Here is a 72,089-nt window from a genome sequence, read left to right as displayed (position 1 = left end):
ACACAATTGTCCATTTACAGCGGTATTTCTCCCACCCAGCATGGGTATGTGTAAAAATACACCCCAAAACACATTGTACTACTTCTCCCGAGTACGGCGATACCACATGTGTGGCACTTTTTTGCACCCTAACTGCGCTAAAGGGCCCAAAGTCCAATGAGTACCTTTAGGATTTCACAGGTCATTTTTGTTTCAAGACTACTCCTCACGGATTAGGGCCCCTAAAATGCCAGGGCAGTATAGGAACCCCACTAATGACCCCATTTTAGAAAGAAGACACCCCAAGGTATTCCGTTAGGAGTATGGTGAGTTCATAGAAGTTTTTATTTTTTTGTCACAAGTTAGCGGAAATTGATTTTAATTGTTTTTTTTCACAAAGTGTCATTTTCCGCTAACTTGTGACAAAAAATAAAATCTTCTATGAACTCACCATACTCCTAACGGAATACGTTTGGGTGTCTTCTTTCTAGAATGGGGTCATTTGTGGGGTTCCTATACTGCCCTGGCATTTTAGGGGCCCTAAACCGTGAGGAGTAGTCTTGAAACAAAAATAACCTGTGAAATCCTAAAGGTATTCATTGGACTTTGGGCCCCTTAGCGCAGTTAGGCTGCAAAAAAGTGCCAATCATGTGGTATCGCCGTACTCAGGAGATGTAGTATAATGTGTTTTGGGGTGTATTTTTACACATACCCATGCTGGGTGGGAGAAATACCTCTGTAAATGACAATCTTTTGATTTTTTTACACACAATTGTCCATTTACAGAGAGATTTCTCCCACCCAGCATGGGTATGTGTAAAAATACACCCCAAAACACATTATACTACTTCTCCTGAGTACGGCGATACCACATGTGTGACACTTTTTTGCAGCCTAGGTGCGCTAAGGGGCCCAACGTCCTAATCACAGGTCATTTTGAGGCATTTGTTTTCTAGACTACTCCTCACGGTTTAGGGCCCCTAAAATGCCAGGACAGTATAGGAACCCCACAAGTGACCCCATTTTAGAAAGAAGACACCCCAAGGTATTCCGTTAGGTGTATGGCGAGTTCATAGAAGATTTTATTTTTTGTCACAAGTTAGTGAAAAATGACACTTTGTGAAGAAAAAAAAAATCAATTTCCGCTAACTTTTGACAAAAAATAAAATCTTCTATGAACTCGTCATACACCTAACAGAATACATTGGGGTGTCTTTTTTCCAAAATGGGGTCTGTTTCTGGGGTTCCTATACCGCCCCGGCATTTTACGGGCCCAAAACCGTGAGTAGTCTGGAAACCAAATGTCTCAAAATGACTGTTCAGGGGTATAAGCATCTGCAAATTTTGATGACAGGTGGTCTATGAGGGGGCGAATTTTGTGGAACCGGTCATATGCAGGGTGGCCTTTTAGATGACAGGTTGTATTGGGCCTGATCTGATGGATAGGAGTGCTAGGGGGGTGACAGGAGGTGATTGATGGGTGTCTCAGGGGGTGGTTAGAGGGGAAAATAGATGCAATCAATGCACTGGGGAGGTGATCGGAAGGGGGTCTGAGGGGGATCCGAGGGTATGGCCAAGTGATCAGGAGCCCACACGGGGCAAATTAGGGCCTGATCTGATGGGTAGGTGTGCTAGGGGGTGACAGGAGGCGATTGATGGGTGTCTCAAGGTGTGATTAGAGGGGGGAATAGATGCAAGCAATGCACTGGCGAGGTGATCAGGGCTGGGGCCTGAGGGCATTCTGAGGGTGTGGGCGGGTGATTGAGTGCCCTAGGGGCAGATAGGGGTCTAATCTGATAGGTAGCAGTGACAGGGGGTGATTGATGGGTAATTAGTGGGTGTTTAGGGTAGAGAACAGATATAAACACTGCCCTTGGGAGGTGATCTGACGTCGGATCTGCGGGCGAACTATTGGTGTGGGTGGGTGATCAGATTGCCCGCAAGGGACAGGTTAGGGGCTGATTGATGAGTGGCAGTGACAGGGGGTGATTGATGGGTGGCAGTGACAGGGGGTGATTGATGGGTGGCAGTGACAGGGGGTGATTGATGGGTGATTGACAGGTGATTGACAGGTGATCAGTGGGTTATTACAGGGAAGAACAGATGTAAATATTGCACTGGCGAATTGATAAGGGGGGGTCTGAGGGCAATCTGAGCGTGTAGGCGGGTGATTGGGTGCCCGCAAGGGGCAGATTAGGGTCTGATCTGATGGGTAACAGTGACAGGTGGTGATAGGGGGTGATTGATGGGTGATTGATGGGTAATTAGTGGGTGTTTAGAGGAGAGAATAGATGTAAACACTACGTTTGGGTGGTGATCTGATGTCGGATCTGCGGGCGATCTATTGGTGTGGGTGGGTGATCAGATTGCCCGCAAGGGGCAGGTTAGGGGCTGATTGATGGGTGGCAGTGACAGGGGGTGATTGATGGGTGATTGACAGGTGATTGACAGGTGATTGACAGGTGATCAGGGGGGATAGATGCATACAGTACACAGGGGGGGGGGGGGTCTGGGGGGGGGGGGGGGTCTGGGGAGAATCTGAGGGGTGGGGGGGTGATCAGGAGGAGGCAGTTGGCAGGGGGGGAGATAAAAAAAAAATAGCGTTGACAGATAGTGACAGGGAGTGATTGATGGGTGATTAGGGGGGTGATTGGGTGCAAACAGGGGTCTGGGGGGTGGGCGGGGGGGGGGGGGGGGTCTGAGGGGTGCTGTGGGCGATCTGGGGCAGGGGGGGAGAAATCAGTGTGGTTGGGTGCAGACTAGGGTGGCTGCAGCCTGCCCTGGTGGTCCCTCGGACACTGGGACCACCAGGGCAGGAGGCAGCCTGTATAATACACTTTGTAAACATTACAAATTGTATTATACACTTTGTATGCGGCGATCGCGGGGTTAACATCCCGCCGGCGCTTCCGTATAGCCGGCGGGATGTTGCGGAGGGCGAGCGGTGACAGGCGCCGGCGGAGGATCGCGTCACGGATGACGCGATCGCTCCGCCCATGCCCTTAGAAGGACCGCCGCCTCTGTGGGTAAGCCGGTCCTTCAGGGCTCCACTTCCCGGCCGCCTCTGTGCGTTAGGTGGTCGGGAAGTGGTTAAGTGAGCAACTGTGGTTTCCCATAATGCATCAATTACAAATATACAAATCATTTCTTTATTCCTCTAAAAATAGGCACATATAGAGAACCACTGGTGAATAGTAAATCTATAGCTTACATATCCAAAGCTATTCAACATGCATAAAGCCTTCTTTGGACTTTATAGGCCTCATCAGTGGTGCATGACAGGGATAGATATGGCCCGATGGGATAGGGCTTGGACCTTTACTACAGAATACCTAGATAACTTCTGATGACACAGAACCACTAGGAAAGTATAAGAAGCTGCAGGATTTTTTTTTCTTTTTGAATGATTTAAACTGCACCCCTTCCGTCTGCAGAAAGTCAACATCACCTTGGCATGTTATAAGTGATGGAAGAGCTTTTCAGACACATATATCCATTTAATGCAGCTTTGCATAATGATCTTTATTCTCCTCCTGTTAGTGACCCTTTCATGATTAAAATATATGTCATCCAATGCATGAATATATTTTCTATAGCTATAGCTTTTTCCATACATTCTTAATGCCAGTCTATTGTGTCAAGTATAAGACTTTCAAGTTATTTATTACTTAGGTAGACGTTTTCACAGAGCGCTGTCTTAAAAGAACCAAACTTGAAATGTTGGAAGAAAAATCAGTGAAGAGCATATTATGGATCCATGAAGACTGAATTCTTGACAACCATGGCAGAGCTTTGATTTTCATATGGTATTTTGAAATTGAATCATTTGGCTCAACCGGGTTTTTTGCTTCTATAAATTATGAGAGCAAAATGTTAAGTCTGCCCCATGGGAAACAAAAAAAGACACTGTCAGTTTAGCAGGTAGCCAATATTTAATGACACTATGCATAAGTTTAAGCAGTGTTTTGGACTTTTACTTTCTCCAACTATTAAATCAAAATGCCTCTAACCATCTTAGTTCTTCATTCACTTTATAATAAGATTGTCAAAAATATATTAAAATTAGTAATCCTAGCGGCAGTTGTATTCATTTTCAGAAAATTATGTTTCTTCTTAATTAATGAAAAAGCTTAATATGATGAAATATTTATAGTCATATACTTGAGTTACAGAGGTAAAGTCAAATGATTTCAAGACAAGAATATTTTGATTCACTGAAGTAAGGGAAGAAAATGTTTTAACTTAGATGCATCAAAGCTGCTATGGATAGCAGAGACCTTTTTTATTACTAAAACATTGCAAGTGTAGTGTTTTTTGTTTTTTTAATTAACAGCCTACTTGTTTATCTCCAATTCATTACCTTCATTGCAGAGCTCCCTTTTTATATCCTACATTGCAGTGTTTATTATTTTAGCTCCCACAATTATAATGCACCCCATTAAAGCAAATCTGTAGCGATAAAAAAAAGTAATATAGTTTCCTATGGAGAGGGAACAGAAATGCAGGGGTGGCCAGGGGTGTCACAGGGCATGAAGCTGTGGGTGACTTGCCTTATGTGCCAATGGGGGACAGGCATTACATATGCAGAACAGCTGGGATGGGGTGGGGTTTGCATGAGGCGTGGCTTGTGGAGGCATGGCTTGTGGGACAGGTGACAGCAGCAGTGTCAGGGCTTGCTGTACTAAGTATAATAAGCCCTGGCAGAGCATCTTTTAAAGTCCCTCCAAGACTTTTCATTGGTCCCTTAGGAAACCATTGGGAATCCTTTTTCTTCTAAATCAAATAATAAAGCTAACTTGAAGCAAAAATAAATATATGAGATAATGAATTGTATGTGTAGTTCAGCTAAGAAATAGAACATAAGTAGAAAATAAAAGAGTCTCATATTGTTTTCCAGTACAGGAAAAAAAAAACCTTCAGTGGTTATCTGTGCAAAAGAGCTTCTCTGAGCTCTTCGACCCACTGGATTGAATACAGTCCTATTTTGATAAGCACATAAACAGCCAAGTAACAGTGAGAGAAACAGCCAGGTAGGAGACAGCTTGAAATAAGATTTTACTTTAGCAAAGTTCAAAGGGTAATTATTTCTGCTTTTGTTTTATAGCTTAACCTTTTGGGGACCGCCCGTAGTAAATCCTATGCCGCACTTGTGGCTGTCTAATCCTGATGCGGTTTAGGATTTACGACACCTGCCATTTTTTCTCCCGATGCGATTGTGCGCACTTGGGAGGGGAGATCAAGCTGTCATATGACAACTGATATCTCCCCTTAGTGATCAGGAGCCATCGCGATTGGCTCCTGATCACGTGATCACTACAATCGCCGGAGGATCATAGTGAACACTCTTACAGCAACGGTGGTAGGAGGGGAAGAAGAGGATTCACTCACCTTCCTGACATTCCCTCCGTGATCGTCGCTACCCTCTGCTCTGGCCAGCATCCCCACTCGCTCTGACGTAAGTGTCTGGTCCCGGCTTGATGACGTCATCAAGCCGTGACACGGAACTTAACGGCAGTGCGAGCGAGGATGCCAGAGTGGAGGGGGCTAGAGCTGCTTATCGCTGGAGCCTGGGAGGTGAGTAAAGGCTGCTTGCATTTTGGGGAGAACCGGGCTTCACAGGGGATATCATGCCCACTATGATATAATGTGGATCCGGCTGCCTGACCCCCCCAAATGCTTAAAAATGGAAATATGAATAAATATGGAATTCATCAGATATTGATAATGGACAATCAAAATGATTCAGACTATACATAAAACTCTTCATCTGGGTCTTTACTGGTAGTGTATCTGCAAAACGCACTTCTACACATTTCAAGTAACTTTTCCAATTACATGACAGGGCCTGGGACCCATTGACCTGTGATGAGAGAAATTGCAGATATTCTTTTTGCAATAATTTTCACTAAAATAATGTAAAATGTGACTTTTGATCGAAAATACCTTTTAAATAAACTTAGTAATATTTGTCACTTTCTTTGCAAATTTTCAGGTTAAAAAAGGAGTAATTTTTCCTGTTTTTGGAAATTTTCACATTAAAAGGATTGATATTTTACGTTTTTTTGTGAATTTTTGCATTAAAAAAATACAATGTATTTTTGTGAGTATATTCTTGAAATCAAAAATGCAACACTGTCTTTGACATGGAGGCTGGCTTGTGCAGATGCTGCAGGTTGTCCAAGGCAGGGGCTGCCTGAACTGGCTGCTGGCTATATGGGGTGTGGCTGGACAAGCTGCTGGCTCTTTCAACCGGAGGCTGCCTGGCTGAACAGGTTTCTGGTTTAGAAAAAAAGAGGTGTGCCCTGTGGGTTGGTGGCTCTACTTTGTACAGCGATGTCTTGTTGAGGTTAAACGACATGGATGTATTTAAACTTATACCATTTGAAAGTCATAAACTAAAACAGTTTACTTATTCAGATAAGTCTCAAATCATCCTTGGAATATTTGATGTGAAACCTTTGCACAACATTTTTTCTCTGTAACTGCTGTCAATCTATGAATGCTATTTGTAAATGCAGCTCCGCTTTAACCCAAATATATTTACTGTCTCTAACAAGAAGACCCAGAATTAGTGCAACCTTATGAGCAACTTGGGCAATCACCCCATGGCCCAAGCTGTGGCTGCCTGCCTTCCCTCAGACTTCTGCCCAACTTTATTGCAGTCTTTGATGCCCCTGCTAAGTTTGGGGCAGTATAGGGACTCCCCTTTCCAGGCTGGTGTGCTCCTCATGGCTTTGTGCATCCCCATCTTCATCCCCAGCTTGGGGGCCCTAGGGAGGAATTTGCATAAAAAGGGGACCCAATGCCACTTTGGGGTGGGTCAGGTCTGTCCGGGTTGGAACTCTGGTTAATTTTGCGCAGGTGCCCCATTGTACCTGGAACTGGCCCTTAGAACACCCACCCCTCTTGGACAAACAAACAGCAATATGAATAATATAATACTTATTTTAACTAGGCACGCCCTTTCTTCTTAGCTGAATATATTGAGGGTCGTGGTGGCTGTCTGATGGTTGCTGTTAAACTCAACTGCAGTGACACTGATGGAATCACTATTCAGACAAAGCAGAAGTAACATTTTCAGTTTGCAGTATCACACGCACATATGTTTATATTCCCCTAAAGATTTGAAAAGCTTTTCAAGCACGTAGTAGTTTCGTGGAAAGCTTCAGAAATCTGATTTTGGCATAATCTCTTATCACTAGTGAAGTAGATATGGAGAGACAAGGAAGGGAACATACCTATGGTAGGATAGTATACAGAATATGATATGGCATGAAGCATATCAAGATATCAGGATGAGGCCTGGAACCCACTAGAAAGTGCAAAACGCTATCGAAATTGCTAGCAATTTGTGATAGGGTTTTTCAAGGGATTTTGAGAGCGATTTCCCTGCTCCTATGCAATACAATAGTATGGAAACGTTCCCAAAATGCTGCATGTCCTGCGACTGTGATTTCCTTAATCACAATCGCTCTAGTGGAATCTGTCCCATCCATTTACATTGAAAGAGTGTTTAGAAAAATTGCTAGCGATTTAAAGTGCTCTCTAAATGCTCAAAAAATGCTGAAGTGGGTTCCAGGCCTCATACAAAACACTCCTAAAACAACTTAATTTGTAATGTTGTTATTAGAGATGGCCCGAACCTCCAATTTTAGGTTCGCGAACCGGGGTCGTGAACCTCCGCAAACGTTCGCGAACTTGCGAACTTTCGCGAACCGCAATAGACTTCAATGGGGAAGTGAACTTTGAAAACTAGAAAAATTTATGCTGGCCACAAAAGTGATGGAAAAGATGTTTCAAGGGATCTAAGTTTTTGCATGGATGAGTGGGATAGACGCCAAAAGTCCTGGGGAACTTTAAAACATCTTGCATGTGTACAGTATACATCAATCAGGGAGTGTAATTAGAGTACTACTTCACACTGACACACCAAACTCACTGTGTAATTCACCGTAAACAGCTGTTTGTGTTGTGACGGCCATGCTGGACTGGTGCGCACCATGGCAAGAGTGCAGGCGATAGCGGTTTTCAAGCCCATATGGTCACCGGGCTGAGGTAGCTCAATGACAGAACAACAGTGATTGTCCAGCTGATCGAATTCGGTCTGTCCACAATGAAGCAACGACCTTATTATCTTTGGTGTGCCACCCCCCGAGACACTCATATAGCCGGCAGTCATTGCTTCATTGTGGTAAGCAAGCCCCTTCACCGCAGCATGGTAACAATCACGAAGGGGAATTGTACATGCCTTTTGTTTTGTTGTTGCAGCCAGAAAAATTAGGCAGGCATGTACACGCACCAGAAAAATTATTATAGCGGCCGCTGCTAGCAAAAATTCAGTAATCCACCTGGAGTCATGGACCCTGTTGGTGGTGGCGGAGAAGACAGTCAAGCGGCCTGCAGGCGGAGATGCTGTGTGGGGAGCGACTTAGTCATGTGGCTGGCAGTCACATGGCGTGCTGGAAGAGATGCTGTGTGCGGGGACTGACTTAGTCTTCAGGCGGGCAGTAGCCCTCCGGGATCCATGCCTCATTCATTTTGATAAAGGTGAGGTACTGAACACTTTTTTGACTTAGGCGACATCTCTTCTCAGTGACAATGCCTCCAGCTGCTCTGAAGGTCCTTTCTGACAGGATGCTTGAGGCAGGGCAAGACAGAAGTTGGATGGCAAATTAGGACAGCACTGGCCACAGGTCAAGCCTGCACACCCAGTAGTCCAAGAGTTCATTGCTGCTCACAGTGTCTACATCCACACTTAAGGCCAGGTAGTCGGCTACCTGCCGGTCCAGGCGTTGGTGGAGGATGGATCCGGAAGCGCTAAGGTGAGGCGTTGGATTAAAGAATGTCCGCATGTCCGACATCACCATGAGATCGCTGGAGCATCCTGTCCTTGCCTGCGTGGACATGGGAGAAGGATTACTGGCAGTGGTACCTTTATTGCGTTGTGCCGTGGCATCACCCTTAAACACAAGTGCTGCATTCTTTCTGCTTTCTGGTGATTTGGAAACATCTCCACCACTTTGTGCCTATACCGAGAGTCTAGAAGCGTGGCCACCCAGTACAGCTCATTCCCCTTGAGTTTTTTTATACGGGGGTCCCTCAACAGGCTGGACAGCATGAAAGATGCCATCTGCACAAAGTTGGTTGCAGACGTACTATCCATCTCCTCTTGCTCTTCTTCAGTGATGTCAGCAAAGTTATCCTCCTTCCCCCAGCCATGAACAATACCACGGGAAAGTTGAGCAGCACAGGCCCCCTGCAACACCTGCTGTGGTTGTTCTTCCACCTCATCCTCCTCCTCCAAAACAACACCTTCCTCATCATCTGACTCCTCTTCCCCAAACGACTCTTCCTCCTCCTCCTCCTCCTCCCCCTCTGTGCTGCCGCAGGTGTTGAGGAATCATCTACTTCTGCTGAGAATTGATCCCACAACTCTTCCTCCTATTCCTGTTCACACTCCTCCACAGCTTGATCCACCACTCTACGCACGGCATGCTCCAGAAAGAAGGCATATGGGATCTAGTCACTGATGGCGCCTTCACTGCGACTCACAAGGTTTGTCACCTCCTCAAACGGCCGCATAAGCCTGCAGGCATTTCGCATGAGTGTCCAGTACTTCGGCCAGAATATCCCCATCTCCCCAGACTATGTCCTTTGGCTGTAGTTGTAGAGATAATGTTTGATGGCTTTCTCCTGTTGTAGAAGGCGGTTGAACATCAGGAGGGTCGAATTCCAGCGAGTCGGGCTATCGCAAATCAAGCGTCTCACCGGCAAGTTGTTTCTCCACTGCATATCGGCCGTGTAAGACCGCCTAAAATGCCCACACAATTTCCTGGACTGCTTTTGGATGTCCTGTAAGCCTGGGTACTTACACAAAAATCTCTGAAGTATGAGTTTGAGCACATGTGCCATGCAGGGTACATGTGTCAACTTTCCCAAATTCAAAGCAGATTGCTGCCGTTGTCACACACACCACATTGCCGATCTCCAGTTGATGCAGGGTCAGCCACTGATCCACCTGTTTGTGAAGAGCAGTCAGGAGAACTGCTCCAGTGTGACTCTCCGCTTTGAGGCAAGACATGTCTAAGATGGCGTGACACCGTCGTACCTGGCATGCAGCATAGGCCCTGGGGAGCTGGGTCTGTGTAGCTGGAGAGGAGATCACAGCACCAGTAGAGTTGTGCTGCCACTCAGCCAAGGAGGAGGAGGAGGATGACAGCAAAGAGGATGTAGCAGGAGGAGAGGAGGTGGCAGCAGGGCTGCCTGCAAGCTGTGGAGGTGTCATAAGTAGGTCCGCTGTGCAGCCACATACTCTCTGCTTGTTGGCGGTCACCAGGTTGACCCAATGGGCTGTGTAAGGAATGTACCTGCCCTGACTGTGCTTGGCAGACCAGGCATCCGTGGTCAGATGGACCCTTGACCCAACGCTGTGTGCCAGAGATGACACCACTTGCCTCTCAACTTCATGGTACAGTTTGGGTATCGCCTTTTTAGAGAAATAATTGCAGCCTGGTATCTTCCACTGCGGTGTCCCAATGGCCACAAATTTACAGAAGGCCTCAGAGTCCACCAGCTGGTATGGTAACAGCTGACGGGCTAACAGTTCCACCAAGCCAGCTGTCAGACACCGGGCAAGGGGGTGACTGGCAGAAATTGGCTTCTTCCACTTTAAAGGGGAACTGAAGAGAGAGGTATATGGAGGCTGTCATGTTTATTTCCTTTTAGACAATACCAGTTGCCTGGCAGCCCTGCTGATCCTCTGCCTCTAATACTATTAGCCATAGCCCCTGAACAAGCATGCAGCAGATCAGGTGTTTCAGTGGTTCAGACTTATAAGTCTGATCTGACAAGACTAGCTGCATGCTTGTTTCTGGTTTTAATCAGATATTACTGCAGAGAAATAGACCAGCAGGGCTGCCAGGCAACTGGTATTGATTAAAAGGAAATAAACATGACAGCCTCCATAAACCTCTCTCTTCAGTTCCCCTTTAAAGATTTCCCTCACAGACACCTGACTGCTGCTGTGGGCAGAGGAGCAGGAACCGCTCAAGGTGAGAGGCAGAGTGGAGGAGGGTGGATGTGATTGTGAAGGTGTAAGGGAGAAAGAGGCTGAAGATGCTACACCTGAAGGAGGAAGGGGAGGAAAGTGGCTTTTCTTTTGTGTGCTGCTTTTCCTCTGGTGCTTTTCCCATTGCAGTTTGTGCCTTTTCTGCATGTACCTTCGTAAGGCAGTTGTCCCTATGTGGGTGTTGGCCTTTCCACGGCTCAATTTTTGGAGGCAGAGAGAACAGATAGCATTGCTCTGATCTAAGGCAGACACACTAAAAAATTCTCAAACCGCTGAGCCCCCCTGGGGTGATGGCACTATGGTGGCATCAGCAGCTGACGTTGAAGGGCGTGTTGGCTGGCTATCCATAGGTGGCGATACATGGCGCCGGACACTGCCACCAGCTGTTTCTGATGACGGGCTCCCCCTGCTTCTTTCAGGAACTCATCTCCTGCTACTTCTCACTGACTCCCCCTCTGAACTGTCCCCTTGGTCATCTTGTCTCTTAGGATCCCACGTTACATCCGTATCATCGTCATCATCATAATCATCTTGCCCAGCTGCGTTTGCCTCAGACACCTCATAAACTGCACCAACAGCAGGTACTTCATCATCCTCCTCCCCACACCTTACATCCATAGTGTCACCTAACTCAGACATATGAGGTGGTGTAACTTGCTTAGCATCTTCATCTTGTTGTAACAGTAGTTGCTGTGAATCAGTTAATTCCCCACCAAATAACTCCTGCGAATTGTCAAATGGCATGGATGTGGTGCTAGTAGCAGCGCTGGTGGCTGCGGAAGTTGATGTGTTCTGTGTTAAATAGTCAACCACGTCCTGACAATCTTGGGAGTTGATGGGACCTGCCTTCTTCTGAGCACTGTACTTTGGTCCAGGGCCGTACGAAATCACATCAGCATGACCTCGAACAGACCTGCTGGGTGGCCTTCCTCTGGGTCTTCCTCTGCCTCTACCTGTTTTGTTTATATTGGGGGGGGGGAATGAAGTGAAAGGTGTGAACTGACTTGTCTAATACAATGTGCAGTCACATAGGTGCAGTTAACAGCTATGCACGGAGTGGTATATCACACTGCGTGCGCTCACGTAGGTAGGTGGGTGCACTGAACAACAGGTAGATATATACAGTGCTGGTGGGTATTACAAATGTGCACCTGTCACACACACGTACCGTGAACAGGAACAGTGACTGGTGGTATCAAATATCACACTGCGTGCGCTCACTTCGGTAGGTGGGTGCACTGAACAACAGGTAGGTAGGTATATGCAGTGCTGCTGGGTATTACAAATGTGCACCTGTCACACACACGTACCGTGAACAGGTACAGTGACTGGTGGTATTAAATAACACACTGCATGTGCTCATGTAGGTAGGTGGGTGCACTGAACAACAGGTAGGTATATGCAGTGATGGGTATTACAAATGTGCACCTGTCACACACATCTACCGTGAACAGGTACAGTGACTGGTGGTATTAAATATCACCCTTCGTGCGCTCGCGTGGGTAGGTGGGTGCACTGAACAACAGGTAGGTAGGTATATGCAGTGCTGCTGGGTATTCAAATCTGCACCTGTCACACACACACACGTACCGTGAACAGGTGCAATGACTGGTGGTATTGCATAACTATGCATGTGCTCACGTAGGTAGGTAGGTAGGTGGACTAAACAGTGAACAGGTGCAGTGATTGGGATTACAAATTTGCAGCTGCCTGTCACATATACAGGTAGTCACTGAATGTGCTGGGCCTGGCAGTGGCACAGTAGGAATTAAGGGGCCAAAGGCCAGCTGCGACTGACTGACAGGGCTGTTTACAAATATAATGCAAGTGGGCCACACACACACACACAAAAAAAAGATCACATGAACAAGATTAGCTCTCAAAAGAGCTGTTGAGGGGTGCTTTTTTTTTTAGCAATGAGAATCAGCAAGGAGCAAGCTAACAAGCCTACAAGAGCCTAACTAAGTTTTCCCTATAAGAGTCTGCAGCAGCTCTCCCTTCTCTAATCACTGCAGCCCCACGAGTGAGTCCAATGCCTGACGCTGTCTGCATTTTATAAGGTGGGGAGGGCCTCTGGGAGGGAGTGTAGCCTGATTGGCTACAATGTGCCTGCTGACTGTGATGTAGAGGGTCAAAGTTGACCCTAATGATGTACTATGGGGGTGAATCAAACTTCCGGAAAAGTTTGCGGTTCTCCACGATCGCGAACCCCGGAAGTTCGCCGGGAACCGTTCACCAGCAAACTGTTCGGGCCATCTCTAGTTGTTAGCATAACACAGGGAAAACTTGCTGGCATATTACTGGAGGAGTATAATTATCATAATGCCTGTAATGATCAGTGCAGGTATTCAAAGTCTGTAATAATGTTCAAGATTATTATCATCAAAAACAACAAAAATAGTAGTGACTGAAATATGGTACTGCACAAGTATATTTGCTGTATTTTTTTTCTCTGTGTCTCTGTTGGAGCATGTTGTCAGTTTCCATTACTTATTTGCACAAGCTCAGTGTGGAATAATTGGACATGAGCTGCTTTGTTATTTTGTTTTCTTTAAGTAAAAATATGTTGTTCTATGTGAAATAATGTGTTTTATGTACACTTGGATGCTCAATCTGGCATTCTGCCTGAAGTAAACTGAGTTTTGGCAGCAACCTCTGACATAAAAATACTATGTAGTGGCAATTAAGTTATTTCACTGTGATAAGGTGCTAGATCTCTGGTTTTAAATTTGCAGAGGTAATCAGGATTAGATGTCAAGTATAAATGCAATGGGCTCGATTCACAAAGCGGTGATAACTCAGTTATCACGCCTAAAAGACTTTAGGCGTGATAACCTTTGCACCACTGAGTTATCACCGATTTTTGCTCTAACTCGCGCGAAGTTTCCGTGCGTACGCGCGTACATGCGCGCGCAAAGTCCCATAGGGCTTAATGGGAGCTTCGCGCGAAGTGAGTTTAGGCGTGATAAGGGGCTTTTCACTGGCGTGCAAACACTTTGCACCGCTTTGTGAATCAAGCCCAATATGTTCGCTATACCAAAAACATTACTCCAGCTGGACATTATATCAGCACCGAGCTGAATAGGAATACTATCAGATATCATTTGATGGTGTGTATGCTTATTGCATATTTATAAATAACAAGCAATCTTTCAACCCTATAAAAATTTCACTTTTTATACAGGACTAAACTACGATTATGGCAGTAGGAATGAATCGGAGATAATAGCCGAAGATGTATCTGGATGTGTGCTTCTCCATAGCAGTGGTGTTTCACTGTGGGGGCCATTGATTGAGGCAGGAAAATAAAAACTTAGATGATAATTGATTGAGTAAATTACAGTTAGCTTTAAAGAAGGCTGATGCAGTTCCTAGCAAAGCAACCTAAGTGGTCCTGAAAGCCTTGAGTCATAACCTATCCAGCGAACAAAAAACGATTGATATAACCGCATTTTCCTGTATGTAATTAAAGCAAATAGTAAGATGTTTACATATTTAACCACTTTGCAGCTAGACCTTGCACCCCACCCCCCCCCCCCCCCTTCCATTGGACTAGAGCAGTTTTGACATTTTAACTATGTCCCTATGTAATCAGCAATAACTTTATTCCAACTTATGACACCTAAATTATACATATTTTTTTCTAGAGAAACCAGACTTTCATTTGGCAGTATTTTTTTTCAAAAACAATTTTTTTTCTATGCATTTTAATGGAAAAAGTTGAAAACAAATGAAAAAAATACATTATGTTTCAGTTTTTACCAATCCCATTTTAAAAATAAAAAGTGCTACTGTAGAGAAAAAAGACATTTTATTTGGCTATTTTTCCTTTTTTTTCATAAATTTTAAATTATGTTCCTGTCAAAATTTATGGTGATGATATTTGTTTCTGAAATAAATGTGGGTTTTTGCTACAGTGTGTATTTTTCACTTAAAATTGAGAAAACATTAAAAATACTTTAAATGGTAAACATTAGGCAGCCTCTTAGTATAAGTAAAGTTTTGTATGAACTTGCGCTAAGTCACAGATGGCTATGGCTCTTTAACTACCTAAAGACCACCCCACGCCAATAGGCGTGGACGCGGTGGCAGCCCAAGGACCGCCTAACGCCAATTGGTGTCAGGTCCTGGGGGGGGGGGGGGGGGGCGGCGGCGCTCCACCCCACCTTCAGTCTCCGAGCGGCAATCACCGCTCGGGAGACAGTTAGACGGCGTAATCACCCTCTATTTACATGTACAGCGCTGCCTGCGATTGGCTGCAGTGCTGTACTGAGGACGGCTGTCCCCTCCATAGGCTGGACAGTGATCGGCTGTCTAAAGCCTATGACAGCTGATCACTCTGATTGGTTGGCGGTGGGAGGGAGGGAGCAGGGGAAAATAAATTTTAAAAAAGGCTATTTTTATTTTTTAAAAAGGAAACAAATATTTATATAAAAAAAAAATAAACAAATGTGGAGTGATCAGACCCCACTAACAGAGAGCTCTGTTGGTGGGGGGAAAGGGGGGGCGGTCACTCGTGTGCTGTGTTGTGCGGTCCTACAGCTTGGCCTGAAAGCTGCAGTGGCCAATTAGGGAAACAACAGGCTGGTCTTTAGGGGGGTTTAACACTGCGGTCCTCAAGTGGTTAATGATGTGTGCACTGTGAGTGGAGCTGCTCCCCGTAACTGGATGGCATCAGTAACTATAGAGAAATGCAAGAGGGGAGGGGGTGCGCTCCAATAGTGCATTAAATATATCGGTATATTAAGAGCAATAAAATTTACACTTACAATGTGTTGTGTGTAGAATGCGCTCATCTAGCAGGCTGCCAGCAAGTCCTCCCAAACTGTCATAATGCCTGGCCAGGGCTCGCAGTGTGATGGAGTAAACGGGGGAGACCTGGCCAGGCATTATGACAGTTCGGGAGGACTTGCTGGCAGCCTGCTAGATGAGCGCATTCTACACACAACACATTGTAAGTGGAAATTTTATTGCTCTTAATATACCAATATATTTAATGCACTATTGGAGCGCCCCCCTCCCCTCTTGCATTTATCAGTATAAGTAGCCATGTGTGCACCCAGTATTAGGTTCCTCCAGTACAGATAATCAGATGCCCCACAGTACAGGTAACTAGATGTTCCCCCACTAACAGCCCCCCCCCCCCCATAAATAGCTAGATGTGCCCCCAGTATAAGGCCTCCACTTTAGGTCGCCAAATGTGCCCACAGAATTAGCCTCCCTTTAGGTAGTTAGATGTGTCCCCAGTCTTAGGTCTCCCCCAGTATAGATAGTAAGCTGTGCCCTCAGTATTAGGTCCCCCTCCATATAGATAGCCAGTGTGCCCCCAGTACTAACGCCTCTATTATAGCTAGCCAGATGTGCCACCATTATTAGGTTCCCCCTGTATTAGGTCCCCCCAGCATAATCTGATGTGCCTCCTTTCACCCCCTCCCCCAGTGTGCCCTCTTGTATTAGGCAGCCCCCATATAAAGCAACCCCCTCTCGTATTAGGCAGACCCACTAGTGTTAGGCAGCCTCCCTCCTGTTGGGTAGCCCCCCATGCCCCCATCTGTAAATAAATACCTAAAAAAAGGACTCACCTCCCTAGATCTAGAGGCGATTGCACAGTAAGCCGGGACACGGTGTACATGGAAGTACAGGGCTGATGCAGAGCTGCAAGCAGAGGATCCTGCATACCCTACTGTCTTACTTTTTGGATTTAAAATCGACAGGTTTTAAGACAGGATTACTGTACATTTGCAAACAAGCATATTATATTTTTGCCCATGCACATCATAATATTTGTATTATTCATAAAGAAATGTCATAAAAGTATTTTTATGTAAGCATGAGGTTAACACAAAATGTCCTGAAGAACTTGTGAATGATCAATATTAATATCCATTTATTGCAGCTCAAATGTTTTCCTGAATGGCAGCACACATAATCATGTTGGCCACATGACTGGCAATCTGTTGACCAATTTCTGTAATATCTCACCAATATGTATTGAGTTTGAGGGCACTGGTAAGGAATCTATTCAAATTACAATAAATAAGGTTGAATGCAGCTGTAAAAAGCTTCAGTCTTTTCAATCACATTCTGTTTGTGTTAACATTATATGAACTGTATTGAATGTAATAAAATAAAATAATTAAGATTGTTTCATACTAGACTGACATCATTAATTTGCTCAAAGATTGCCCCACCAGTTTCCTCTATGTAAGATCAGCTGAGGAATAACACTAGTCTGCCATTCTCAAACTGTAACCTTTCAAGCATAATTAATTTTAAACCCCTGTCACATTATTAAAAGATGTCCGAGGTAAAAAAATGGAGTGGAGTAGAGTACGTTTATTTGTCCACAAAGATATCCAGTCCAGGACTGCATCCTCCGTTCCCATATGCAAGCCTCCGTTTCTCCACAATTCATCCCATACTAGGCCCCAACCACCTATATGCACAGTTGGGTCTTGGATATCATTGTTGCTGCACTGCTTTACAGCGCACACCCTCACAGCATTCATAGGAAAGTATGTGAATACATGCTCATAAAAACTGCACATGCGCAAAGCATAGTATATTCGGTGGTCGGAGCCTACTACGGGTCAAACTGCAGAAAAATGGAGGCTGTGGGGAAATGAAGAACGCAATACTGGACTGGATATAATTGTGGACAAATGTATACTCTATTTAATTTTTTGTTTTGTTTTTTTCTTAGCTCAGATGTCATTTAAAGAACCAGAGAACCAGCCTGTCAGGCAGCAAGGTTCTTCTTCACAACAGACTATTCATTCAACCTTAGAAGCCATGCTTGTTGATAAAGTAATAGGCACTTTCTTGAGGAGTCATTCTACCAGTTATGGAAATCCATTCCCTATCTCGTGGTAGACAGACAAAACACTTGTAATTAATTCCACAATCAATAACTTCCTGAAACTGAAATATCAGGTAGGCTAAAATATTTAACCACTGAACCCCACAGGTGATTCATCCGTACCGCCATTTTCACCTTTCAGCACACCTCCCAGGCATTTGACCATAACTTTATCACTGCTTATCACACATAAATGAACTATATCTTGTTTTTTTGTTTTTTTTAACAAAAAAATTAAGCTTTTTGTTGATGAATACTTGTTTTCAGTAATTACCTTATTTTCCATGCATTGTATAGGGAAACAAGGGGAAAATTAAAAAGTACAATATTTCTTTAATTTTATATACTTTTGAAATAAACAATGCTACTAATTATAAAATCCCACACATTCTATTTGTCCTGGCTATCACAATATTTAAATTATGTTCCTAGTACAATGTGTGGGGATAATAACTTTTGTGCATTGTTGCCCTACCAATATATACAAGTCCTTATTTGCTAACATAACAGTAATACACTCTCATGACATACATATAACCCTGGGGCAACTTTGTATTTCTTTAAAAACTGTCACTTTTTTTGTACAAGTGTTTCTGTTTGTTAACTAGGGGTGGGGGTTAGAAGGAGTTAATAACTATAGTTTTTAAAATGTATTTTAATTGCAATTTTGCAAACACTATCCTGGAAGTATTTGATCTTTTTTTACTTTACTTTTTACTTTGGTTATTATGAATAAACTTTGATTGGCTCAGGGAACACATGTTCCCATTCACTAATCTCCAAAGTGTAAGTCCTGCTGTGAAAGTGCGGTGGGTGCATGCACTTGTCTCTGATTGACAGCACATATAGCGGTACATCTTAATCGTGCTAGGGAGACTCAAACTGGATGCATATAAATGCCCAGTTCGAAATAACTAGTCAAACTAAAAGGTAAAAGAAAAAAAAAACATAACTTATTTATCATCATGTAATACTACAATGGTTCAAATAAAGAAGGTATGATATATATATATATATATATATATATATGTATATATATATTCCAAAGTGACAAGTAATAGCTTTTTTGAAGCTGTTTTATAATGAAACTGAGACATTAGACGAGACATTTCTGAGCTAATCTGAACTCATTTTTTTTTATATAATGCTCCAGTTTCATAAGGAGCATGCTGCCTATACCTTGTCAAATGAACTCCATATTCTTACAATAAGTTTAAATATACTTTCAGATTGCAATGCAGGAAGTGATAGTTCACACCAGTTACATTAATGTTTGTAAGAAGTGCTCACATGTTTCCCTTTGTATTTTACTTTTTGTTCCACTAGCCCAGAGTATCTTTATTCAGCTCAGTTCTATTCAGCATTTCTATTCTAGTTTGTCATGGCATCCCAATGGATTTGCGAATAAGAATAAGACTGAGATCAGAACTTAACAAAGAGCATAGCCTTCTCGATTATTCAGTCCAACTTTTGTCTGCATTGACTTGGATAAAATTGATTCTCAGCAGAGAAAATAACTTTTAGCATGTAAATATGTGATGGAAGACACAAATTCAAAAATTCAAATGCAGTCCTCATCTATATGGATTATGTTCTAATTTATATTCATGTCCATTAAAAATCAATCCTGTCAACAGCTCTAAAGGGACATTTAAAAAGTCATTTTTGAGGGACTGTTCCCATGACAATGTGCATTTTTTTTAAAGATCAACCACTATACAATATTTAGAAGGGAAGGGTGTGGTGATTTAAATATCTCCTGCTTCATTCATAAGATTAATATCATATTTAAATACATCTTTCTACACTCATAAGATTGATACTATATGCATTCTTTTTAACTGGATAGACTTCTGCAAAGAAGATAATAAGGTTGAATGCCGGGAATCAGTTACCAAACTGAAAAAGGGTTTTGGTTTGTATACTGTCTTCTAGATTCACCTTTTTTTATTTTTTTTAAATATCTTTTTATTGATTCAAGTTCAAGAAACATATTAACAATAGTAAAAGGTAGCAGGGAGAAATATACAGTTCTAATGAAGTTACCTTTCTACCTACATTGTTTGAAACAATCTTATACATGTTATCACAGATAAATACAGGTGACAATAAATGATAGATGTTCCAGCAATGACAGATCAACTATTCCAATAACAGTATTGGCCACAGCAACAATGTTAAATAATTATATAGTAAATCTATTTGTTGACCAATGTCTCCATGTCTTATTCCCTGATATCAGAGTTTATGATTGTTACATATTCAAATTTGTCCTTTGATATAACCACACTATTAAACATAACAAAAACAAAAAAAAACAAGTGCTGTCTATCCCCACACATTTCCCTCCACCCCTTTCCCCACCCCATTACTCCACATCCTTAGAAAGACTCCTCAAATTGGCTATTACTAAATAAAAATTACGTAAAATTTTGAAATTCAAATTTCCAATAACCCCAGATAGCCCCCAATTTTGCCTTTCAAGTACCATTCCGTATCCTCAAAAAATCTCATTAATTGTACAATCTGGTCTCTCGTGTAGGACTTCTCAATGTATGGTTGCCATGTGTTGAAAAATTTTGGGACAGTTTTTGGCTTCATTCGCTTTAAAGACAATCGATCTAGCTGTAATATATGGTTGAGTATTACGCTAGTCTCATTCAATGTAGGGGGAGATTTATCTAGCCATTTTTTCATGACCATTTTTTTGCAGCTAGGAATAACAGATGTTCCCATTTTTTGATTGGGGGTGGATCCTCTTCTCCTGCTTGGGTAGTATGGTGAAACAAACATAGCATAGGATCTATCTTTCTATGATTGCAAGTGACACTATTTCCAAAGCTTAGGGCCGTGTGACAAAAGCACTGTATAGCTTTGCACAACCACAACATGTGATTTAAATCTGGTTCAGAACTTCTACATTTGGGACATAATATATCATCATCTGAGCTCTGAGGGCGATAAGGTCTTTTAATAGGTATATATGCTCTATACAGAGTCTTGAGAAACATTTCCCTCCAATTTTCCCATGGAATAGCCTGCCGGACTGCATTCCAACCTAGCTTTACAGCTTCTATAAAATTTTCTCTTGGCAATTCCAGTAGCTCTGCCCGTTTATCTATTTGAGTATACTAATTATTTTTAGTGGGTCTTGTATCTTTCTAAAAGGCACAGACTGACCAGCAAGCTCATGGTGACCCAGAACTCATTGGAGTGTGTAAGGGACTACAATGGTCCTAAAAGCCCCCTTACTAAGATGTTAAGAAAAACAAAAGTTTTAGGAAAGCAAACTTTTGTTTTTCTTAACATCTTAGTAAGGGGGCTTTTAGGACCATTGTAGTCCCTTACACACTCCAATGAGTTCTTTTAGGAAAGCAAACTTTTATCTTTCTAAAAATGATAAATCCCTGAGAGTGATTGATTGAATTTTAAGCCACTTATTAGATCCTTAAATCTCAGATGAGAACTCACCACCCCCAAGCCCCCCGTTGCCTTCAGCACAAAACTTCTTACTTGACCATAGAAAAATTCATAGTTTGACAGAACCTCTCTTGTTTCTAGTGGTGAGCTCCAGGGCATGAGGTTCCCATCTTGATTCAAGAAAATTCCCAGTTCGTTAATGTCCATTGATTCCCATTGTCTGTAGGCCGCATGCATGTCCCCCGGTTTAAAGGCGGGATTTCCCCGAAAGGGCAAATTTTTAAATATATGGGCGGATAATCCATAACGCCTTCTCACTTCTCTCCACGTAAGGATGGTATATCTTATGATATATATCTCTTATGATATATATTTATATATATATATATATATATATATATATATATATATATATATATATATATATATATATATATATTTTGTTTTTTTTTGTTTTAAGTGGGCAGGGAGTTGACACCAAGGGGTATGTAAAATACCTTAGATTCACCCTTTTTAATGACCTATAGTATTTCTGATCTTATTTGCTTGATTTTTTTTTATTGTGCTCAGCAGCAAATAAATAAATACATGTTTTGTAAGCAGTATAGAATATGTATTTACTGTTCCAAGAAACAAATCCATAACATCACAAGAACAAAGTCCTCAGACCTGATAACAGATAACTGATATTCTTTTTGGAAATATATTATCAAGACACTTATTTTATTCTTTTAAATTAAACACTTAACAGTTAAATTGAACCAGAGAGGAACGAAAAAAAAGAAAAAGAAAAAGCTTTTATACATACCTGGGGCTTCTTCCAGCCCCATAAGCCTGGATCGCTCCCACGCCGCCATCCTCCGCTTCCTGGATCGAAGGTACCAGGTCCCGTCACTTCCAGCGGATGCAGCCAATTGTCCGCATCACAGGGGCTCCCTCCATGTATGTCCGCGTGAGGCTGCGCACTAGGCAGCCTCACGCGTACATACATGGAGGGAGCCCCATGTGATGCGGACAATTTGCCGCGTCGGCCAGCTGACTGGCCGACTGGCGGCCATGACGGGACCCGGTACCGGCAGATCCAGGCAGCAGAGAATGGTGGCGTGGGAGTGATCCGTGCGTATGGGGCTGGAGGAAATCCCAGGTATGTATAAAAGCTTTTTTGGGGGGCCTCTGGGTCCCTTTAAAGCGGATCCGAGATGAAAAACTAACTATAACAAGTTACTTGTCTATATATCTTATCTAAAGTTTAGATAGTTTACACAGAATATCTATCTGCAAACAACTTCAAAAGTTTATGATTATTTATTCCTATGACACAATGAGGGCAGCCATGTTCTGTTTGTCACATTGTCACAGGCTGAGGACTGGAGATGCTATCAGCTTGCCTGTGTGTAAATTCAATCCCCTCTCCTTCTCCCTCCTCCCCTCTGCCTCTGAAATCAATGGCTAGTAACCTCCTCCTCCTGCCCAGACTAGGCTAATATAAGCCCTTGCTGCAGTGCCAAGGCACAAAAGAAGCTGTGGGCAAGGCTTGTTTAGTTGATAGGGAATTAGAGTATTAAAACAAAACAAAAAAAGTATTTGGCTTGAGGAATGCCCTATAAACTATATGAAAGGAACACAATAATGCAATGAGTAAAAGTTTATCTTGATCCACTTTAAATCAGCTAGATAGTACATTTTAATTTGTAGTATGATATTATTATTATTATTATTTAATGTATTTATAAAGCACCAACGTATTATGCAGTGCTGGACAATAAATACATACACTTATACAAAGGATGACAGATGTAACAAGGTTATACAACATAGGACAAAGCTATGCAAGGAGAACAGGGTGCAAAATACATGAAAATGCGATTTTGGGCTGGTTAGGTAGGCCCAGTAATACAAGTATGAGGAGGAGCACACAATTATGTAGACGACACTAGTGAAGAGAGGACCCTGCCAAAGGCTTACAATCTAAGGGAAGTGGAGATAGACACACTAGGTAAAGCTGTAGAATAAGTATTCAGTAGAGAATTACTGTGTGGTAGGGGTTGGGTAGGCCGTCTTGAAGAGGTGTATTTTGAGTGCTTGCTTGAATGTGTTGAAGGAGGGGGCAAGTCTGATGGGCAGTGAAAGGGAGTTCCAGAGGGTGAGAAATCCTGAAGGTGTGCATAGGAGTAGGAAATGCGTGGGGCAGTTAGGCGAAGGAAGGTCATACCTGTGAACAAGCTCTGAGGTGTAGATAGGGCAGGTTTTGTGCACAGATTTATATGCCAGACATAGAATCTTAAAACTTATCCTGAATTTGTTAGGGAGCCAGTGCAGGAATTTGGGGAGATGCAGTGATGAGTGGTGAGAAAAATGGATGAGTCTAGCAGCCACATTTCTAACTGATTGAAGGGGAGGGCAATGTGGTTCAGGAGGTGGCCAGACAGAAGGGAGTTGCAGTGATCAAGGAGGGAGATGATGAAGGCATGGATGAGTAGCTTGGTAGGGTCCAGAAGGGGCGGATCTTGTAGATATTATGGAGGTAGAGATTTCAGGCTCTGGTGACATTTTAGATGTGGGGGATATGTACCATATTAATATATTTTTTTATATACTAAACCTATTACCTATAAATGTCGTAAATGAGGAGGTTAATAGTAAAAAAGAAAAAAAATGAATCTTGTTTGTTAACTTTGCCTTCTAATTTTCTACAGTAAAGTGATTTTTTCCATTTTTTTTAGCTAAACCCTCTGCCTAGTAGTACACAGTAACTATTCCCATTGGCAAATGTCTCTTGACTTTACTAAGCTTTACAGTATATATTGTCAGCAACAGATAGATAGCCTGAGAACACCAGTGGATGGTTACCACTAGAAACATCAAATGATCCTCTTGCATGAAAAAAAAACTCTCCTTTCCATATGTTGCTGTCACACTAAGGTCATGCTGCATTACCAGGATCATACCTCTGCTTGGTGGGTTAGTGGTTATCATCTCAACTTCCATCACTGGATAGCCATGAGAAAATCTTATTCTGTGACTCTGAACACTATCCACACAGGATATAATATGCTCACCTGGAGCTTAGCAGAGTTCCTATTATTCACATCACAGCCCAAAAGCATATCACTGAGTTTAATGTCTTCCCCTCAAAAAAGCACCACTTTAAAGCACCACATTATTTGTTGGCCCTATATGAACACAGGAAATAAAATAGGAACGGTGATACTAGGTTATTTAACATGGAATGTGACTGACTGAGCAAGAAAGAAAGCATCTCTTTCTCTGAGGAGCATGCATCCACATGGATTATTTCCCGGTATCACAGAACTATTGATGTATTCTGGTGCACATTTGATTTTATGCATATTGCGAGCCTCTGAGGAAGCGGCTTTTAGCTGTGAAACATGTGTCAAGCTGTTTGTTGCAAACTTGATTCTCTGGAATGTGCACCCTTTCCCAAATGTACATTTTGTATCTAAAACAATAAAGATGATGCAAGAATAAAGTGATACCTTTAATTATTAAACTGTGTGTTTGGCTCCAAATAAAAGCCCCCATAACACTTATATATATATATGTTGATACAGTGTTTTATTGCTGGGTTATATAAGAAAGATCATACTATGCACAGGACAAGTAAAAAGCAAATCCTCATTGGTTTAGCCACCCTGAATTTATGGTTTTAACAAACCTCTAAATTTTGCAATTTTTTTGTATTTTTTTTCTTAAAGAGAACCTAAAGTCACAAAAAAAAACGAGATGAACTCACCTGGGGCTTCCCTCAGCCCCCTGCAGACAATCGGTGCCCTCGCAGCCCCTCTCCGATGGCCCAGGACCCGCCGGCTAACACTTCTGGTTTGGCCGTCACCGGCCGACAGGCATGGGAACGCGAGTGATTGTTCGCGTTTCCAGCCTGTATATTGCCCCCTATGCTGCTATTGCGACCTCCTGGCCGCAATAGCAGCATAGGGGGCAATATACAGGCTGGGAACGCGAACAATCACTCGCGTTCCCATGCCTGTCGGCCGGTGACGGCCAAACAAGAATTGTTCGCCGGCGGGTCCTGGGCCATCGGAGCGGGGCTGCGAGGGCACCGATCGTCTGCAGGGGGCTGAGGGAAGCCCCAGGTGAGTTCATCTTGTTGTTGTTTTTTGTGACTTTCGGTTCACTTTAACAAGGGAATCTGTGGTGAACTGAGTTGTATTCTCAAAAAAAATGCATTTCCAAGAGGGAAGTGAAAGATTGTTTGCTCTTTTGTTTTTCATAAAAATAAAAGTTGCATACTCAAGCACAATGGTGGTCAATGTCTGCATGAATCAGAACTTAATTCCTCATTTGACAGTTCATGGCCCAAATGCTGCACAGATGCTTTAACCTACCACAGCAGATTCATGCATACTGTTTCTATGGAGGGAGAGAGGAGGGAACATGATGCGGTACATGATGGAGCTTCTGGGCAGGAGGGTTAAAGGGAACCAGAGACCCCAGAAAGAAGATTTTATACATACCTGGGGCTTCCTCCAGCCCCATACGCACGGATCGCTCCCACGCTGCCCTCCTCTGCTTCCGGTATACGGCGGTACCGGGTCCCGTAGTTTCGGCCAGTCGGCGGCAGCACGCGGACAATTGTCCGCATCACAGGGGCTCCCGGCATACTCGTACACGTGCAGCTGCATACTGCGCAGCTGCACGCGTAAGGGTATGGAGGGAGCCCCTGCTCATGCGGACATTTGGCCGCGTCCACCCGAAGTGACGGGACCAGGTACCGGCAATCCAAAAAGCGGAGGATGGCGGCGTGGGAGCGATGCAGGCTTATGGGGCTGGAAGAAGCCCCAGGTATGTATAAAATCTTTTTTTTTCTTTTTGGGATTCCGGCATCTCTGGTTTCCTTTAAGGAGGGGAATAAAGTGCTCAGGGAGCACTGATGTTTAAAGATTTGACTTTCCAGATCTTGGGGACACCAGTGCACACACTGGCCTCAAACGTTTGCCTTGGCTGAGTTTAATGTAGCATGTGTATAGAGCTTTAGACACAGCATATAGGCATTTTCCAACCACTGGAATTATTCCAAAAAGTGAACAACAGAAGCAGATACATAATGCAGCAGTGGTGTTGCAGGAAAATATGAATGCCAAAAAATTCTACTCAACGGCATATGATAAGCCAGAAGGTAATTACTGGTCTTACGAGCATTCTCAGAAATCCCAAGGGTAGGCAAGAAAGAGCAGCAGCACCAGTTACAAAATTCAAGTACAACCGAAAGTGCTTTATTACCAAAACATTACAGTGACTGGGAGACACAGAAGCTAATTGTTGGGTCTAAAACCACGGAAACTATCAGAAACCTGAAAATGGAGGGAAACTGGTTTGTGCAACTGTTCCAATTTTGTAAAGGGATCACAGCACAACATCATGTCTGTTGGCTGATGGAAACTGAAAAGCTTTTTTGAACAAGACACATATGTTTTTGTTTAGAAAAACACACATAGATCATCCTACAGAGTATTTTTAAAAGATAATCTCTCTTTTTTTAATAGATACAGCAAATTTTAGTAATTTGAACAGTAGAATGGTTTCTAGTGAGAAAACAAACAGAAGAAATAGAGCATGCAAATTTCTAAGCAAGAAGCAGTGCATTTGAAGTTGTTCTGGTTCTACTCAGGAAGTTATCTAACTTTTTATAACATTATTATGAAATCATCATCATCATTTATCATGAAAAGTAGTGCACTGCATCAGAAAACATACTTAATAAAATACTAAAATTTGCAGTTTCTAAATCTAAATTGAAAGGCTGTGTTGAAGTACAGGAACAGTTCATTTCCAAAAGGACTACTTGTCAGGTTTGGCAATTAGTAAAATTGAATCCATTACTTCAGTCTCATTACTGGTCAACTTTAAAAAAAAAATGGGCAGGTAATCTTCTTCCTTGTGCAACTATCATGATATAATACAGTTTTTGTAAAAATCAACAGAGAAGGAGAAAAATAAAAATCTGGCTTTTGTGGTTAGCCTCCCTAGCAATTTGCCCATGCTTTTTTTTGGCTCAGAATACTATGCTTAAAGGAACCCTGAGCAGGTTTTTAAAAAAACAATTTGAGCTTACCTGGGGGTTCCTTCAGCTCACCGTAGGCCACAGGTCCCCTAGCGTCCTCCTGGCAACTCTCCTGGTCCCGCTGGCGACTTCCGCCTGAAGTCACCAGTATGAGACCCTGCCGCACATCATGATGCCGCACATCATGCCAACCAGCATGAGAGTCCTGCGCAGGCGCAGTTCAAAGTTAGAGCACCACGCATGTGCAAGACTCTCACACCGGCGTAATGATGCGTGCCAGACAATGTGATGACGCGTAACACTCATGGCAGGGACTTGTACTGGCTACTTCAGGCAGAAGTCGCTAATTAACGGAGCTGCCAGAGGGACTGGGAGAAGAGCCATGAGGATGCCGGTGGACTTTGCGACCTACAGTGGGCTGGAGGAAGCCCCAGGTAAGTTCAAATTGTGATTTTAAAACCTGTTCTTGGTCCCTTTAAACCCAAGCATAAGACATTCTGAATTTGAGTTTTACTAGAGAATAGCACAGCAGTGTTCTGCTGCCATCAAATGGCTGAAATGAAATTTTACAGTCTGGTACTGCTTGGCTGAGAAGATCAATGGATGCTAGTTTGTTTGGTTGAGTTTTGTTGCAAATGGTATACAGATTTGAATTGGGCCTATATAAATACAGTTACTGCACAACATAACACTGCATTGCACAATAAAATTCACATCAGTTTGATAAATAACTACTTAATTGATAATTTCTATTCTGCTGCCATCTACTGTCTGAATTAGCATTCTGCAGCAACTACATTTTAGGCTGTTAATTGTTAAAAATAGTATTTATATAATTATTATTATTGATTAATAAAATGCCAACATATTCTGTGGTGCTGTACAAAGATACAAAAAAAATGTAAAAATAAAAACATGGGGTACATACCATATATACTCGAGTATACGCCGAATTTTTGTGACCAAAAAAGTGTGGGTCTCGGCTTATACTCGAGTCAGCTGCTAGATGGACCCCTGTCAGTCCACCAGCCACTGTCCACCCGACCTCCCCTCACCCCTCCCGCCCTCTCTTTGAAGCAGAACGTGCATACCTCTGTACATTTCTGTGCTCGTCCATCGCCCCAGCATATGCATAGCTCTGTCTCTGTCTGCCCCCCGGCATAACTGTATACAGAGCTCTGTGTCTGTCTGTTCCTCCACAGGCTTCTGTGACATCTGTCCTCTGGCGTTTGAAGGCTTCTACGAACATCCATCCCGCCGGCATATGCAAAGATTCGTCCCAACGTAAGTCTGCCCCCCCCCCCCCGGCAAATGCAGAGTTCCACGTGGTTCTTAAATCACAGGGATCATAACCAAGAGACTGCCACTGATTGGCTATGGAGGAGACAGCAGTGCCGAATGGTGATTTAAGAACCACGTGGAGCTCTGCATTTGCCTGGGGGGTGGACTTACGGTGGGACAAATCTTTACATATGCCGGTGGGACAGATGTTCGTAGAAGCCTGCAAACACCAGGGGACAGATGTCACAGAAGCCTGTAGGGGTACAGACGGACACAGAGCTCTGTATACAGGTATGCCGGGGCCCCGTGGGGGGGGGGGGGGGGGGGACAGACCGACACAGAGCTATGCATATGCTGGGGTGATGGACGGGCACAGAAATGTACAGAGGTATGCACATTCTGCTTCAGAAAGGGGGGGAGGTGAGGAGGGCAGCGTGACAGATGGCCACAAGACAGGGCCAACATCGCTCTGCACGTGGGGGTCAGGTTGGGCAGCCTACGGACACAGTCATCTATATATCTATATATAAAATAAATAAAATAAATAAATATATATTGGAGTGACTGTTGCACTGATAGGGAGGGGGTCAACAAGATGTTCTCCCCCTTCTCTGAAGGTTTCCTCATTATTCTGATTTTAATGCAATTGTTGTGCATTCAATGTCATTGTTCTGCATTTAATGCCATTGTTCTGCATTTAATGTCATTGTTCTGCGTTTAATGCCATTATTTTGTGTTTAATAACTTAGTTCTGCATTTAATGACTTTGTTGTGCATTTACTATTCTAATACTGCTTCCGCTCTGGCTGGGGGCACACACTACGTTTCCTACCCCCGGCTTATACTCGGCTCAGTCATTTTTTTTCCAGATTTTTAAGGTAAAAGTTAGGGGGTCGGCTTATACTCGAGTATAATACAGACAATGGTATACACCAATATACAACATTGGTACAAAATATAAATTGGTAAATACAGTGACAAGTGATATGATGAATAAAATACATAACATATTCAAAGTCACAAAAGGGGAGAGAGTCCTGCCCTTGCGAGCTTACAATCTAAAGGTATGGGGGGGGGGCAAGAGGTGGGGTAGTATACGATAATCATACTTATAGGCAGTGTGTTTTTCGGATATTTAGTAGGAGTGCACCTTAGCCTTAGGTCAAATGGGAAATGGCCTAAGGTAGAGCATATACTTCTCAGAAAAAGTTAGGGAGTGAGAGAGTGTTGTGGAACAGCATTTCAGAGGAGGAGTGAAGCACGTGCAAAATCTTGTATACGTGAATGCAAGAAGGTTCTTCTACAGGAGGACAAAATAAGGTCATGTGCAGATCTGAGATTGCAATTGGGTATCTGGAGACGAGTGAAGAGATGCACAGGGGAGAGGAATAGTGGAGAGCTTTGTAGATTAAAATTTGAACTGGATCCTCTGGTTAATTGGTAGCCAAAGAAGACCTTGACAGAGAGGAGCAGCAGAGGAAGAGCAAGAACAGAAATAGCAATACAGATTGGGGAGTCCAGATGAAACATTATAAGAAAATGTATTAGCATTTTAGTTGTGTCCTGAGTGAGAAAAGGATTGATGTGTGATATGTTTTTGAGGCTAGGTGCACACATAGCAGAAACGCTAGCATTGCTGAATTTTTGCCGCTAATGGAAGTCTATGGGCCGCAGGAAAAAATGGATATCAAAAACGCACATGCGTTTTTTATGCGTTTTCAAACCTGCATTTTTAAAAACGTTGGCTTTGTTGCATAATATTCATAAATGCATCAAAAACGCACAAAATGAAAGTCAATGGGAACACAATGGTATGCGTTTTTCTATGCTTTTTTTGAAAAAAATTGTTTTATGATAGAATGCAAAAGTAAAACCCATGAAAAACGCATATGTGTTTTGTATATTTAAACGCACGCAAAACGCTTAAAAATCGCATCAGCGGTAAAATCCCGCTAACACAAACGCACCAAAAATGCAGAAAAAACGCACACAACATTAACATAAAACATGACATAAAATGTAACTATTCATGCTATGTTATGTGTGCACCCAGCCTGAGTTCCATATGACAGGAGTTGGTAAGGGAGTGAATGTGAGGAATATAAGAGAGAGAGGAGTCATATATTACCCCTAAGCACTGTGCTTTGGGAAATGAAGTTATGGAGATGTCTTTAACATTTATTGTTATATCAGGCAGCAAGCTGGACAGAGACAGTGGAACAATGATTGTAATTGAATATAATTGAAACAATTCTCTGAATAATATGAATTCTTTTTGTATAATTAACCATTTAAATTTCTGCAATTACATTTACATTCTGTTATTTGATGACATTTAGGTACTTAAAGGGAACCTGAACAGAGTAAAAGTATTTAACCACTTCCCGACCGCCTAATGCACAGAGGCGGCCGGGAAGTGGAGCCCTGAAGGACCGGCTCACCCACAGAGGCGGCGGTCCTTCTAAGGGCATGGGCGGAGCGATCGCGTCATCCGTGACGCGATCCTCCGCCGGCGCCTGTCTCCGCTCGCCCGCCGCAATATCCCGCCGGCTATACGGAAGCGCCGGCGGGATGTTAACCCCGCGATCACCGCATACAAAGTGTATAATACACTTTGTAATGTTTACAAAGTGTATTATACAGGCTGCCTCCTGCCCTGGTGGTCCCAGTGTCCGAGGGACCACCAGGGCAGGCTGCAGCCACCCTAGTCTGCACCCAAGCACACTGATTTCTCCCCCCCCCTGCCCCAGATCGCCCACAGCACCCTTCAGACCCCCCCCTGCCCACCCCCCAGACCCCTGTTTGCACCCAATCACCCCCCTAATCACCCATCAATCACTCCCTGTCACTATCTGTCAACGCTATTTTTTTTTATCTCCCCCCCCTGCCCACTGCCCCCTCCTGATCACCCCCACCCCTCAGATTCTCCCCAGACCCCTCCCCTGTGTACTGTATGCATCTATCCCCCCTGATCACCTGTCAATCACCTGTCAATCACCTGTCAATCACCCATTAATCACCCATCAATCACCCCCTGTCACTGCCACCCATCAATCAGCCCCTAACCTGCCCCTTGCGGGCAATCTGATCACCCACCCACACCAATAGATCGCCCGCAGATCCGACATCAGATCACCACCCAAACGCAGTGTTTACATCTATTCTCCTCTAAACACCCACTAATTACCCATCAATCACCCCCTATCACCACCTGTCACTGTTACCCATCAGATCAGACCCTAATCTGCCCCTTGCGGGCACCCAATCACCCGCCTACACGCTCAGATTGCCCTCAGACCCCCCCTTATCAATTCGCCAGGGCATTATTTACATCTGTCCTTCCCTGTAATAACCCACTGATCACCTGTCAATCACCCATCAATCACCCCCTGTCACTGCCACCCATCAATCACCTCCTGTCACTGCCACCCATCAATCAGCCCCTAACCTGCCCCTTGCGGGCAATCTGATCACCCACCCACACCAATAGATCGCCCGCAGATCCGACATCAGATCACCACCCAAGCGCAGTGTTTACATCTATTCTCTCCTCTAAACACCCACTAATTACCCATCAATCACCCATCAATCACCCCCTATCACCACCTGTCACTGTTACCCATCAGATCAGACCCTAATCTGCCCCTTGCGGGCACCCAATCACCCGCCTACACGCTCAGATTGCCCTCAGACCCCCCCTTATCAATTCGCCAGTGCATTAGTTACATCTGTTCTTCCCTGTAATAACCCACTGATCACCTGTCAATCACCTGTCAATCACCCATCAATCACCCCCTGTCACTGCCACTCATCAATCACCCCCTGGCACTGCCACCCATCAATCACCCCCTGTCACTGCCACTCATCAATCAGCCCCTAACCTGCCCCTTGCGGGCAATCTGATCACCCACCCACACCAATAGTTCGCCCGCAGATCCGACGTCAGATCACCTCCCAAGGGCAGTGTTTATATCTGTTCTCTACCCTAAACACCCACTAATTACCCATCAATCACCCCCTGTCACTGCTACCTATCAGATTAGACCCCTATCTGCCCCTAGGGCACTCAATCACCCGCCCACACCCTTAGAATGCCCTCAGGCCCCAGCCCTGATCACCTCGCCAGTGCATTGCTTGCATCTATTCCCCCCTCTAATCACACCTTGAGACACCCATCAATCACCTCCCGGCAACCCCCAGCACACCTACCCATCAGATCAGGCCCTAATTTGCCCCGTGTGGGCTCCTGATCACTCGGCCAAACCCTCGGATCCCCCTCAGACCCCCTTCCGATCACCTCCCCAGTGCATTGATTGCATCTATTTTCCCCTCTAACCACCCCCTGAGACACCCATCAATCACCTCCTGTCACCCCCCTAGCACTCCTATCCATCAGATCAGGCCCAATACAACCTGTCATCTAAAAGGCCACCCTGCATATGACCGGTTCCACAAAATTCGCCCCCTCATAGACCACCTGTCATCAAAATTTGCAGATGCTATACCCCTGAACAGTCATTTTGAGACATTTGGTTTCCAGACTACTCACGGTTCTGGGCCCGTAAAATGCCAGGGCAGTATAGGAACCCCAGAAACGGACCCCATTTTAGAAAAAAGACACCCCAATGTATTCTGTTAGGTGTATGACGAGTTCATAGAAGATTTTATTTTTTGTCAAAAGTTAGCGGAAATTGATTTTTGTTTTTTTTTCACAAAGTGTCATTTTTCACTAACTTGTGACAAAAAATAAAATCTTCTATGAACTCGCCATACACCTAACGGAATACCTTGGGGTGTCTTCTTTCTAAAATGGGGTCACTTGTGAGGTTCCTATACTGCCCTGGCATTTTAGGGGCCCTAAACCGTGAGGAGTAGTCTAGAAAACAAATGCCTCAAAATGACCTGTGATTAGGACGTTGGGCCCCTTAGCGCACCTAGGCTGCAAAAAAGTGTCACACATGTGGTATCGCCGTACTCAGGAGAAGTAGTATAATGTGTTTTGGGGTGTATTTTTACACATACCCATGCTGGGTGGGAGAAATCTCTCTGTAAATGGACAATTGTGTGTAAAAAAAAAATCAAACAATTGTCATTTACAGAGTTATTTCTCCCACCCAGCATGGGTATGTGTAAAAATACACCTCAAAACACATTATACTACATCTCCTGAGTACGGCGATACCACATGATTGGCACTTTTTTGCAGCCTAACTGCGCTAAGGGGCCCAAAGTCCAATGAGTACCTTTAGGATTTCACAGGTCATTTTTGTTTCAAGACTACTCCTCACGGTTTAGGGCCCCTAAAATGCCAGGGCAGTATAGGAACCCCACAAATGACCCCATTCTAGAAAGAAGACACCCAAACGTATTCCGTTAGGAGTATGGTGAGTTCATAGAAGATTTTATTTTTTGTCACAAGTTAGCGGAAAATGACACTTTGTGAAAAAAAAACAATTAAAATCAATTTCCGCTAACTTGTGACAAAAAAATAAAAACTTCTATGAACTCACCATACTCCTAACGGAATACCTTGGGGTTTCTTCTTTCTAAAATGGGGTCATTAGTGGGGTTCCTATACTGCCCTGGCATTTTAGGGGCCCTAAACCGTGAGGAGTAGTCTTGAAACAAAAATGACCTGTGAAATCCTAAAGGTACTCATTGGACTTTGGGCCCTTTAGCGCAGTTAGGGTGCAAAAAAGTGCCACACATGTGGTATCGCCGTACTCGGGAGAAGTAGTACAATGTGTTTTGGGGTGTATTTTTACACATACCCATGCTGGGTGGGAGAAATACCGCTGTAAATGGACAATTGTGTGTAAAAAAATCAAAAGATTGTCATTTACAGAGGTATTTCTCCCACCCAGCATGGGTATGTGTAAAAATACAACCCAAAACACATTGTACTACTTCTCCCAAGTACGGTGATACCACATGTGTGGCACTTTTTTGCACCCTAACTGCGCTAAAGGGCCCAAAGTCCAATGAGTACCTTTAGGATTTCACAGGTCATTTTGAGAAATTTCGTTTCAAGACTACTCCTCACGGTTTAGGGCCCCTAAAATGCCAGGGCAGTATAGGAACCCCACAAATGACCCCATTTTAGAAAGAAGACACCCCAAGGTATTCCATTAGTAGTATGGCGAGTTCATAGAAGATTTTATTTTTTGTCACAAGTTAGCGGAAATTGATTTTAATTGTGTTTTTTCACAAAGTGTCATTTTCCGCTAACTTGTGACAAAAAATAAAATCTTCTATGAACTCACCATACTACTAACGGAATACCTTGGGGTGTCTTCTTTCTAAAATGGGGTCATTTGTGGGGTTCCTATACTGCCCTGGCATTTTAGGGCGATACCACATGTGTGGCACTTTTTTGCACCCTAACTGCGCTAAAGGGCCCAAAGTCCAATGAGTACCTTTAGGATTTCACAGGTCATTTTGAGAAATTTCATTTCAAGACTACTCCTCACGGTTTAGGGCCCCTAAACCGTGAGGAGTAGTCTTGAAATGAAATTTCTCAAAATTACCTGTGAAATCCTAAAGGTACTCATTGGACTTTGGGCCCTTTAGCGCAGTTAGGGTGCAAAAAAGTGCCACACATGTGGTATCGCCGTACTCAGGAGAAGTAGTATAATGTGTTTTGGGGTGTATTTTTACACATACCCATGCTGAGTGGGAGAAAGATCTCTGTAAATGGACAATTGTGTGTAAAAAAAATTAACAAATTATCATTTACAGAGATATTTCTCCCACCCAGCATGGGTATGTGTAAAAATACACCCCAAAACACATTATACTACTTCTCCTGAGTACGGCAATACCACATGTGTGGCACTTTTTTGCAGCCTAACTGCGCTAAGGGGTCCAAAGTCCAATGAGCACCTTTAGGCTTTACAGGGGTGCTTACAATTTAGCACCCCCCAAAATGTCAGGACAGTAAACACACCCCACAAATGACCCCATTTTGGAAAGTAGACCCTTCAAGGTATTCAGAGAGGGGCATGGTGAGTCCGTGGCAGATTTCATTTTTTTTTTTTGTCGCAAGTTAGAAGAAATGGAAACTTTTTTTTTTTTTTTCACAAAGTGTCATTTTCCGCTTACTTGTGACAAAAAATAATATCTTCTATGAACTCACTATGCCTCTCAGTGAATACTTTGGGATGTCTTCTTTCCAAAATGGGGTCATTTGGGGGGTATTTATACTATCCTGGAATTCTAGCCCCTCATGAAACATGACAGGGGGTCAGAAAAGTCATAGATGCTTGAAAATGGGAAAATTCACTTTTTGCACCATAGTTTGTAAACGCTATAACTTTTACCCAAACCAATAAATATACACTGAATGGGGTTTTTTTTAATCAAAAACATGTTTGTCCACATTTTTCGCGCTGCATGTATACAGAAATTTTACTTTATTTGAAAAATGTCAGCACAGAAAGTTAAAAAAATCATTTTTTGGCCAAAATTCATGTCTTTTTTGATGAATATAATAAAAAGTAAAAATCGCAGGAGCAGTCAAATAGTACCAAAAGAAAGCTTTATTAGTGACAAGAAAAGGAGCCAAAATTCATTTAGGTGGTAGGTTGTATGAGCGAGCAATAAACCGTGAAAGCTGCAGTGGTCTGAATGGAAAAAAAGTGGCCGGTCCTTAAGGGGTAGAAAGCCCTAGGTCCTCAAGTGGAATCAGGAATCAGGAATAGTTTATTTCGCCAAGCATGACTGGGTCATGCCCGGAATTGGGTTTGGCACGGTACATTTGGCTCAGAAGAGACATCAATCGATAGCATAGAGTAGCAGGAACAGAAATTTACAATTACACATGTCAGTAGCAGACGGTTACATTTGCATTTCAATTTCATTTACATTGTACATTACATTTCCTTGCATTTCCAGTTTACATACTAGAGCAGCCGTTGGCTCTGTCCGTGACAGTTCTATATGTCTTGAGGGTGCCCTGATGGGAGTATGTGGAGGGAGTTCAGGAGGCTGACAGCTGAGGGGAAGAAGGAATTTCTGTGCCTAGCCGTCTTGGTGTAGATGGCCCGAAGCCTCCGTCCCAATGGCATCGGACTGAAGTAGCAGTGGCCCGGGTGAGAGGGGTCGTTAGCGATCTTCAGGGCCCTCGATCTCAGTCTTTTGTTGTGTAGGAGGGCAAGTGAGGGGAGAGATCTCCCAATGACCCTCTCCGCCGCCCTGATGACCCTCTGAAGTAGGTGCCTGTCGCTGGCGGTTGCGCCAGTGTACCAGACCAGAATGGATGAGCAGAGGATCGACTCAATGGTAGCGGAGTAGAAATTGGTCAGAATCTCTTGGGCCATGCCAAATTTCCTCAGCTGGCGGAGGAAGTACAGTCTCTGCTGGGCTTTCCTCTGTATCGCCGTGATATTGGGCCTCCAGGTGAGGTCACTGGAGATTGTGGTGCCCAGGAGGCGAGCGCAGGGTACTCTTGCCACCTCCGTACCATCGATGTGAATTGGGGGTGGGGTGGAGGCAGACCTTCTGAAGTCAACAATTAGTTCAACAGTTTTTGTGGTGTTAAGCACCAGCCCATTCCCCTTGCACCAGAGGGAGATTCTCTCCACCTGCTGACAGTACTCCTGGATATTGTCCTTGGTGATGAGACCAATGATAGTAGTATCATCGGCGAACTTGATGACCTTAACTGAGTCTGCCCTGGATCTGCATTTGTTTGTGTAAAGGGAAAACAGCAGTGGGGACAGGACGCATCCTTGAGGCGCGCCTGTGTTTGTGGTCATACTTCGTGAACTGATGTTCCCCAGCCTGACGACTTGGGTCCTGTTGGTGAGAAAGTCGTTGATCCAAAGTCGTAGGCTTGGGTGCACTCCCAATGCAGCTAGTTCTTCCTGCAGAATGCGTGGACAGATAGTGTTAAACGCCGAGCTGAAGTCCAAGAGTAGTATTCTGGCGTACGTGTCTGGCCTATCCAGGTGCTCATAGATAGATTCAAGGCAGATGTTTACTGCGTCATGAGTGGACCTGTTTGCCCTGTATGCGAACTGATAGGGATCCAGAAGGGGCAAGGTGGAGAGTTTGAGGTTGGATAGGAGGGCAAGTGAGGGGAGAGATCTCCCAATGACCCTCTCCGCCTCTATTACTGTGCACCCATGCTATGCATTTGAGTGAACCTAACTTGCCTAACTCCATGCTCCCATCCAGTGACTGACTAAGCATTACCTTGTACTCATACTGTGCTGTGTGATCTGGTTTTCTTGTATTCCTGTATTGTCATATTGCTGTTTGTCACCCCTAAATATTGTCTGTAACCTAAATTAATGTCCAGCACTGCGTAATATGTTGGCGCTTTATAAATACAACAAATAAATAAATAAATAAATAAATAGGACTGCTCGCTCCAGGGATTTCATTATGACGGACGTAAGGGCTACTGGTCTAAAGTTGTTGAGCTCGGAAACCCCTTGTTTCTTAGGGACAGGGATGATGGTCGACCTCTTGAAGCAGGCGGGGACCTTCCCTTCCCTTAGTGACCTGGTGAAAATGGCGGAGAGGATGGGAGCAAGTTGCCTGGCGCAGGTTTTCAGGCAGGCTGGAGTCACTCCGTCCGGGCCAGGGGCTTTCCTGATGTTTAGTGTCGATAGGAGTTTCAGGACATCAGCCTCTCCCACCGCTAGAGAGAGGGGTGGGCTCGTGGGGTTCTCCCCGGTGCATGGAAGCGGAGTGAGAGGTTCCAGGTGCTCCCCCAATTCTTCCTGTCTCTCAAACCTGCAGTAGAACTTTCCGAGTTCTTCGGCTAGTTCTGGGCTGGGTGATGCGTGTTGAGGGGGAGGCTTGTAGTTGGTGGCAGTCCTAAGCCCCCTCCACACGGACCGTGAATCGTTTGAGCGCAGGTTTTGTTCCATCCTCTCAGCATAAACCCCTTTGGCGGCCCTCAGTTCCCGATTAAGGTCGTTCCTCGCCCTCCTGTAGTCTTCCAGGTTGCCTGACTTGTGTGCGACTTCCTTCCGCCTCCGGAGTTGCCGTAGCTTGTTGGTGAACCACGGCTTGTTATTCGGGTAGACCTTGAAGGATTTACTTGGTATGCAGGAGTCCTCACAGAAACCGATGTATGAGGCGACGTTGTCGGCCCACACATCCAGGTTTGGCGCTTCCAGGGACTCCCAGTCAGTGCAGTCGAAACAGGACTGGAGTTTAAGCTTGGCATCATCTGTCCATACTTTGGTGGTCTTGAGGGTCGGTTTTGCCGATTCTAAGCGTCTCCTGTAGGTGGGGATAAGATGGACGAGGCAGTGATCGGAGGAGCCCAGAGCCGCCTCTGGGACCGCCTTGTAGGCATCCTTCAGTGCTGTGTAGCAGTGGTCGAGGGTGTTCATGCCCCTGGTGGGGCAAGCCACGTGCTGGTGATAGTGTGGCATTTCCCGGCGAAGATTGGCCTTATTGAAGTCCCCCATGATGACGAATAGTGAGTCTGGCTGGGATGTTTCCCACCGCGAGATGGTTGCACTTAGCTCCAGCAGGGCAGATTTGGCATCAGCGTCAGGAGGAATGTACACTCCGACAAGGACATAGGAGGAGAACTCGCGTGGTGAGTATGACGGCCTGCAGTTGATAAGTATGAGTTCAAGGTCAGGGGAGCACTTCCTAGCAAGAACTGATGAGGCGGGGCACCATGATGAGCTGATATAAAAGCAGATACCCCCACCTCTTTTTTTCCCGGAGAGTCCAGGGTCTCGATCTGCTCGAGTGAGGCTGTAGCCTGGGAGATGGAGAGCGTTCTCAGGTATGTCCCCATGTAGCCATGTTTCCGTGAAGCAGAGGACTGGAGTTGTCTTGCTGAGGTCTCTCCTGTCACAGAGGAGACGCAGTTCATCCAGCTTGTTAGGAAGGGAACGCACATTTGCCAGGAGGACAGAGGGGATGGCTGATCGTAGACCTTTCCTCTTAAGCCTCACACGGGCTCCTGCCCGACAGCCTCTACGCCGCTGGCCTGCCCAGAGGTCCAGGGCCGGATCCAGGATCTGTCGTATGTGATTCCAGACTAGTTTGGACAGGAGCCTGGCTACAAGGGGAGAGGGGCCACGTGGTTCCCACTGCAGGAGCTGCTCCCTGGTGTATGTAGTGCACGTGGCAGTGGGTGGGCCATAGACCTTGGTGTGGGGGCGAGAGTTGGTGGATCGCCAGGGAGAGTTGGTAGAGCATGGCATCGCAGTGGAGGCCTTCCGTATACCTCTCCTGTGCGTGCACAGGTTGGACAGCGTCGTGCGCAACCAAGATCGAAAAAGTTCAGCATGAACACAGCAGAAGTTCAGCTGTGGCAGCACAGCTTGGGTATATGCTGGCAGCAGATGCCCCCCAATAGCAAGCTAGCCAGCAGTTAAGCAGTTCAGGGGTATGCAACAGCAGGTGCTACAAGGTAGCAGATCAGGGGAATGCAAGCAAGCTAGGTTATCAGACTCAAAGTTCAGCAGTCAGCACTGAGTTCAGCCCAGAGTGGTTAAAATAAACACATGAGGTAACTTCAAATGAACATTACAAAGTTACCTTGCCTTCAGTTCCTCTCAGAAGCTTACCATTTTCTTCTGACAATGATCCCTTCCAGTTCTGACAACATTTTGTCTTGAATGAAATATATCAGTTGCTGTCAGTTATATATCAGCTGCTGTCAGTTATAGCTGAGAGGACAACTGATATGCCAGGTAATGTCCATGTTTCCCTATGGCTTAAGTGGGCGATGTTACAGTTCAACAGTGTGCTGACCAGAAAGCGGTAGGGCCATTTTCAAATGGTGTATGGAGAATGCCCTTGATCACAGTGGACAAATAGGATGTGGGACAGGAGAAAGAGATTGAGGAGTAGACTACACGAGAGGTAAGTATGACCTGTGTATGCTTATGTTGACTTTTAAATTTCAGTTCAGGTTTTCTTTAAGTGTTTTGTTGCTCGTTATTACAAGGTTTATTGTAGGGTTTTAGTGCCTGATTTTTTTTTTGGGGGGGGGGGCAATGACAGGCAGAATGGCATGGAGAAATTAACACTTTTTATTTTTTTTAAATACCAATTTTAAATACCAAAGTGTTAAAGAAAACACTTCAATGCTTGGATAAGCCTGAACTAGCCGGGTAGCAAAGATATTTACCTAGGTAGAGAGAAGCCACTGGAGAGTACGGAGGCTTTCCATGTTCTCCTTGACCCCGCTGTTTCTCTAGTTGGACTGTCTGAACATATCTAACAAGAGCTTGTTGTATGTACTATGCAGAGTCTCCCTTCTACCTAGGAATGTGTCTAGCTCTTTTTCCCCTGGCCAGCACAGGTTTGCAGCAGCAGTCAAACATCCATAAGTTCTGGAAAATACTGTAGGTGAACCAGAATGTGAGATGCTTTTGACTGTTCAAAAGGGAGTAGGGTTCAGATCCATATGCTGAACTCACCTATGGTTTACACTTATCCTGGTGTTTTACACAGGCATGCTGTACATCATAAGCTGTACACCCACTCAATACATGCTCTATCCATTCACACTTTGTGCCCAACTAAGATCAATTTGCTTGAAGCAGGACTATAGGGTGCAGGGGCCCTTACGGAAAAAACACTGCCGCCATAGGTGCCTATGATAAAAGCCACTTTTAGCAGCATTGAATGGAAATTTGGGGGCATGGCAGTGGCTGCTAGCTGGCACCAAATTTTAACTTTTTTACCACAAATTGTGGCTTCTGCAAAGGCGCAATATGCAGCTATGAAGGTAAAGTTGGGCACCCGGAGGCCTTTTTTTCCCCGCAAAGCCTCTCCGCAACACCTCTTGCCGCTACTCAGGTTCCTCTGGGTGCACAATTTTACCTTCATAGCCACATGTCGTGGCTTTGTGGAAAAGGGGGGTAGCTTTAGGAGGGGAATTTAGGGTCAGGCACCAACAGGCGGGGATTAGGTTTAGGCACCACTGAGGGGATTAGGGTTAGGCACCCCCTTGAGGGGTTTTAGGGTTAGGTACCACCAGGGGGGTCTTAGGGTTAGGCACTACCAGGGCGATCTATGGGTTAGTCACCACTGTTAGGCACCACTGGGGGAGAGGTCTTAGGGTTAGGCACCACCAGGGGGATTAGGTTTAGGCACCACTGGGGGTGGTTAGGGTTAGGCATAGGGCTAGCCACCACCAAGGGAGTCTTAGTGTTAGGCACCACTGGGGGGGTCTTAGGGTTAGGCACCACCGGGGAGGGTTCTGTGTGAGAGTAAGGTTAAGTTTAGCTGTAGTATAATTTCGGTAAATATTACCGATATTTTACCATCTAAATTCACTAGTACAAGAACGCTAACCTTAGCAATATTTTACTAGCAGCAATCCCCGTGCCATTTTTTCCAGGTGCCTTTATTTCATGTATGCCAATTTGCTAGCAAAATTATGAAAACATTACTCTTGAATGCATACAGCTGTTTCTGGTGTGTTGGTTCCTCTTTAGCATAAAATACATAAACTCATAGATATAAGCAAAACATTCAAATTCTAACATGCACAACAACTTCTAAGATGCAAATGATAAGATCTGACATCTTGTATCTCGTAAGAACTAAAGCTGGCTAAAAAGTATAAACCGCTGTTTTTGGATGTGTCCCTGAAGAGATAACATGTAAATGCTTTTTATTTTACAGTCAAATTTAGTGCACAGCATTTCAGAAGAAGGATTTTTATAACCTCACCATAAACTTAAAGGTTGTACTATTTTGTATTTGTTTGTTATAAAAGGGCAGATTTATCAATCAAATCTAGATATGCAGTGCAGTGTTGTTATTTCTTATGCAGTAAACCAGAGCTGTACTAACCAGGAGTCTGGAGAGTATCTGCAGTATTCTATGCAGGCTACATCCCTTAGTAAGGGATGCATCAATATAGGCTTCAGGTGCCAGCAAATTTTGGAAGGTGTCCTGGAACCAGCTGCAAACAGAATTTCTAAAACACATTTATCATATAGAAACAGTTTTGATTTCAGCATTTTTCATTGTTTAAAGTATTGTACACTTTATTTAATTGGTTCTCTAAAACCTATACAATCTGGCTATAAAGAAATAAATGCTAGCTAGTACATTTTAAAAACTGGCTAGTCAGTGACCTTGCATTTTCACATGTATGTGTATCTTCAATTCCCCCCTTGAGCATGCTATAGATGTGTTTTACTGAGACAGACAATTAAAGTAGCCATTCAGTGTTAAAAGAAAAAAAGATCTTTACAAAAATGTATTTCATGTATAAGTGTCCAGCACATTGTCACACAGTGCTGCAAACCCTTCCTGTGTATGTACAATCAAATAATCAGTCTGTGTTTAAAGACAGCCAACTCTTCCTATGTATCATGGTGGCTGCAACATTTCACTGTTCTTGTTACCATGGAAACATTGAACTGGTATAAGCAACTAAGCTCTATTACTATCATTGAGTTGCATGGAAAATAAAAAATTAAAGCACTTCTCTAGTCAACGATCTGAAAAAACAAACTAATGACTTAGTCACCAGACTTTTTGTGTATGAAACAAGGCCCTTGCAGCTAAAAACTCTGTCTTGATAATCACTTGAGCAAAATTAGAGAAGTATCACTGTTCAGACTGCAAAGAGGAAGGCAGTGGCTGAATCTGTCTGAGAAGATTTCCCCCTATAGCACCGACAATTTGTCATACAGGAACTGGCCAGTGGACTCCTGACTGGTAACTACATATGTTAAACCTGATTTATTTAGCATTAGCTAATTGAGGAGACAGCTAAAACAGGGATACAGTAAATTAGCTTTACATTAAGCTTTATACATTTAAGCCACCTGTAATATAGATGTCAGCATTTTTTCAAGTCTTTAAGAGTTGACATTTCATTTTACATCTCAGAAGAAGAACCTGTTCGGTGCGATACATGTGAGGTCTGTGCAGTCATCAACACAGGAGGGGAGCTAGGTCACTCTGGTGGTAAGCAGCACTATGCAATATTTATTATCCTTGCTCTACATTTGCATTGCTTTTGATTATATTGTATTGATCTTGGAGATCGCAGTGATTAGTTTATGCGGTGCAGTTGTTTTCCAATTAGTATTCAGATCTGTGCAGTTTGCTCCGAGTGTAACCTTACTATACAGTTCCTCTGAATTATCTCCCCATGTAGTTGGTGATTTACCTGTATGTTTTAACATTGGGATATGTCCTTTAATAAAGTATTGGTTTATTTATCAGATGAGTGGTATTTGTGTATTACTGGCCATGGATTTCTTTTTCCTTAGTTTCAGACATCTCATTTTACAACTACTTTTTCTTCTTGTACCTATTAGCAATAGGTACAAGAGTTTTCAATTTAAAGTTCCAACCCACTTTAATGAATATGTTTGCTATGCTGACTGATAAGATCTAGTACATGAAAAGCTCTAGGAAGGGTTATTATTATTTAGTATTTACATAACACTGGCGTTTTCCGCCAGCACTGTACAGGGTATGTTAACTGTCCCTCAGAGGTGCTCACAATTGAATCCTTTCCATTATCATATGTCTATGCATGTATTGTGTAAGGTTAAAGTGAAACACAGGTCAAATAATAAAAACAGCTCCATGTTCAGCAGAGACACTTTTAAAGCAATGTTTTAAGTCTTACTAGTTAAAATGATAATGTGTGTTTTTTTTTATTTTGTATACTGAAATCACCACCCAGGTAGGTCAATATGAACTAAGAAGGGGGCATTTAGAGGTAGCAAAACTACTCCTTGATAGCCCTGATGAAATAAATGGAACAAACTGGACAGAGCATTGATGAGCCTGCCCAAGCCAGAATGCCCCTGCTATGCTCATACAGGGAAAATGACTTTTTTTGAGAAATGTTTTTATCTATCGGGAAAAGGTTTGATTAATGTGAAGTGTGACATTAGGCCAATGTTTAGTACAAGGGTTCAGTTGGTAGTTGCAATTAGTTTTGCAGGTCAAAGTAACATTCATCCTGAATATCAGTCAGACAGTTTTGGTTAATCAGAAATGATTGATGAGAGCATTCAGTGGAAATTTGGGAACCTTGGTGGACTATCCGATACTACTCTGGTCCAATAATTAACAGCCAGAAACAAGTGGGATCCTGGTGTTCTCTAGTGTTCTCTCTGGTAGATGTCCAACAAGATGACTTGAACACCTAGGCCTATATGCAATTAACTTTTTCTCCTGAGTTTTTTCCTAAGTGATATCTTCAAAGTTGTCAATAAAATGCCATTTAAACCACTTACAAACAATAACATATTCAAAATAATTTTGATACTATTTTTTCTCGTACTTTTTGGAACTTTTTCAAGTGCAAAGTGCTGAAAAGTCATTTTAAATAGAAGATGAAAAATAATCTCCTTGGAGAAAACTTAGGAGAAAAAGTTAATTACATATGGGCCTTTGACTCAATAGCCATTTGTACCTAGCTAGTTAGATCAGTGTGTTGAGAAAAGTAGTTTGTTATCTTCATTAGAAAAAGAAAATATATATTTTTAAATTCTTATTTTTTACATATTACAGAATAATAATAATAATACAAAATCATCCAGTTTGTTTGCAAATTATTTCAACGTAACTTGCGTTAAACAACACACAAGTAATTCCACACTGTCATTATTTATTTTATAAAAGTGAAGCCTAAATGGAAGAGTCGTGTGGAAAAAACAAGTGCACCATTCAATTAACGTCCATCCTGAGTTTTTGCTCAAGAGACAATTTTTCATTATATCTACAAAATAACTTTGCAGCACCTAATAATTGAAAATGTATTACAAAGTAGGTTAACAAAAACTAATATCAAACTTAGTTTGAATATTTTATTGATTGCTCTTAATTTTTTTTTTTTTTCTGTATAGCACCAACATCTTCTGTACAACTGTACATAGTACAAAACAGACAATAGTGGGGAGTGTACATATATGAGTACATATATGAGTGGTTTGGCACACTGTACAATCAAGACATCCAGTAACACAAGTTAGCAAAAACAGTTGATGTCTGGTTTGAAGCAGTACCAGTATGTGTTTATTTGAACAATCAGTAACTCAAGTATTAGAGCTAAAAATCAAAACATCATAATGCGTCTCTTAAAGGGCTAAAACACAACCAGCATATACCATAATAAAATATGCCCCGTGTGGAGACAATTCAATAGTAAATCAAATCGCACATCCAGTAAGAGGCAAAAATTATGTAAGTTTTATTTAGGACTTATCCAACAAAATGACATTAAAAACATTTAAAAAGCCACCTTCTGAATCTGATTGTTATCAGAAATTCCCTGCCGCAGCTGAAGGATTATGTTAAAAAATGTTTGTATTCTAGTAAAAAAAAGCTACTATTTACAGTGCAAGGTCACATACATTGCACAACCCATACAAAAAATTCAGTGTGAACAATTCACAAACAATAAAGTGCTGTGTGCTGAGTAATACCAAAAAAAACCATACAAAATTGTGAAAAAAATAGCTGTGCAAAAATCGGGTTGTAAAGTGCTATTTATACATATTGCATAAAACAATGAGACATTCAATGTTAATATTCCTGGAAAAGTGCTATAGGTGCTTACCAAGTGTATTGTTCAGCAGCGTGGATGGAGGAAGGGGGAATTGCCTTACGCGCTCGCAGCGTGCGGCTGCTTCTATGGAGGCTAGCAGGGAGCTTGTTGGGAGCCCTGTTATAGGAGGACCCTGCCCTTGCAAACGTAGAATCTAAAGGTGTAAAGGGCATTTTATATATAAGGGGTAAAAACATCTCCCTTGGGACAATGCAGTAGGAAACTTAACTAAATAAGGGCCCATGATTCAACCACCTTTAGTAAGATAAGTGACCATCAATTATATTACTCATTTTTCTGTATACATTTATCAGTATCTTACACTATTGTGGAAAAATGTCCCTCTCTTTTTTACAACATTGCTTCAGTTTTTTAATCTTTGCTTGCATGTATTTATGCACAGCTTTGAGGTCTGGAATTCAGGGCTGAGGTCTGGACTTGCGTCATTGCAACTCAATGATGTACAAAATATCACAGATTTTATTTCAGTAAATGGTGAGGGTCTAAAGGAAGAGTGTGACACTGTCTTGTGTTACGGTACATACAGTTATTTTCCGTGTTGTCCCTGCACCATGTACTGTGATTAAAATTAATACTTTGCACTTGTAAAATAAAACATACAGAGCTACAAAAATAATGTTTATTTTGAAGATACAGAATACCGCTTTTATTCTCTCTAACCCTGGCCAAATGGTTTTGTGTACAGTCTCCCCCAGCATGCATTTGTTGACTGTTTTAAACAGATACATTTATTTTACCATGCCATCACGGAAAATCAAACTAAGGCTTTTTAGTTTTGAGTCAAAAATTGTATTGCATACTAGATATATTGAGCTACATACAGTAGAATGAGTGGCATTCATAATAAACTCAGTATAGGTGACTGTAGTTCTGCTTTAAGCTCACACACATTCATCACATTTCATGCTTTCCAATATGTCACAGTTCACTTATAACTACAAAAAATGTAGTAATGATCTAATTCCATCCATGTTTTACACATTGAGTTTTCTTTTAACCTCCAAAAAAATCTATAGAAAGTTATTTTATGAGTGTTTTGTGTAGGTTCATCCAACGCTTTGAGAAATCATTTTGAAAATAGGTCTGATAATTGAATGAATCCCCTTTTTAAGAGTGAAATGCAATTGAAGTGCAGCACTACATTAAATTAGTGGGTTTACTGCAGTCATCTGCTCCAGCTCTGCTGACAGCTATTGGAAGTTATTCTGCTACTTGACTTTGAGAATGGCATAGATTTTTCATCTATTACTTCGCTTTGTGATTCTTTTTACAGTATACTCTGGCTTTTTCCTTATACTTTTCTTCTTAAAGGGACATTTCCTTAGATAGTGACTTATTATAGACTGGAGGATGTTTGATATAGTCCTTTATTCAAAACAAAACTTTTCTTTAGAGTTTTCTCTACTTTGCAGCAACTATTACATTTAAAGGGACTCCGAGCTCACAAAAAAATAGGAAAGTTGTACTCACCAGGGGCTTTCTCCAGCCCAGTGCTGGTCGGGAGGTCCCACGCCGGCGTCCTGGCTCCTCTCCTTCTCCCCGCTCCGGTATGGCTGACAGGCCGCAGCCTGGGCGACACTCAGTAGAGTGTCGGGCTGCAGCTTCCGCGTATGACGCGGATTACGTCACACGCCGGCCACCTCGCGTCATCACGGCGGCCGGCGTGAAAGTACTGCGCATGCGCGATTAAAGCGCGCATGCGCAGTACTTTCACGCCGGCCGATGTGAAGCTGCAGCCCGACACTCTACCGAGTGTCGCCCGGGCTGCGGCCTGTCAGCCATACCGGAGCGGGGAGAAGGAGAGGAGCCAGGACGACCTCCCGACCAGCACTGGGCTGGAGAAAGCCCCTGGTGAGTACAACTTTCCTTTTTTTTGTGAGCTCGGAGTCCCTTTAAGTAGATTTGGTATACTTAATTGTAAGCATTTTTTTTTTGGGGGGGGGTGCTTGATTGGGGCAGAACATGTATTTTATTGTTAATATAGCATAACATCTCCCATTAGATAGCTCAGGAGAGACATTTATAAAGTTTAGTGCATAAGGACCACAGACCCTGATTCAGTAAATCAAAAATATAACATTTGAGAATCTCCACAGATTGTTTCTCCTCATCATCTAAAGATGCCTTTTCAGCATGTGACATGTGGAAAAGTAACAAAAAGCAAATAAGAAAACAATTATCAATACAATTTTGCTTGCTTAGTGCTAAAAAGGCATTTTTATTACATAAGGTGAAAACATCTCCTTTGAGAAAACACAAAGGTCCATATGCAATTCACTTTTTTCTCCTAAATTATATTTTAGGAGATCATTTTCCATCTTCTCTTTACAATAACTTTTCAGCACTATGCAATAGAAAATATACTAAAAAAAGGGGAAAAGGTACTATCAAAATTATTTTGAGTATTTTCCTGCTTTCTGGTAGTTTAAAGAGACTCCGTAACAAAAATTGCATCCCGTTTTTTATCATCCTACAAGTTCCAAAAACCATTCTAATGTGTTCTGGCTTACTGCAGCACTTTGTACTATCACAGTCTCTGTAATAAATCAACTTATCTCTCTCTTGTCAGACTTGGCAGCCTGTGTCTGGAAGGCTGCCAAGTTCTTCAGTGTTGTGGTTCTGCTATGAACTCCCCCTTCCAGGTCTCTCTATGCACACTGCCTGTGTGTTATTTAGATTAGAGCAGCTTCTCTCTTCTCTCTTATCTTTTACAAGCTGGATAAATCGTCCTCTGAGCTGGCTGGGCTTTCACATAGTGAGGAATTACAGACAAGGGCAAAGCTGTTTGCAGGAAGAAAAGAGCAGCCTGAAACTTCAGTGCATGAGAGATGCAGGGGGAAAGAAACACACAAATGATCTCTTGAGATTCAAAAGGAAGGCTGTATACAGCCTGCTTGTGTATGGATGTATTTTCTATGTGTGGACATACTGTACATCAACCTACTTCCTGTTTTGGTGGCCATTTTGTTTGTTTATAAACAAACTTTTTAAAACTGTTTTTAACCACGTTTAATGCGGCGGGGAGCGGCGAAATTGTGACAGAGGGTAATAGGAGATGTCCCCTAACACACTGGTATGTTTACTTTTGTGTGATTTTAACAATACAGATTCTCTTTAAAGGACATTTTCTTAGCACATTGTAAAAAAAATCACCTAGGAGAAAACTCAGGAGAAAAGGTTAATTGTATATGGTCCAAAGTTTACACCTGAAATTCTGGAATGTATTCACTTTTTCTCTTAAAGGAATACTATCAATCTATGCATTTATTTTTAAATGCTGTATGTTGTAGCACACATTAGGACAAGTACTAGGAGCAATTTGATTCCTCACACAGCTGTTCCTCTCAGCTGTAAAATCCTCCTTCAGTTTTAGATAAACAGTGGTCACAGTGTAAACAGTGGTCTGCCCCTCTCAGCAGCTTGTAAAGTGGATGCAGCCTGGAGTGAATCATCACAAGCAGGCAGAGTGTAAACACAGTCTAGTGTTATAGCTAGTTATATTCCAGCAATATTACAGCTCATTTAGTTACCTGTTACCACCTCAGATCAGCCTATTTCTCCTCATGTCTCCTGCATGCTGTGAGTGACACAGTGAAATATATTTGTGAGCTGTGTGAGAAATGAATTTTTATGCAGAGATAGAGGGAGAGAGACCTGGGTGAATTAATAAAGTGCCCCTAGCACTAGTGGTAATGTGTACACTAATATAGTGTATTAAAAAAAAAGTTGTTTCAGTCGATAGTATTCTTTTAACCACTTAAGGACCACAGTCTTAAACCCCCCTAGTGACCAGGATATTTTTTACAATTAAGGCCACTGCAGCTTTAAGGGCTCGCTGCAAGATCCCAGCACTGTACCATGTAAATAGATGGACTAACAGTAGACGGAGCAGAGCTCCATCATTCAAGTGAGGATGCGCGTGCATCGGCGCAAGCGATTCCCTGCAATCTCCGCCCCTAGGACTTCACGCAAATTGGCGTGGAGTGGTCCTGGGGCTGCCACTCCGCTCACACTAATCGGTGTGAAGCGGACGTTAAGTAGTTACGTTTTCTCATAGGAGATAATTGTTTATCTTTTGTTTAAATAACTTTGCAGCACCCTGAAATTGAAAAAGTACCAATAAGTATTTTTTTGGGTTGCTGGTGGCTGAAAAGGCATTTGATTGATAAGAAGTGAAAAGGAGAAAACTTTGGTGAAGAAGTGAATTGAATAAGGTGTCTATGCAAATAGGGTGTATGGAAAAATAGGCACGCAATACCATAATTAGAGATGGCCCGAATGGTCTGCCCGGTGGGTACTTCACGCAGATATCATATATGTCCATCTGCGGCGGGTAGCGAATACATAGCGGGTTTGACCCGCCCCTATATCTCGTCATGGGGCTAAAATTTGACCCTCTACATCACAGTCAGCAAAAACATGGCAGCCAACCAGGCTGCACTCACCCACGGCCCCCGCCCCCTCCCTATAAAAATGCCGCAGCGTCGGCCATGTTCTCACACTGCTGATGCTGCTGTTAGTGAGAGGAAGGGGGAGGTTGCTGGAGAGATAGGGAAAGCGTTAGTTAGGCTTTTGTTAGCTTGCTCCTTGCTGATATTTGTTGCTGAAAGTACCCAAAACAGCTCTTTTGAGGGCTAATGTCCTTTTTATGTGTTTTTGTGTGTGTGTGTGACACTGACACAGCATAGATATAGCCCTGTCGCAGTTTTACCCTTGCTTGCTGACACACTGTATTAGATCAGTGCATTTCTTCCCACTCTATTTGTGTGATTTAACCTACTAAAGCACAGCTTTCTTTGTGGGTGACACTGCATAGATACAGCCCACAGACAGTTGCTGGCTGCTTGGTATTGGTAGTCCCACTGACTTTCTGCACACTGTATTACACCAGTGTATTCAGGAGTGTACCTAGAAATCCCTGGGCCCCCCTGCAAAATAAATAATACTGCCCCCCCTGCAAAATAAATAATCCGCCCCCCCCCCCCAGGGCCCGCTAAGGGACTTTTGGGGGGCAGGAGGGGTCGCAGCATAAGAGGAGAGTGTGGCAGATCGGTGGTGAGGGGGGAGACTCCCCCCCTCCCTCACCTCGGGCTCTCCTCTCAGCTCTCCCCCTCCTGCAATTATTGGTGGTGTTCGTGGCAGCAGCGGCGGTGGCGGCAGGATGACTCATTACCTCCTTCTCTCCAGAGCTTTTTCGTTCTCTAAGTGTAACTTCCTGTTTGCACAGGAAGTTGAACGAAGCACTTAGAGAATGTAAGTCCTCCAGCGAGAAGGAGGTAATGAGTCATCCTGCCGCCACCGCCGCTGCTGCCACACACACCCCCAATGATTGCAGGAGGGGGAACGCTGAGAGGAGAGCCGGAGATGAGGGAGGGGGGGGGGAGATTTCCCCCCTCCCCACCGATCTGCCACACTCTCCTCTTATGCTGCGACCCCTCCTGCCCCCCAAAAGTCCCTGCGCGATGGCAGGGGTCGCATCCCCTATAGTTACGCCAGTGGGTGTATTTCTTCCCACACTATTTGTGTGATTTAACTTACTAAAGCATAGCTCTCTTTGTGGGTGACACTGCATAGATACAGCCCACAGCCAGTTGCTGGTGTTAGAATTTAAGTATCATATGCTTGAATTCATAGGCCTCAGTTACTTTAACTGAGTTAGTTAAAAGACTTGATGTGTAGAATCACCCTTTAAGGAGAATTTCTCTTAGAGATAAATAAAGACAGTTCTGATTTTCAGTAGAACATTGTACTAGAACTCCCAAGGATGTATCATAGATATCCAGGACAGAGGCCAGACCAGCTGGCGACGAACAACATAAACATGAGCCATTGTTATGAAAATATCCTCACAAGAACATTAAACAATGGCCTCCTCAGAACAAGGTAACAGTTCCTTGGAAAATGAATTTTCCAGGGCATGCGCAGTAAAGACGGTGCTTGTCATGATATCACGGGGTCTTGTCAGCCAATAGGAGGCGATGAGGTATTGATCCGTCCCTGCTCAGATGATGTCACATTTGACTCTTTAGAGATGAGTATAAGAAGAGCTAACGAGCTCCCAGGAGGGGGGGGGGGGGGCTGCTTCTGCTGACTTCTGGCTGATGACTTCGACTTTCTACTCTTTTTGTGATGTCTTGTCATCTTATCTAACTGTAAACTGTATATAGGCCTAAGTGCAACGTAGTATAGATGTAACATAAGAGAAAGCCTGGTTGCCATTCAAAAGGAATGAACCACGAGCATGTAACGCAAAGCGGACTTACTACAGACCAATTACTTCGCTGAGGTGTAACAAACATGTAGAGATAAGTATCTGTATATCTGTTTACTGAATAAACTCCTGAAACTTTGACGATGTCTAAGAAGTTCTATCTCCTATGTTGTTGCTGTGATGAGAGTCGAGTTATCACACTTCCTGTGATATCGTGCCGAATGAAGGTGTAGTGTTGTTGCCCATAGCAACTAAACAAAGATTTATTACAGCTGGCTGCTTGATATTTGTAGTCCCACTGACTGCCTACACACTGTATTACCACCAGTGCATTTATTCTCACTCCATTTGTGTGATTTAACTTACTAACGCATACCTCTCTTTGTGGGTGACACTGCGTAGATACATCACACAGACAGTTACTGGCTGCATGGTATTTGTAGTCCCACTGACTGCCTGCACACTGTATTAGAGCAGTGCATATCTTTCCACTGCATCTGTGTGACTGCACACTGTATTAGAGCAGTGCATATCTTTCCACTGCATCTGTGTGACTGCACACTGTATTAGAGCAGTGCATATCTATCCACTGCACCTGTGTGACTGCACACTGTATTGGAGCAGTGCGTATATTTCCACTGCATCTGTGTGACTGCACACTGTATTGGAGCAGTGCATATCTTTCCACTGCATCTGTGTGACTGCACACTGTATTAGAGCAGTGTGTATCTTTCCACTGCATCTGTGTGACTGCACACTGTATTAGAGCAGTGCATATCTTTCCACTGCATCTGTGTGACTACACACTGTATTAGAGCAGTGCACATCTTTCCACTGCACCTGTGTGACTGCACACTGTATTGGAGCAGTGCGTATCTTTCCACTGCATCTGTGTGACTGCACACTGTATTAGAGCAGTGCATATCTTTCCACTGCATCTGTGTGACTGCACACTGTATTAGAGCAGTGCATATCTTTCCACAGTATTTGTGTGATTGAACTTACTAAAGCATAGCTCTCTTTGTGGTTGACACAATGCATACAGCCCACAGAGAGGCAAGGACAGTTATCTAGGCTGTTCTTTATTGCTGATAGCACCCCAAAACAAAAGCACTTTTGAGGGCTTATATTGTTATATATTGTGTGTGTGTGTGTGTGTGTGTGTGTGTGTGTGTGTGTGTGTGTGTGTGTGTGTGTGTGTGTGTGTGTGTGTGTGTGTGTGTGTGTGTGTGTGTGTGTGTGTGTGTGTGTGTGTGTGCGTGCGTGTGTGTGCGTGCGTGTGTGTGTGTGTGTGTGTGTGTGTGTGACACTGCATACAGGCCAGGCCACAGTTATTGCTGTGCCTTGCAGTTGTATTATCCTCTTCTATCTATTACAAGCCAGCAGCACACTGTCTATCATCATAAGCTGTGCTTAGCTTCCAACTGTATCTGCTATTGATATCTGTCTGTGTGGGTTACACACTGCATACAGGCCACAGTCAGTTGCTGGGCCTTGTAGTTCTACCATACTCTTCAAACTATTGCAAGCAAGCCAGCACACTGTGTATCATAATTGAAAATCATCACTGAGATTTTTTCATTGAATTTTTTATTTTTATAAATAAAGGTTTTTTTTCCTTACTAACAAATCTATACATAAATAACGTTCAAGTTTTTTTTTTCAATAACCTACCTTTCCCTGAAACTTAGGAAAACTGATACTACACTTGGTCTTATCCAAAAAGGTAGAGAAGCGTTCCATTGCTTGCAAGTCTCCACTGCATGGCTCTGCATTGAAGTTGGGTGACCACCCCCACCAATGGCAGGCAGGCCTTCAGCTGCCGGCAGCCTGACACCTGCTGACTTTGTTTAATTTTTTTAAATTTATCATTGAAATTAGAATTATTATTTTGAAATGTTTTATTGTTTATAAATACAGTTGTTTTTCTTACTAACAAAACTATACATAACATAATTTAAATAACGTTCAAGTTTTTTTTCTCAATAACCTACCTTTCTCTGAAACTTAGGAAAACTGATACTACAGTTGATCTTAGCCAAAAAGGCTGAGAAGAGAAAAGGGAGACCGAGAGCCCAATATAGTGTAGTATGTTGTATAAATAGAGAAAAATGTTAAAAGTAAGTATTATACTTACAAACCTGGGTTGCTCTAAGGCAACCACTGTATACGCAGGTGGGGAGATTAAGCCTGACCCCACTCAGGACTAAGATGTCGCTCTCTGTAGATAGGAAAAGAGGGTATATCACCCTTCCACCAAGGGTGGACAACTTAATATGCAAGGATACAGAGGCGCCAGTAGGATAAAACAAGATAAAAGGTTTAAAACGGTTTAGGTGGCGGTGGTGGGCCATCCACACACAAACAGACAAAAAATTGCTGTTGATTGTAGAAAAAAAATTCACAATTTATTCACATACTCCTACATAAAAGTGCAACGCGTTTCACGGGCAAACATCCCGCTTCATCAGGCAATAAACGAACGGAGTATCTCACTGCAAAATGACAGAGATGTAAAGCATGTCAGGGAGCTGTATACAGACGTAGAAACTGTCAAAGAAAAACATCTCTTTTCTTGTTGGTGCAAAGTATGTCAACTATTATAATAGTATCTGTGGGGTAGTGGAAAGCATGAGGGGGGGGGGAAATACTATATGTGGGGGAATGTGAGCAGGGAGGGCAGGGTGGTGGGTTGTGACCAGGGGATGGAAAGTACTGGCAGGGATAGGTAAATATAGCTGAATTGAGAACAAGCTATTGGGGATGTGTGTCCTGTGATATAATGAACTATGTGGAATGGGGATGGTGTAGCTTACAAGGCAATTTTCAACAACAAAACTAGCAAAGGTAAATACCCAGAGTGTCTGAAAAGGAGCTGTCTATGATTGAGGAAAAAGACAAAACTGACAAAAAAGACAGGCATGAAAACAATGATGATGATGAGTTTGATCATCATCATTGTTTTCATGCCTGTCTTTTTTGTCAGTTTTGTCTTTTTCCTCAATCATAGACAGCTCCTTTTCAGACACTCTGGGTATTTACCTTTGCTAGTTTTGTTGTTGAAAATTGCCTTGTAAGCTACACCATCCCCATTCCACATAGTTCATTATATCACAGGACACACATCCCCAATAGCTTGTTCTCAATTCAGCTATATTTACCTATCCCTGCCAGTACTTTCCATCCCCTGGTCACAACCCACCACCCTGCCCTCCCTGCTCACATTCCCCCACATATAGTATTTTCCCCCCCTCATGCTTTCCACTACCCCACAGATACTATTATAATAGTTGACATACTTTGCACCAACAAGAAAAGAGATGTTTTTCTTTGACAGTTTCTACGTCTGTATACAGCTCCCTGACATGCTTTACATCTCTGTCATTTTGCAGTGAGATACTCCGTTCGTTTATTGCCTGATGAAGCGGGATGTTTGCCCGTGAAACGCGTTGCACTTTTATGTAGGAGTATGTGAATAAATTGTGAATTTTTTTTCTACAATCAACAGCGATTTTTTGTCTGTTTGTGTGTGGATGGCCCACCACCGCCACCTAAACCGTTTTAAACCTTTTATCTTGTTTTATCCTACTGGCGCCTCTGTATCCTTGCATAAAAAGGCTGAGAAGTGTTCCATTGCTTGCAAGTCTCCACTGCATGGCTCTGCATGGGAGTTTTTGTAAAATGTATCATTGAAATTAGAATTATTACCTTGATTTTTTTTTTTTTATAAATACAGTTGTTTTTCTTACTAACAAATGTTTGTTTTTTTTTCAATAACCTACCTTCCCTTGAAACTTAGGAAAACTGATACTACACTTAGTCGTAACCAAAAAGCCGAGAAGCGTTCCATTGCTTGCAAGTCTCCACTGCGTGGCTTTGCATTGGAGTTGGGTGACACCACCCCCACCACGAATGGCAGGTGGAGTGGAGTTGAAGTTACATTCAGTAAAGTGCTTCTTTAAACTGATGATCAGATCAGTAACACAGGAGTTTTGCATTGCAAGTTGCGATTTTCTTCCAAAATTTAAGTATATCGCTGCAATTATTTAAATTACAAAAATGAGACATTGTTAGTTGCTACTCAGTGAGTGCAGATTTAGAGTGCACTAATCAAGCAGAGATCAGCAGGCCCTACAGACTGTCCACAGTATAATTGCAATGTAACATATTATTACAGTAAAACCCCCATTATCCTGGGATTGGCTGATGCTGCTTGTGAGTCAATGTTTAAAATAGGTCTAGTTAAAGAACAGTGCCATTACCCACGCTGCATACTTACCAAACTCTGTATTAATGTTAAAATACAGTAATTAAAACAAATTAAGACAAAGTACAGACTTAACTAAACATAAGAGAGGTTTATTAGGCCCGGTTCACATTAGTGTTCGCTGTCCTGATTCGCCCTGCCGGATCCGGACCGTATACTGTACAAACGGAAAGGACGTTCGGCATAGCAATGCAAAGTCTATGCGGCCGTACACATGCGTTCGTTCCATCCGGACTCCGGACACTTTTCCAACATGCTCTATTTTTTGGTCCGGATCATCCGGCTGACGCACCAGGACCGGAACCTGACTGCACCATCCGGCAATAGAAACCAATGGGAAACGGAAAGCACAGAACACACTGGCTATAAAAACAGGACGTTCTACCCAACCTCCTATGCATTTTCTATGGTGGCCATTTTGGATGGGGACACATGGGCCCAGCATTTCTGGAGTGGAGCAGCAGTGAGTTTGTGCTGGAGCTGTTTGGCAGTATGTCGGACGTGGAGGTGAGGCCCTACACAGCGGAGGACCTGATTCTACAGTCTCTGTACCCAAGGATGGTCTGCACACGTCAAGCTCTCTCCAACAATGACCCCTGCGCTTCTGCTGACCTCCCAGACCCCAGGAATTTATATAGTGTGCCTCTTTAAAAAATCGGATCCGGAACGCAGCCGTATTCATACCTGATGAAAAACATATGCAAACGGACCGAACCCGGATAGGAACCGTACGGTTCCGGTCAGGATCCGGATCCGGTCCGGACATCCGGTCCGGTTTTTCCAAAAACGCAAGTGTGAACGGGGCCTAACTGTATAAAGAAGTGTAAAAGTAGATTTATGCATCCTGAAAGGCCAGATTTTTTCTTTTGGTTGCTTGCTAATTCTGGTTAATTCTACTGTACATAACTGGGGATTACTATATGTGCATGTTGGTATGACATGACTAAGCCTTAAAACCTTAAAAAAATGGTGAAATAAATAGTTTAATTATGCTCAAATATAGAAAAAAAAATTTCAACCTTTCACATATTGTTCTAGGAGGCTTGTAATGTCTAAATCAGTGTTTGTTTGTTTTTATTATTATTATTTTGACATTTTAAGTAACTTTTGGGGAGGATGTTGTAAAATTGCAATGCTGGGCCTGTAGGATATCAGAATTTCAAAAATATCACTCACACCCTGAACACATCTAAGGAATAATTAAAAATGTATTTGTAATATACAGCTTATAGAGACCCACATACGTTTTTGTATCTACACAATAAGAACAATATAATAGGAAAAAAAGTATTTTTTATTATCAATTTAATACAAAAAAGGCATATCATATTTTAAAAACACTGTATCCAGACTATATGTGCGAATCATGCTTGTTTTATTTGCTGATTTCTTCAATTATGGTAGTCCCAAAGGCAGTTATTTTGCTCTGAAAAGGAGAGGTGAACATTGCACTTCCTGCAAAGTGTGTTGGTGAAACCTTTAGCACAGTGTCGGCACCGTCCTCTATCGGCTTTAATGGGAAAATGTCCATTCCTGTCCTTGCAAACTTCCTTTGGAAGGTGTGCATTTAACTTTTTGGATGTCTTGGCAGCTGAAGAACCTCCATCATCAGTATACTGCCTCTTTTGGGAAGTCAAGGGGCCCCCCTGGATGAAACTGGGCTTGCAGATGGCATAGCCGTGCTGATCAAGATAAGAGATGATGCCAACTTGCCTGAAACAGTCTTCTGTTTAGCATATGTTTCTTTGGAATATCCAAAGCTTTGCAGTCCCTTTTGTACAGGAGCCAAACATTGATCACAGCTGGGACAATGGTGTGCCAGAAGATGTAAGAAGTACCAGCGGCAGGACTTCAGTGGAAACTTGTATTTTACCAGCAAATGAGTCTAACAAATCCACTCTGCCCATGAATTTGTTTATAGGCAGCCACAATGTAAGGCCTCTCAACTTCAACAAATCTCTTGGCAGTTTTGCCCCAGCGTTGAATCTTCTCCACTGGTTGTGGGCCAACAAAGGATGACATAAGTGTAACCTGCCTGTTGTCGAACCATTTCACAGCACAAATGTTGTGGTTTGACTCATCTCTGACATCAAAGCTTCCTCACCGCTTTTTCTTCAAGCTTTTCTATCCTCAAGATTACAGTTGGGATTACACACTTGTCTGGCTGTTCCTGTGTAATGAATTAAAAAATCCAGCACCCTAACAATTAATGGAATGCTGGTGAAAAGTTGTCTGCATAGATCTTGTATTTGTGACCATGTGGAAGTGTGGAAGCAAGTTTAATCACAAAATCCCCTGACAGTCCAAGTTCAGATCTTGCCTGTATATGTCAAAATCACAATGTAATTATTCATGCAAACACTTACACTCACACCTCCCAGAACATTATCACCTTCTCAAGTTTACTTTGCAGACAAAACCTTGCTACCCCTTTGACCCACTGTTGTAAAATTACAACATAGAAATAACCAGCTCTAAATCTCTCAATATCAGGATATTTAAGGATGTCCTAAAATCTGCAAGATCTACATATATCAATTATCACAGAAAAAAGCCATCTCAAGCTTTTTACTTACTTGATTCTTGATTTATCCATCTAAAACAGCAAGAGGATGTACTCCAAAGAAGGCACCTTGTTTGTATGACTTCATTGCCAGATAAACAGGCCTATTTACACATTCAACCATCCAATGGTGTTGCAGAACTGAACAACAAGACCTATTAGTAATGTACATGAGGTTTTAAAAAGAAGAAAATTGGGGAGGAATTATTTTTGGAGCCATAAATGTGATTACTTTTATTGATGTTATTACAGCACTGGGTCCCTGGGGGTTAAATGATCAGGTCCCAATTTAAGAAACTTGAAGCCAACAAAATTTTAGTACACTAACACTTTAAAGAGAATTGTGAATCTGACATTGTCAGTTTTGAAAACAGCCTAAAAAAACATAAACAAAAACAAAAAATAAAAAATTTGATATACCTGCGGCTTATATGGGGGTCAATCATTTTCCCCTGTTTTTAGGTAAAGGGGGGGGGGGGGCTTATATGCGGGTCGGCTTATATGCGAGTGCATATAAGCCGACCCGCATATAAGCCGACCCCCCAACTTTTACCTAAAAAAACCAGGGGGAAATGATTGACTCCCATATAAGCCGGGGGTAGGAAATGCTGGGTTGGTGCAGGCCGCGTGATCCCCCCAGTGTGTCCCAGTATAGCTAGTATAGTGCCCAGTATGGGTAGGTAGTGCCTCAGTATAGCTAGTAAAGTGCCCAGTATAGCTAGTATAGTGCCCAGTATGGGTAGGTAGTGCCCCAGTATAGCTAGTAAAGTGCCCAGTATAGCTAGTATAGTGCCCAGTATAGCTAGTATAGTGCCCAGTCTGGGTAAGTAGTGCCCCAGTATAGCTAGTATAGTGCCCAGTATAGCTAGTATAGTGACCCAGTATTGGTAGGTAGTGCCCCAGTAGAGCTAGTAAAGTGCACAGTATAGCTAGTATAGTGCCCAGTATAGCTAGTAAAGTGCCCAGTATAGCCAGTAAAGTCCCCAGTATAGCCAGTAAAGTGCCCAGTATAGCTAGTATAGTGCCCCAGTATTGGTAGGTAGTGCCCCAGTAGAGCTAGTAAAGTGCACAGTTTTGCTAGTATAGTGCCCAGTATAGCTAGTAAAGTGCCCAGTATAGCCAGTAAAGTGCCCAGTATAGCCAGTATAGTGCCCAGTATAGCCAGTATAGTGCCCAGTATAGCTAGTATAGTGCCCAGTATAGCAAGTATAGTGCCCAGTATAGCAAGTATAGTGCCCAGTATAGCTAGTAAAGTACCACCACCCAAGACTCGCATACAAGCCGACCCCCCAACTTTTGGTCCCCTTTATGGGGGTCAAAAATTTGGCTTGTATGCGAGTATTTACGGTATATATATATATATATATATATATATATATATATATATATATATATATATATATATATAATTTGGTAATCAGGTCTATTTTATGGCACACAAGACTTCTTTTGTTTTCCTTGTTAGTTTTTCCCCATCAGGCCCATGAAAAGTATTTCAGCACCTTCTTTCTCATCATCTTAGAAACCATAAATCTTAGTTTTTTTCCCACTTAGCTTGAGAGGTTCATTATTTGATATGTGCAGTGGGTGGACTAAATGTAATTAGATAAACAGTGGATTGAACTGTAAGTTTGATTCACTGCACTGAAGAAAAAGGGTAGTAACTGCTAACAGCATTGGTGTGTTATCCTTTAGGTAATAATGCAACATTCTAAAAATGAGTTTCCTTTAATCTTCTTAACTTACATAAAGCTGCTTCTCAGTGATAATACATCTGTACTCCTCTTCTATACTTCACCAATGCTTTACAACGTGTTTTATTTTCTCATCCTAGCAAAATTCTGCATAATCAGATCCAAAGGGGAATAATTAAGAAGAAAAGGGAAAACCACAGTGGCCATAACTCCTGTTGACTAACATGGGTGTTACAGCTGAAATGAGCACGATAACAAATAATATCGCTTCATGAATAATGCTCAACTTGTTTATAACAATAGCAATGAAAAGTGTTTTCCATCTAGAACTGCAGAGAAAGGCAACTTTTTTTTCAATATAAAATAAGTGCAGTTTTGCTTTCAGTGGCTGGTTTTCTAAACCAAACACTGTACAATGGCATTCAGCCTGGATTTATTTTCGATTATGGTAAAATTGCTTATCCCCGTGGATTAGTTGTGGAGAGTAGCAGAGGCTTAGTATAGAAAATGCAACCATGCATACAGACTAAATGGACAGTCCACTGTAAAGATTGGTCAAGAGAGATTTAACAAACAAGTCTAAAACTTGTAAGCGTGCCAGTATTTATGTACAATAAAAAAATATGAGCTTCATTATATACTATACATTTTCCATGATTATTTTAAAGGAAAATATGAATGTATGCTAATCTGTTTTCATAGTTCACTCAACCCATTTGTGCTGAGGATGAATTATAACACTGGTCATTTAAGCATTATCTAAAGGTCTACAATTACCACGTTATGCAAGTTCTTGAAACTCATACACTGCCCAACAAGGCTTAAAACAGGTTTGTTTTGGTAGATTTCATTAATCCTGCTCTACTTCACCACTGGCCTTAATGTAAATAGCTAGGTCACCAGGCCTTGTACTGCTATCTTGTCCACATGAAGGTCAAATCTTACTGTACATAGTAGAATACAAGAAAACTATACATCTTAGCTAATTAGAGATGGAAAAAGACAACTTCTGTAGACATTACACATTTTGCACAGTCTAAACCAGCGCTGGGCAAACTACAGCCTGTGGGCCAGATATGCTGTTACTCCTGCCCGCTGACAGACGGTTGGATTCCTCTCCTTCTCCCCCTCCTTCCCTGCAGAGTCACCAGCAGGCGGTTATGGGGGAATGTAAAACTTACTTGATCACCAAATCCTGCATCACATCTCCATGGCAACAGGGCATCACATGATGGGACGTCGAGACAAGCCAGTGTATTACACATTGGCTGCCAGCATGTAATATGCTGGCACGTACCGACATCCCATCATGTGATGCTCTGTTGTAATGGAGACGCGACATGGGAATCAGCGATCAGGTGAGTTTGAAGTTCCCCGCTGCCGCCTACTTGAAATTCTGCAGGGAGTGAGGGGAGTTGGAATTCAAGGAATGCAGTGCGCAGCATGTGGCCTGGGCCGCACAAAGTTTGCCCAGCCCTGCTCTAAACAGACAAGACTTAGCAGACATGCAGCTTGGACTAAGTTTGGAATGGGAGCATATAGACAGATTTTATATGAGCAAAGTGGATGGGGATTTGTCATGGAGTAATGTATATAAGTAAATGTGGGTTTGTGTGGAATATCAAAAGGATACATTCATATCAGTGGACTCCAACAACCCCTGAAATATAACCACTGTCATTAAGAGACCCTAGCAAAGTACCAAGAGATTGTAATGTCACCTTTTAATCAGGGCCGTATCTATTAAGAGGCACCCGTGGGCCAGTGCCATGGGCGGGTCCTCGGGGGGGCCACCTAAAGTTCAATTATTATTATTTTTTTAATTTATTTTTTTTTTATTTTTATTTATTTTTATTTATTTAGTCGGGGGGGGGGGGGCGGGGGGAGCGGCGGAGAGCGCACCAACAGATGAGGGGAGCTCGCTCACCCCCGCCCTCCAGCAGAGTGGCAGCGGCCGGCCAGGACATGATCCTGAGCTCTGCATGCCGCCGCCTGGTCTAGTGTTCAGGATCATGTCTGCCACTCTGCTGGAGGGCGGGAGCGAGTCGGGAGAAGCGCGAAGGAGCCGCTGGCAACTGCAGCCCAGCTACTCAGCCAGGAGCCAGCTCGCCCAGCCAGGTAGGTACCCAGCCAGCCCACTGCCCAGCCCAATACCCAGCCAGCCCGCATGCCCAGCCAGGTACCCAGCCAGCCCGCATGCCCAGCCAGGTACCCAGCCAGCCCACTGCCCAGCCAGGTACCCAGCCAGCCTGCATGCCCAGCCAGGTACCCAGCCAGCCCGCATACCCAGCCAGGTACCCAGCCAGCCAGCATGCCCAGCCAGGTACCCAGCCAGCCCGCATGCCCAGCTAGGTACCCAGCCAGCCCACATGCCCAGCCAGGTACCCAGCCAGCCCGCACGCCCAGCCAGGTACCCAGCCAGCCCGCTGCCCAGCCAGGTACCCAGCCAGCCCGCATGCCCAGCCAGGTACCCAGCCAGCTGGCTGCCAGCCAGGTACCCAGCCAGCCCGCTGCCCAGCCAGGTACCCAGCCAGCCCGCATGCCCAGCCAGGTACCCAGCCAGCCCGCTGCCCAGCCAGGTACCCAGCCAGGCAGCATGCCCAGCCAGGTACCCAGCCAGCCCGCTGCCCAGCCAGGTAACCAGCCAGCCCGCATGCCCAGCCAGGTACCCAGCCAGCCCGCATGCCAAGCCAGGTACCCAGCCAGCCCGCTGCCCAGCCAGGTACCCAGCCAGCCCGCTGCCCAGCCAGGTACCCAGCCAGCCCGCATGCCCGGCCAGGTACCCAGCCAGCCGGCTGCCAGCCAGGTACCCAGCCAGCCTGCTGCCCAGCCAGGTACCCAGCCAGCCCGCATGCCCAGCCAGGTACCCAGCCAGCCCGCTGCCCAGCCAGGTACCCAGCCAGCCCGCATGCCTAGCCAGGTACCCAGCCAGCCCGCATGCCCAGCCAGGTACCCAGCCAGCCCGCATGCCCAGCCAGGTACCCAGCCAGCCCGCATGCCCAGCCAGGTACCCAGCCAGCCCGCATGCCCAGCCAGGTACCCAGCCAGCCCGCATGCCCAGCTAGGTACCCAGCCAGCCCGCATGCCCAGCCAGGTACCCAGCCAGCCCGCATGCCCAGCCAGGTACCCAGCCAGCCCGCATGCCCAGCCAGGTACCCAGCCAGCCCGCATGCCCAGCCAGGTACCCAGCCAGCCCGCATGCCCAGCCAGCTCGCATGCCCAGCCAGGTACCCAGCCAGCCCACCGCCTGCATGCCCAGCCAGGTACCCAGCAAGCCCACTGCCTGCATGCCCAGCCAGGTACCCAGCCAGCCCACTGCCTGCATGCCCAGCCAGGTACCCAGCCAGCCCACTGCCCGCATGCCCAGCCAGGTACCCAGCCAGCCCACTGCCCGCATGCCCAGCCAGGTATCCAGCCAGCCCGCATGCCCAGCCAGGTATCCAGCCAGCCCGCATGCCCAGCCAGGTACCCAGCCAGCCCACTGCCTGCTTACCCAGCCAGCCTACTGCCCGCTTGCCCAGCCAGCCCACTGCCCGCTCGCCCAGCCAGGTACCAAGCCAGTCCACTGCCCGCTCGCCCAGCCAGGTACCCAGCCAACCCACTGCCCGCTCGCCCAGCCTGCCCGCTCGCCCAGCCTGGTACCCAGCCCACTGCCCACTCGTTTAGCCAGGCAGTGGCTGGATAGTGTAATGGTTAAGGGCTCTGCCTCTGACACAGGAGACCTGGGTTCAAATCTCGGATCTGCCTGTTCAGTAAGCCAGCACCTATTCAGTAAGGAGTTTCTTGGGCAAGTCTCCTTAACACTGCTACTGCCTACTGAGTGCGCTCTAGTGGCTGCCTCGCAAGTGCTTTGAGTCCGACAGGAGAAAGGCGCTATACAAATACTGCAATTAGTTACTCAGCCAGCCCACTGCTTACCCAGCCAGCCCACTACCCGCTCACCCAGCCAGGTACTCAGCCAGCCCACTGGTGTTATGCTGCCCACTGTGTGATTTACTGCTGAAATGCTGCCCACATTGTGATTATTTTCTGGTGAAATGTTGCCCACATTGCAATTATTCTCTGCTGAAATGTTGCACTCATTGCGATTATTTTCTGGTGAAATGTTGCCCACATTGCGATTATTCTTTGCTGAAATGTTGCACTCATTGCGATTATTTTCTGGTGAAATGCTGCCCACATTGCGATTATTTTCTGGTGAAATGTTGCCCACATTGGGATTATTCTTTGCTGAAATGTTGCACTCGTGATTATTCTCTGCTGAAATGCTGCACACTGCGATTATTTTATGGTGAAACACTGCCCTATTATGATTATTTGGCACCTATGGGGGGGGGGGGGGGGCATCCAAATTCTCGCAAGGGGGCCCAGTGATTTCTAGTTACGCCCCTGACTACTACCTAAACTGGGGATACCTATAGACCTGGATATCTATACTGGGGACACCTATAGTATGTCTACATTTGGACACCTATAGACCTGGCTACTGTACTTATACTAATTATTTATATAGCGCCAACATATTACGCAGCGCTGTACAGAGTATGTATTGTTTTGTCACATAACTGTCCCACAGAGGGGCTTACAATCTAATCCCTACCATAGTCATATGTCTATGTATGTATCGTAGTCTAGGGCCAATTTTTAGGGGAAGCCAATTAACATTATACTTATCTGTATCGTATGTTGTTGGGATGTGGGAGGAAACCAGAGTGTCTTAAGGAAACCCACACAGACAAAGGGAGAACATACAAACTCCTGGAAGATGTTGACCTGGCTAGGATTCGAACCAGGAACCCAGCGCTGCAAGGCGAGAGTGCTAACCACTACGCCATCATGCTGCCATACCACTGTACTATATTGTACTTACATCTTCAGCAGTACTTCACGGAGTACGTAGTCATGTCACTGACTATCCTCTGAGGAGCTTACAATCTAATTCTCCCATAGTCTAATGTCCTACCATATTATTATGTATTTATATAGCACTGGCATATTCTGCAGCACTTTGCAGAGAACAGTCATGAGAATGACTTTTCTCAGGGGAGCTCACACTCTAATACCTACCACTATTTTGTGCGAGAGAACACTGGCTAATGTGTGGGTTTTTTTCTTTGGGGGGGGGGGGGGCATTTCCTACTTGCTTTTTTAAGGTTCACTTTACTCATACCCAGGGAGAAACCATGGCCCCACTGACTTTGGGCGGCACTCTTACTAGGATATTTTAATTAGCCACACCCACTGTGTTATGGGCACGCCCACTGCATTCTGTGACCACGGCCATTTTTCGCCGCGGCGCGTTCTCCTGGGGGGCGCCGTAGGTTTGGGGTGCCTAGGGAAGCCCAAACCCTAAATACAGCCCTGCTTTTAATGTGCCACGCTACTATTTCAAATTCTTTTGTATAAATTGGCCACTAATCCCTGTGACCTTTTTTCAGTCTCTACTGGCCTCTTGTACATGTCTGAAGATTCTGACACCATCTTGTAATTTGTTTGCACTTCCCAACAACCTCTATAACAAGCATGTAGTCGTTAAAACTTGTAGTCAGTCTCTAGCAGTCTCCTGTAACATACCTATAATCGAAGACAGCCTTCTGTAACATGTCTGCAGTCTTTGTTAACATCCTATAGCTTGTCTGCACTTACTGTCAGCTTTTTATGACTTGGTCATTGTCCTGACAACTTTCCATAGTCTCTGCAAATTGTCTACAATCTTTGCCTGGTGTCTACTGTATATTTCCGGACAGGTTCTCTTAATAGATATACAGTTCATGGAAGTCTAATTGAGCCATGAAAAGCTTTATGAATAAAATTCAAAGACTATCTGAAAGCTTTATGTATAAAATTCAAAGATTTTTGGTACAATTGAAAAGGCAGTTTCTTGCAATGTCTTGTTATAGAGCCAACAAATAGACTATAGTCATCAAGAGCAATTGCCTATAATAGCTCAGACTTATTTATTTACAGATTGTAAAACACTCACAATTTTGTACAAATTCTCCAAATTTGACCTCTGAAGTCCTCAAAATATTCCCATTACACTTGATCCCCCCCATCCATTCTATGACCCAACTAACAATATTTAAAAGAAATCTTTAGTAAAACCTTCCAGTTCCTGTTCATCAAGTTCTCCATATTGCTCATTATTATCAGTATTGTAAGATGTTCCATTAGCTACTTGACCATAGTTTCTACCTCAACAACGTGGACACTAACAAGGCAAAAGTATGGATCCTTGAATGACTATTACAGGCAAGAATACATTGAACAAGATGTACACTGTCCTGTATTGTTCAATATGGAGACCATAAAATAATCTAATGAAGATTATTCAAAGAAGCTGGAAGTGAAATGTGAAGTGTGAATTCATACTACTATGATATATAGATAGCATGCATAGGATAGAAGAATATCAGTTAAATATAGGCAGATCCTCATACTCCTATACAGATGTCGCAGCAGACCAAGGGCAGTTTCCATACAGCATAAGGCAGATACAAAAGTAAAAGAAAGAAGCCAAAGGCCTTGGAGGCAGTAAGTAGGTGACCACTCTTCACAGAAATATACTGAAAAAAAACCCCACAAGATAATAGTGAAAGACTGATTATTGAAGGTAAGTGCACTGTATACAAGTGAACATACTGCAGACATATAGCAAACAATAGGCCAGTAAACGCCACAAACCTAACTAACTAATGAGCCCAGCACACTATGGCCTCGATTCATCAAGACTTATCAAATTAATTACCGACAGCTTGGTAAAATACCAAACGTCAACGATAAGTTGATTTCAGGATTCAAAAAAGTGATCTACAGCTGTTAGCGAGCATTCAGTAATCATTCGGTAATGATGCGATAAAACGCAATTCATGAAAATGAAAGTGGGCGTGGTTTAGCGTTAAATTTAGAATTAGTTATCTCCTTCACTGCTCTGTCGTTATTCCTGTCAGATCATTGCTGACAGAGAAGATGGAGCCAATTGAAGTGGTTATGTATCAGCTGAGAGTGATTCAAAGGCGCAGAAGGGCAAGAATAAGGTTTAGAACCATATAAATTTGAAAAAAAATTGATTTATTTGCTATACCAGGACATCTGCATTTCTCTTGAATCATCTTGTAATAGAACACAGGCAGTGCCAACTAAATTGCTAGCTGCACTACATTTTTTCAGAAAGGGCTCCTATCAAGCCGTAGGCAGCTGGCGAAATTGTGGGATTGTCCCAAGCCACTTCCAGAATCCTGGTCCAGGTGTTAAGCCCTATTCGGAATATTGCTACATCGTGTTCAAATGACTGCCTTTTTACCCACAATTCCACAGGAATCTTATGGCCTTGTGTTAAATGACCCCTGTAAAATGGAAACATTGACACGTTACCGAATGGTTACTGCATTGTTATCGATATTTTATCAAAGTCACACCGAATGCGGAAAAACCTTGATGAATACAACTAGAAATCGATAAACTTCGTATTTGGTAATTTAACGAACTGGAAAAAGTTATCGCAAAGACACTGATGAATCAAGGCCTATATCCAAAGGTCTCACAGTGCAAAAAGCAGAAGGCAGTAGAGAAGTCACAGTCAAGATACAAGAGAAATTATCCAGGAAATAGCAGCATGCATGCCTAGTATCTATAATATTCTGGAAAATGTCTCAGGGAAGGAGGGGCCCTTGTATAGTCTGTTTGCAGGTGTGTTGCATAATGATTGTTACAGTCTAATGACCAACACTTGCTGGTATGGAGATGGAAGTCCTGTCACTGTGGTGATTTGCACTTAAAGAGAACCTGAACCGAAAATAAAAAGTCAAAATAACCATACACAGGTCATACTTACCTACTGTTTAGTCTACTTCTCAATCTCTTGCTCCTCTCCTGCGTCCCATTTGTCCACTGTGATCAATGGAATTATCTGTCCTCCATTTTAAAAATGGCCATTACCCCATAACAGCTTCCTGGTCAGCACACTGTTAAACTGTAATATCACCCACTTGAGTCATAGGGAAACATGGACATTACCTTGCACATTCAGTTGTAACTGACAGCTGCTGATATATAACTGACAGCAACTGGTATATTTCAGTTCTGACAAAATATTGTCAGAACTGGAAGGGATCACTGTAAGAAGAAAATTGTGAGCTTCTGAGAGGAACTAATGGTGAGGTTAGTATGTAATATTCATTTGCAGCTGCAGTCATGTGTACAGAGTACATTGCCTTGCCACTTAAAGCGGTTTAACCACTTGAGGACCCACCCTTTACCCCCTCTTAAGGACCAGCGCTGTTTGATGGGATCTGTGCTGGGTGGGCTCTGCAGCCCCCAGCACAGATCAGCGGGCACGCAGAGCGATCAGATCGCCCCCCTTTCCCCCCCCCCGTATGGGGATGATGTGCAGGGGGGGTCTGATCGCTCCTGCTGGTGGCATGTTGCGGGGGGGGGCACCTCAAAGCCCCCCTCCGCGGCGACATTCCCTCCCCCTCCCTCTCCTACCTGTCCCCCCAGTGATCCGGGCTGCACAGGACGCTATCCGTCCTGTGCAGCCAGTGACAGGACGTCCTCTGTCACATGGCGGCGATCCCCGGCCACTGATTGGCCGGGGATCGCCTTTGTGTACAATGTAAACAAAGCGGATTATTTCCGCTTGTGTTTACATTTAGCCTGCGAGCCGCCATCGGCGGCCCGCAGGCTATTCACGGAGCCCCCCGCCGTGAATTGACAGGAAGCAGCCGCTCGCGCGAGCGGCTGCTTCCTGATTAATCAGCCTGCAGCTGGCGACGCAGTACTGCGTCGCTGGTCCTGCAGCTGCCACTTTGCCGACGCACGGTATAAGCGTGCGGTCGGCAAGTGGTTAAAACCCTGACACAATATTCAATAAAAACATGTTTACCTACTTTTTATATGCCATACGGTTATCATATTTGCATTTGTGCATAAGTATTATTATTCATTTAGAAGTTATAGGTTTCCAAAAGTACAGTTTTTTGCTTTGTGAGCTGACATTGCATTTTATTAATAACTGGTTTTATTCGCTGCTGTTTTGCAGGCAGACATGCTTTCAGTGTCTCTCTGTCTCCAGCATCTCCTGCACAGTCAGAGAATGTGTCACATTCCTCACTTGACACATTTAAGTAAATACAAGATAACATTATCTAAAGTTCTGATGTGTCTGCATTGCAATTCACTGCACTCAACTTTCAAGCTCTGTGTGTAACCCTTCGAATGCTGGTCTAGTAAAAAAAAAAATGCTGGTTGCATATAATATGCTGTAAATAATGTTTTAGAGAAAGATGAACTGCAGGGTTATATTCCACTTTAAAGAGAAACCATAACCAAGAATTGAACTGCATCCCAATCAGTAGCTGATATCGCCTTTCAGATGAGTAATCTTTTCCTTTTCTCAAACGGATCATCAGGGGGCTCTGTATGGCTGATATTGTGGTGAAACCCCTCCCACAGTGGGATGTCAAAGCCTCACAGCTCTGAGATACTGACATCACACTATGGGAGGCGTGTTGCATTGTGGCAAATAACAGCTGTTTCCAACTGCCAAAAAAGCAAGCAACATCTCCTTCCAGTGACATCACCTGCTAGTAGGTAAAATGTCACCTTGTGGTAAATGTCAGAATGTAAATCAGGGAGAGGAACCAATGGGCAAACACTGACTAAATCATTTATACATAATTATTATAAAAATTAAGCACTTTTTATTACATCATTTTCACTGGAGTTCCTCTTTAACTGTCCTTCAGAGGGGCTCACAATCTAATCCCTATCATAGTCATGTGTCTATGTATGTATCATGTAGTATATGTATTACAGTGTAGGGCCATTTTTGTTTTGTTCTTTTAGGGGAAAGCAAATTAACTTATCTGTAAGTTTTTCCAATGTGGAAGAAAAACAGAGAGCCCAGAGGAAACTCACACAGACATGGGGAGAACATACAAACTTCATGCAGATAGGGCTCTGGCTGGGATTCAAACCAGAGACCCAGCGCTGCAAGTCAAGAATGCTAACCACTAAGCCACCGTGCTCCAAAGACAGCAACAATAAATGTGTTCCCAACTACTAGCATCATTAGTCATAATTAATAACATCAATTAAATCTAAAATGTAAATGCACTCCTTCATATGTATAGAGATCACTGTCCTTCTCCATTCCTGTGCAAATCCAAACATATGGGCTGGACCTAAAATACAAAACATAAAAAACTACTAAATGCAAGATATGCAAAAAATGCCAAACGTGATGTTACCAGTTGCCCTCCCTCGAGAAAAAAGTGAGAAAAATAAATTAGTACCTCAGTGGAAATTCTTTTATGTTGTGGTAAGTATGAATATCCAGAACACATGCCTTTACAGAATTGTCAAGTTCTCACACCAAGCATTGTGTGTTACTCCCTCCACATCTTGAAAGCTAAACTATCATCATTACCAATTATCATGAGTCATTTGAAGTTGCATTAAACTCCCTAAACTAAAATAACTACTAAAAGCTCTCTGCCTGGTCTATTAACTCTGTTCCCCTTTCCTCCTCTGGTGAATAGAAACATTTCCCTGACAACAGCTGAGTCTCTTCGGGAGAGGAGGGAGGAGGTGCAAAGTGAAGAGAAGGAGTAGAAAGCATCTAGTCTACAATAATGATGGCTATGTCTAGAACTGATAGAGAAGCATGTCATTTGATTGGACAGCTGATAGATTTGCAAAGCTCTGATATACTATGATCACATCCTGCTTTAGCCATACAACAAATTCAATCTCTGCTCACTATTATGCTGTATGACTGTTAACAAATACAATTCAAGCTTTGGAGAAGCATTCCAGATCAAGGGTAGAGTCCAGTTTGGATTTGTTGTATAGATTGCATGTACATTCAGAGGCTTGATGGACCCCTTACCATAACCTGTGACTTCCCTGCAGATAATGGTTGTACACTGAGGCCCATGGATACTCTATTGTTTGTATCACTTTCTACTTTGCGCACATGATCATGACTAGCAAATCAAAGACATACGGTACATACCGTATCACCTCACCAGACTGATCACATGCTTCTGCATGAGTTCTCCTAGATATGACAATCACTAGACTCGGCAATGATTGTATTTGTCAATGAGCAGAAATGAGCAAAGCAGTATGAACTTTTACTCTTCTTTTCACTGAAAGTAAACAGT

The 72,089-nt window shown here is 43.6% G+C and overlaps 1 long non-coding RNA gene across 1 annotated transcript; it reads left to right on the top strand.

Annotated features, from left to right (window-relative positions):
* Window positions 1-43,059: 43,059 nt before the first annotated feature.
* Window positions 43,060-70,957, top strand: LOC137547433 (uncharacterized). Its single transcript, XR_011026585.1, has 3 exons — window positions 43,060-43,311; window positions 43,486-43,563; window positions 70,768-70,957. It is a non-coding gene; the product is annotated as an uncharacterized lncRNA (long non-coding RNA).
* Window positions 70,958-72,089: the final 1,132 nt, after the last annotated feature.

This window comes from Hyperolius riggenbachi, chromosome 1 (genome assembly GCF_040937935.1).
Source record: "Hyperolius riggenbachi isolate aHypRig1 chromosome 1, aHypRig1.pri, whole genome shotgun sequence".
In the NCBI taxonomy this organism is placed as follows: Eukaryota; Metazoa; Chordata; class Amphibia; order Anura; family Hyperoliidae; genus Hyperolius; species Hyperolius riggenbachi.
The sequence above is the reverse complement of the archived record's forward strand: the minus strand, read 5'-3'. Positions and strand labels throughout refer to the sequence as shown.